The sequence below is a fragment of the Coenobita brevimanus genome, chromosome 58 (assembly GCF_032717465.1).
Source record: "Coenobita brevimanus isolate Jiangsu-jjx chromosome 58, ASM3271746v2, whole genome shotgun sequence".
NCBI classification, from domain to species: domain Eukaryota; kingdom Metazoa; phylum Arthropoda; class Malacostraca; order Decapoda; family Coenobitidae; genus Coenobita; species Coenobita brevimanus.
In genome coordinates this window covers 21,660,434-21,732,522 of record NC_137011.1, presented here as the reverse complement: position 1 = coordinate 21,732,522, position 72,089 = coordinate 21,660,434, and the positions used below count along the sequence as shown (strand labels likewise).

The 72,089-nt window shown below is 40.9% G+C and overlaps 1 protein-coding gene across 1 annotated transcript; it reads right to left on the bottom strand.

The window, feature by feature from the left end:
• Positions 1–42,237: 42,237 nt before the first annotated feature.
• LOC145402562 (uncharacterized) lies at positions 42,238–57,024 on the bottom strand (the record flags this gene model as incomplete). Its single annotated transcript, XM_080274565.1, has 3 exons — positions 42,238–42,462; positions 42,783–42,905; positions 56,944–57,024. Coding segments are annotated over 3 exons (429 nt in total), but the record flags the coding sequence as incomplete, so codon positions are not given.
• Between the last annotated feature and the right edge of the window lie 15,065 nt (positions 57,025–72,089).

Here is a 72,089-nt window from a genome sequence, read left to right as displayed (position 1 = left end):
CCCAGTTTGAGTGATAAACCAAATGATGAAGAAGCAGCTCAAGCCCACCACGAGAGAAGCCGGAAGCAACGAAAGGGACGAAAAAAGAGGGACCTATTGATCTAGAGCGAGAAGTTGGGCAAGGTTGTCACGTTGAGGTGGAATGACAGGCGTGCAATGCACCTACTTTATGTTCTTACCTTACCTAATTGTTCTTACCTAATTGTATCTTTACAGGAATGAGTCAAGCTCGTACTGTCCCGTGTCTTAAACCATATTTATCATACATATCCTTAAATTTGTGAATTGTTTTGGCACACTATTTCATTCGGTAGTGCATTCCATTGATCAATTGCTCTGTTTGGGAAACTGAATTTCTTTACGTCTTTATTGTCACGGGGTTTTTATAATACCACGGTAATTTTGAAATAAATGCTTAAATATTATTTAATTGATATTAATATTCAATAATATTGAAGAGCAGAGACAATGATTGTCTTGCTACATCAAGCAACGATTACTTTACGCTGGCTTGTGCACGATTCTCTAAGAACGAGAATTTATAAACTTTCTCAACAGTACACAGCAGAGACTAATTACTCACAAATGCTGAATTAGTACTGTTAGCCTCTGGAGAAAGTTACTTCACCCCTGACAATAAATAACTAATACTAATAATAATATCAGGTCCTTGCTGATGCATTAACTCCTGGCACAATGGATTTTAAGTTAATACAACAAGACTGGTCTAAGTACCAGTTATGAATAGTAAAATGTCTATGCAAGCTAGGAGCTATGTGGGAAATAAGCTTAATTATGGAGAAATGAAACAAGAGTTTACTTTACATTAAGCTCAAGAAAAAGAACTGTTAAATTTATTGATTACAAAAAATAAATTTAACGTTACATTTCAAATCAAATCAATGAGACCGCACTCACTCACTCACACAAAAGCTAAATACTTACGCCTAGGAAAAAAAACACCTTAACTAAACTCTTAAGACTACAAAATACAAAAAGGAAATACTGATCGATGAATGCTGTGTATCATCAAGGGGGTGGGAGGACTGGATTAACTGTCTCAGTGGAGCTTGGGTGCTAGCTGACCTCTCACACTTCTGGAGCACAGGACCTTCCTCCGTCACAACAAACACACGACTCAATTCAAAATACATTGTATGGGTAGGACGCACAAGCCACCGGAAGAAGGTGTGGCTAACGATTGAGGCAAGCAGGGGCGAACAATAAAGAAATAATAGTATCGCTCAGTAGCGCACTTAGTAACGTGCATTAAATCGGTCACTTTTGAACAGTGACGAATGTTTTGAAAAGTATACCCCGAAATGGTGAGAGAAACGGTTAACTGAGCGATACACAGTGAGTTTTCCACTAATAGTTCGTGGCTTCTCACAAAAGGGAAATGTCGTGAATTTGATTCGTGACATTACACCCCTACAAAATTAAATTTTTTCCTTATGGGAAAAAATTTGTGGAATATATATAGGTACACAGCCTAAGTCATTCACACAAGATTCACAGTGTGGTGTGTGTGCTATCCTCCTACAGGAGAAAGTCACAGTCGCCAGTGAGCGAAAAAACCTCGTATTTACGTTAATAGAAGCAAGTTTGAGGGAAAAACTCCGTGACGACGGTGAAAATCCTGTACTCAGGTCAAACTGAGCGAAAAGTCGCTACATTTACACTGACAACTAATTGTTGTGTAGCGTGGTATATGTAATACACGGTGTAGGTGTGACAGTTGTAGTGTAACTGTACCTATGTGTAAAATGACACAGTAAATAATATGGCGACGGCGAAGGCAGAGGAGAAGAGGCGGCAGCGTGCGGCAGACGATCAGCTGGCCCGCACAGCAAAACTGCTACGCCCATTGCTGTACCTGCAAAATTAATTGAGGTGGAGCATCAAAAGTGTCAATGAGACAAAATTTTATTATGTTACAATTACTCTCTCTGCCTAGCAGTCAGTGCTACGACGTACATTCGAGGTCGCCATTAATTATAGCACACGATTATGGTCGGCAAGTTGAGAATCCTTGTGCAAACTCGGGTCTTCCATAGCCTCGAACTGCACACGGGTCCTCAACCTGTGCCTTAACCTACAGTTCTTATATTAATATCGGGAAGCTGAGAATCCTTGTGCAAACTCAGGTCTTCCATAGCCTCAAGTCGCCTCTGCGGAATTCTCACTTCCCCCGTAACCTACAGTACTTATATTAGTATCGGGGAGCTGAGAATCCTTGTGCAAACTCGGGTCTTCCATAGCCTCAAGTAGCCTCTGCGGAGTTCTCTCTCAAACTTCCCCCTTAACTTACGGTACATAATATGTATGTACAGGCCCTGGACATACTGTGTCCTGTGGGGCCAATGGGTGAGACGTCAGGTCTGCACCCACTTCACCACTACCCTGTCTCTCAACTGACTCAGAGATTACAGGTGTGGTTACAAATGGCACAGGAAGGGCATGTCCCTGATTAGTGGTGATACTTTGGCACACACTGCAGGAATGGACAAAACCATCTATGTCCCATCCCATCCCTGGCCAGAAAAAGTCAGCTCGGATATGGCCCTGGGTCTTCCTTTTGCCCATGTGACCTCCTGAGGCTGAACAATGACCCCATTGTAACACTGCTAGCCGGTACTTGGCGGGAACGACAAACTGCAGTCGAACCTCGCCCTCGGGTGTTCGTGACTCACGGTAGAGCCGTCCTTGTTTGCGAAGGAACTTGGCTCGACCTCCCCGTGAATACTTAATCACTCGACCCTTTTGTTTGTTCCGCACGGTAGCAAGTGTTGGGTCAGAATGTTGTTCTTGTACAACAAGTTGACTACACATCAGATCTTGCGGCGATTCAATGATCACTGGGGTGACACAATCTGGAGCCTCAGCCATGGCTCATGTTACCGCAGCAGCCGAAGTCTGAGTAGCGTCATCGGAGCAACTATCCTTGACTCCATTAATATTTCCAATGATGAGGTCAAATAAAGGTTCTGGCATGACAACTGCAAGTGTCGTACCAGTATAAAATGGAGATGCCACCTGAATACATGCCTCAGGGAACAATCTCACTGATCCATCAATAAGGTTTGCATGGATCTGTCGACCTGTATACTGCTCAGGCCGAACTAAACTCTGCTTAACAGAGCAACCTGAGGAACCATTGTCTCTCAGGACCTTCAAAGGAATGCCTCCCACAAACCCTGGCTAAACAAGGAAGGTACTGTCACCTGTGGGAGGGCCTGTGGAGGAAGCAGCTAGCCACTCATGAGGCTGCTGAACTGATGCGGCAAACATTGTGCCTTGAGAATTATAAGGAGATGGAACATTGGCCATCTGTGGAGGGGGGTTCACTGTCACTGTGGGACTAGTGAACTGTGGGGAAGTACCCACACTGGTAGGGACGTGACCACCATGCTGCTGCTGAGGAATGAAGGCTGCATTCGCTTCCTGCCTCTTTTGAGCTGGTGGTGAAAAAGTTTGTCCTGACGGTCGGTTGCGTGGCTGATACTGCTGCTGGTTAGGGTACTTGTTGTACCTCTTCCACTCAGGTTTCTGAGTGTTTTGCCCCTGGTCCTTCCACTGCGGTTTTGGACCTTGGCCATTATTCTCAGAATGGCCTTGTTGCTGGGATTCAGTCTGAGACGGCTTCCCAGACTTGGCAGTATCTTTTCTGCTCCAGGTGTTTTGCTTACGAGTTTGATACCCGTATGCAGTAAAGAATGCGTCAGCCTTTTCTGCCATTTGGCTAGCATCTTTCACCTGGCAGATCTTAAGCTGTGCTATGAGCTCAGCAGGCCACGACCTCTCTAGCTGTGTACGCAGCATAAGGTCAATTATCCCCTCACGCGTGGAAGGAGTTTCATCTTTCTCCATCCACTCATTTAAGTAAGCTGTGAGACGATCAAGGAACTGAACAGCTGTCTCCTTGTCTTGGAGACGAGCTCGCATGAACTGAACTTTGGCGTCGTCTACTGTGAGACCATACGCCTTAATGAGTGCAGCTTTCATCATCTCATATGTGAGATTGTCTCCACGAATTCTGTGGAGAATATCGAGGGCAGGGCCATCAAATAGGCTAAGAAACTGAAGCCGCTTAGCTGCCTCATCCAGTTGATACATGTCTGCCATGTCCTCAAAACGAGCTATGTACGGCTCGATTCGCTCGCTTTCCTTGTATGAAGGAAGCTTGATGTGTGGGGTCGCCAGGACATGTGCAGGGAGAACGCTCGTGGAGCTTGGACCAACTGCACCAGATGTGTCTGAAGCCAAGGAATCTCGCTTGAGCTTCAGCACTTCAAGTTCATGTTTTTCTCGTGCCTCACGTTCGGCACGTTCATATTCACGTTGTTCCTGCACGTGTTCTAAGTCAAGTTCGCGCTGTTTTTGCTCGTCTTCACGCTGTTCTCGCTCGTATTCGCGCTGTTCTCGCTCGTATTCGCGCTGTTCACGCTCGTATTCACGCTGAATCTTACGCTCTTCACGGGCATCATTCTCGCGCTGCTGCTCCTGATTATGCCGTGAGAGTATATACTCTTTAATTTCGGTTGGGTCCGAAAGACCCATTTATTTGGCTTCCTGTAAAAATACAGTAGTAGCCATGGCGCTAATTTATTAAGCAAAGCGAAATTGAGTACTGACTGCTTAGCGACGAATACTAATAAACACAGGTAAAGAATACAGACACAAGCTAGTGGTGACCAGTCTTATCTAGTTAACTGGCAAAGATTAAAGCAAAAATGCAAATAACTGAGAACTCAATAATTAACACAATGGGTATAGCGACTACCCAGGAGCGAATAAAATCGTCTGGCGTTACCAAAAATAAAGTACTAAATAGAGTTAAGTACTCTACGGATTAATAAAGCAAAAATTCACTTGCTAAATTAACGGTAAACACCAGTAAACTTGTGCCTATAAACTTTAATTATAAATACCTAAATATGAATGAGTGAGCACTATCTCGTGAATAGCTTTAGAGCTAGGAGTTAATATCCTGGCGAGGTCGCCAATTGTCACGGGGTTTTTATAATACCACGGTAATTTTGAAATAAATGCTTAAATATTATTTAATTGATATTAATATTCAATAATATTGAAGAGCAGAGACAATGATTGTCTTGCTACATCAAGCAACGATTACTTTACGCTGGCTTGTGCACGATTCTCTAAGAACGAGAATTTATAAACTTTCTCAACAGTACACAGCAGAGACTAATTACTCACAAATGCTGAATTAGTACTGTTAGCCTCTGGAGAAAGTTTCTTCACCCCTGACAATAAATAACTAATACTAATAATAATATCAGGTCCTTGCTGATGCATTAACTCCTGGCACAACGGATTTTAAGTTAATACAACAAGACTGGTCTAAGTACCAGTTATGAATAGTAAAACGTCTATGCAAGCTAGGAGCTATGTGGGAAATAAGCTTAATTATGGAGAAATGAAACAAGAGTTTACTTTACATTAAGCTCAAGAAAAAGAACTGTTAAATTTATTGATTACAAAAAATAAATTTAACGTTACATTTCAAATCAAATCAATGAAACTGCACTCACTCACTCACACAAAAGCTAAATACTTATGCCTAGGAAAAAATAACACCTTAACTAAACTCTTAAGACTACAAAATACAAAAAGGAAATACTGATCGATGAATGCTGTGTATCACCAAGGGGGTGGGAGGACTGGATTAACTGTCTCAGTGGAGCTTGGGTGCTAGCTGACCTCTCACACTTCTGGAGCACAGGACCTTCTTCCGTCACAACAAACACGCGACTCAATTCAAAATACATTGTATGGGCAGGACGCACAAGCCACCGGAAGAAGGCATGGCTAACGATTGAGGCAAGCAGGGGCGAACAATAAAGAAATAATAGTATCGCTCAGTAGCGCACTTAGTGACGTGCATTAAATCGGTCACTTTTGAACAGTGACGAATGTTTTGAAAAGTATACCCCGAAATGGAAAGAGAAACGGTTAACTGAGCGATACACAGTGAGTTTTCCACTAATAGTTCGTGGCTTCTCACAAAAGGGAAATGTCGTGAATTTGATTCGTGACATTTATCACCTCTCTTCTTATGCAGTTTTTTGCAGTGTCCTCTTGCTGATGCTTCTCCATATGTTAAGTAATCATTTATGTCTATTTTCTCCTTTCCTGATATGCATTTATAAAGCATTATCATGTCACCTCTTTTCCTTCTCTCCTGTAGTGTTGGTAGATTCAGTTTATTTAGTCTTTCTTCATAGCTTAGGTCCCTTAAGCTTGGTATCCATCTTGTAGCGGCCCTTTGAACTTTTTCAATCTTGTCTATATGCTTTTTGAGATGAGGACTCCAGACTACTGATGCATATTCCAGGGTTGGTCTAATGAATGATGTTATTATCCTTCTTAGCATGTCTTCATTTATGTATGTGAATGCTATTCTCATATTTGCAAGCAGTGTATACATGTTCCGTACCTTCTCGCTGATGTGGTCAGCCGGAGATAGTCTGTTATTGATAATCACACCTAGGTCTTTCTCTCTTTCTGATGTGTATAGGGTTTTATTTCCTAACTTATAATCCCAATCAGGTCTTTTTCCACTTTTACCAAACTTGATTACATGACACTTGTCCACATTGAATTCCATTTGTCATGTACTACTCCATTCATGAAGTTTATTTAATTCTTCTTGTAGCTCTTTACAAGAGTCTGTGTTAGTAATTCTCCTTTGTATTTTTGCATTATCTGCAAACAAATTGAGAATAGCTCTCATTTCCAGTGTTACTGTTTATATCATTTATATACACTAAAAACATGATTGGTGCCAGCACTGAACCCTGTGGTACTCCACTAGTCACTTCTTTCCATGATGAGTAGTTTCCTCTTAGTACTGTCCTCATTTCTCTTTTTATGAGAAAGTCTTGCATCCAACAAAACAGTTTGCCTCGAATTCCTCCTTGATGGTACAGTTTCCATAAAAGTCTTTGGTGTGGTACTGTGTCAAAAGCTTTCTTGAAATCTAAATAGATACTGTCCATCCATCCTTCCCTTTCCTGTATTGTGTTTGTTACTCTGTCATAGTAGCTCAACAGATTAGTAACACATGATTTTCCTTTTCTGAAACCAAACTGTCTTTCTGTTATCATAATGTGTTCTTCTATATGATTTACCCAAGCTTTTCTTATAAGTTTTTCTAATACCTTGCTTACAACACTGGTCAGTGATACTGGTCGGTAGTTGAGTGGATTTTGTCTATTTTCTTTCTTGAATAAGGGGACAATATTTGTTTTTTTCCAAATATCAGGTAGTTTACCTTGACTCAAGGATTTCTTGAAAATTAAAAATAATGATTTACATAACTCCTTTGCACATTCTCGTAATACCCAACATGAAATTTCATCAGGACCACTTGCTTTTCCTCTGTCTAATCTACGTAACTCCTCCTGTATTACTTTTTCTGCTATTTGTATATCTGGTAGTGTGTGTGGACATGCGTGTTCCACATAGTCCCTCTCAAAAATTTTTTCTTCTGTAAAAACTAATTGGAAATTCTTATTTAGTGCTTCACAAATATCTTTCTCTTGTGTATAAGTGATTCCCTCGTCCGTAATGGATTGTATTATATCTTTTACTTTAGTTTTGCTTCTGATATAGCTGTAAAACAGCTTTGGTTGATCACTACATTTATTTATATATCCTCCTCAAACTGTTTATGGGCTTCCCTCCTTATTCTTGTATGGTCGTTTCTTGCCTGTTTGTAATTATTATACGCCCTTTCACTATTGTGTCTTCTGTATCTATTCCACAACAAATCTCTTCTTTATTTTGATTTTTTACATTCTGTATTGAACCATTTCTGTATTTTCTTATCTGCTTCTTTGTGGTGTGGGATGTACTTCTGGACTCCTATTTCATAAAATTCACAGAATTTTTTATATACAGCATTTAAATCCTGTTCTCTAAGCTCATTTTCCCAATCAACTTCTAAGAAATACTTCTTTAGGTCTTGATAATTTCCCTTTTTATAGTTTAGGCTCTTTTTGTAACTATTATATCTGTTTACTATGTCATATGCTATCCTGAAGTTATAGTTTAGTACTGCATGATCGCTTTTGCCGAGTGGAGGGTGATATATTAAACTGTCAATATCATTTTCTTGCCTTGTAAATATTAGATCTAGCACTGAAGGTACATCAAGTCCTCTTTTTCTGGTGGTTTCCCTCACATGTTGCGTTAAGAAAAACTTGTACGAGATCCAGGAGCTTTTGATCCCAACAGCTTTCTTGGCTATTTATATCTAGAGTATTCCAATTTATATTTGTATTGAAGTCCCCAGTTAGAATAATTCTTTCCGATTTCTCTTCCATTTTATGTAGCAATGATCTTACACTCTGAATTGTACTCTCTGCCAGGTCCTCATATTCGTCTCTTTCCCATGTGTTTGATCTGGGTGGCATGTACAAATTGGCTACAATTACTTTACCTTCAGATGTGTCGATCTCTACTGCAATCAGTTCTACTTGTGATGGTATATCTAGTTTTATTTCCTTGACTTTTAGATTTTTCTTAGTTAATATTATAATTCCTCCTCCTTTTTTTAAGTATCTGTCTCTTCTCCATATATTGTATTCCTCTAAGTTTAGTATGTCATTTGATATCCTTGGTATTAATTTTCTAGTAATTTAGATACCATTCCATCCACATTTGAGTACATCAACTTTATCATCTTGTTTATATACTTGTCATGACATGGTTCTACTACCTTCCTCCTTTTTCTTCCATCCTGTTTGTGTACCACTTTCGTACCTGCAATCCTATTACTTTGTAAAAAAAAATTCTTCTTCTCCTCTTCTGATCTTCCCTCATTTTTTGTTTTTGCTTCCTCCCTTTTCTCTTTCAGTAATTCCAGTTCCTCTTGTGTTAGGGATCTTTTTATCCATACATTTTTGAACTCCTCTTTTTCCTTAAGATTCTTTGCATTTTTTAGTATCTCTTCCACAGTGTTTACACTCTGGAAAGTCACCTTTAGAAGTCTTGTCTTGCTTTTCTCGTATTTCCCTAACCTTTTGTGTTCCTCTATCTTTACTACAGATTTCCTCTGATACTTCCTTCAGTAAGCTCATTACATTTGCCATCTCCTTTTTGTCTCTTGTGATCTTGTTTTTAACTTCATCCTCTTCTATACCAGTGATTACTATTGATTTGTTTATCTCTACTGAATCTCTGACTAACTTTGGATTGTTTTGGATTATTCTTTTCACCTCCTTTTTAATGCTTTTTTCCTCCACCCTTGTTTCTAAGTCTTTCTTTACTTTCACCATTTCAGCATACGTGATTTCTACATCATTTTTGTAGCTTTGCACAGCTTCATTTACTTGTGTTATCTTCTCCTCAATATCACTGCTCTGGTCAATAAGACTGCTAACTTGCCTAATTGTCTCTGTGTCATTTTTGAACTCTTCCATAACACTCTCGTGATTGACTACTGTACTTGCCAATTCACTAATTTTCTTCCTAAGTATACTCAATTCCACGGTTAGTTTACTGATGGTTGTGTCTTTCTTATTGGCCTCCCTTCCTAGTTTTTCTATTTCTTCCTTTTGCAAGTGCATCTGCTTCTTTATTTCATCAATTTCATTTTTGAAAGCCATTTCTAGTTTGTTTACACGTTCAACCAGTCTATTGTGGGTCTCTACTTCAACCAGTTCTTGGTAGAAATCATCATTTTGCTTTTTACCTTTATCCCTTTTCTTTTCCAAATTTGTTTTACTGAAGTATGTATCCATTTTGCAATACTTAAAGTGCAAAGCATATACTTACAATCTCCGTCTTGTTGTAGTCTAAACAAACCTCAGAGATGACTCAGCGTATTCTTTCGTCTTGGTTCTATTTCCTGTTTTTACAAGTCTTGTTGAAACTTATTATTTTTTCCTTTTTATAATGAACAATCATTTAGTCTAACCTGGTACTGAGCTTGACTCATACAAAGATACTATTTAGGTAATGCCACTGGCCGTGATGATTTGGTACGGAGCGCTGGTGTCACACGTCCACCTAGATTGAATCCATCTGTGTGTGTATGTGTGTGTGTGTGTGTGTGTGTGTGTGTGTGTGTGTGTACAAATGTTGTATAGGTGTGTAAGGATCTGGGTGAAGAGATGAGAAAGGATGGATGGGAAGGGAAGAGTTGTGATGTTTTGAGTTCGGGGGGGGAGGGGAAGGAAACTCAAAACATCACCCCTCTTTCCTTCCCATCCATCATTTCTCCTGTCTTTACCCAGATTCTTAGCCACCTATACAACACTTGTATGCACACACACACACACACACACACACACACACACATAGGTACAAATCATACACACATGCACACACACACACACGCACGCACACACACACAGATACAAGTCACGTGCACACACACACACACACACACACACACACACACACACACACACACACACAAACACACACATACACACTCACACATACACACTCACACATACACACTCACACATACACACACACAGATACAAATCACACACACACACCCACACACACACACACACACACACACACACACACACACACACACACACACACAAATTGCACACATACACACACACACACACACACAAATATGCTCTCGTGGGGTCAGTCAGTCGCTCTCGTGGGGTCAGTCTGTACAGACGTGCTAGAGACCTGTGGTAGTGTTGTGCTAGTGTGTTTTAGTGATCTGTGTTAGTGTGTTGTAGTGATCAGCGATAGTGCTGTGCTAGTAATACGTGAAAGTGTTGTGCTAGTGTGTTGTGGTGACCCGTAGTGACCCGTGATAGTGCTGTGCTACCTTGTGTGAACTAGTGCGTAATGGCTTCCTCGGCAGAGAGCTGTGTCCCCACTGCAGGTATTGAAAAGGACTACCTTGAATTAAAGGAGGAACTTCTCGAACTGAAGCGGGAGGTACAAATTCTCAGGCAAGAGAAGGCACAAATGAGGGAATTGTTGGAGGAGATGTTGGTGGAGAAAGAGAAAAAGGCTGAAGGTTGGACACTAGTTAACAAGGGTGCAACGAAGTTCACTCTTAAGAAGCAACCGGAAGTTAGGACCACTAATGCCTTCGACGCACTACGGGACGAATGTGAAGGGAAGGCAGAGAGGGAAGTAGAGGAGAAGGAAGGTGAGAGAACTTCCAGTACAGGTAAGTATAATCAGAACAAGAAAGGTAAGAAAAATGTTGTTGTTGTTGGAGACTCCCAGGTGAGATATCTGAACAGGGCCATGTATACTCCACTCACTAAACATGTGTGTCTTCCAGGGGCCAGGGTGGCTAATGTGGTAGAAAAAATTTCAAATATCGTAAAGGAAAGTGGTGACAAACCCACTGTGTGCCTCAGTGTAGGAGGCAATGATATTAGTAGCCGTAAGAGTGAGGTACTGTGGAAAAGGTACAAGTTGATGTTAGAAAAGGTTAGGGAGAGGGGAGGAACCCCTGTAGTGCTTGGTGTTTTACCAAGGTGGCGGGTTGGAAGGGAATGGTTGAGCAGGGCAATAGGGTTTAATTGCCGCCTTGAAAAGTATTGCAAAGATAATGCAATACCTTTCATAGACAGCTGGGACCGGTTTTATGGACGGAGTGCCTTGTATAGTTGGGATGGGACTCATCTTAGCAGGCAGGGAGTTACTGTTTTGGCTGGAATGATAGATAGGGAGTTGGAGGGATCTTTTCGAGATTGAGAAGTAGATGTACAGGAAGATGCAGCAACTACACTCAGAAATCATTATTACCATGTTTGGATAGATGCATCAATACTTGCAAAATTAAGAACAAAAGTTCAACCAACAGTGTAGATACATCCACTCAGGCACCTCAAATTGAGCAGGCGATGATAGATGATAGAACAAGCGATGATAGAAGGGCGATAAGCGATAGTACAAAAAATTGTTATATTAGTAAAGTAAAGAGTTTCCCAGTTAGTAATAAAATAAATAACGGTAAATGCCATGGTAGAGGCATAACTACTAGTAATAATCTGAAAGTGTACTACACAAACAGCCGGAGTTTACGTAATAAAATGGATGAACTGAGGGCTTTAATTTGTACAGAGAAAATAGACATTGCCGTTATTAGTGAAACTTGGATGAATACAGACACTCGAGAATTTTTAGCAGAATATCAGATAAAAGGCTATAATATTTTTGTGTCAAACCGTCAGGGAAGAAAGGGGGGAGGGGTAGCTATTTATGTAAAGGATTCATTAAACTGTTACAATAAAGCAGACATTAAAGTAAATAGGGACACAGAAAGTGTCTGGGTTGAAATTAGTAACAATAGGGAGAAATTAGTCTTAGGAGCAATTTACAGATCTCCTAAATTAAGTAGAGCTGATAGTAAATACCTTTGGGAGGAAATTAGGAAAGCATCACAGTCCAGCTTAGTAATAATTGTAGGGGACCTTAATCTGCCAAGGATAGATTGGAGAAATCAGACAGGAGATGCAGAGTCAGAGGAATTTCTAGAGGTAGCACAGGATAATTTCCTTTATCAGTATATCAGGGAGCCCACCAGAGGTAATAATATACTAGATTTGGTTTTAGCTAATAAAGAAAATATCATTAGCGATATAGAGGTTGGTGGACGACTTGGTAATAGCGATCATGAAGAAATTAAGTTCAAATTTATTTGGGATGTCTATTCCACTGAAAATACCTCCACCGTTCCTAATTTTCGTCTAGGAGATTTCGATGGCTTAAGAGCTTATTTTCGAACGGTATTCCACAGGGAGATTAGCTATTTGAGGGAATGTCAGGTCAGAGGGGAACCCCAGGTCATAGATCAGGCGCAGGAAACACCTGGGGATGTCCGTCAGGTGTCTGTGAGGGGGGAGGTGGTAGATAGGAATGTAGTCCACGTGACGGAAATTAACTCAGCTCCAGTACCAAGCAGACGATCGACCAGTGAGAAGTATAACGAGTTAATAAATATAATACACGGAGGCCAAGATAGATATATTCCTTCAAAACCGTTTAGAACTAATAATTCAGAACCTAGATGGTTAAACAACAGATTAAAATCTCTCATAGGCCAAAGGAAAGGAATATATAGAAAAATAAAACGTGGAGAGGAACACTTACTTAACCGGTACACAATTTTAAATAGAGAAGTAAAGGGGGAGATAAGAAAAGCAAAGAGAAGTTATGAAATTAAGGTTGCCAGTGAATCAAAAGAAAACCCCAAGGGTTTTTATCAAATGTACCGAACGAAAAATAAAGATAGGATAGGACCTCTCAGAACAGAATCAGGTGACATTACCAGTGAAGATAAAGAAATGTGCTCCATCCTAAATAATTATTTCATATCAGTATTCACCAAGGAAAATCTTAGCCTGGTCCCTCAAGCAGCAAATATTTACCATGAGAATACGGAAAATATTCTTAGTAAAATAACCATTAGTAAGGAGGACGTATTGAAAGAAATTAATAAGTTAAAACCTCAAAAATCGCCAGGTCCGGACGATATATATGCAAAAATTATAAAGGAAACCAAAGAAGAATTATGTCAGCCACTTTTAACGTTATTTAATGACTCTTTAAGTTCAGGAGAAGTTCCAGAGGCGTGGAAAACCGCAAACGTAGTGCCCATCTTTAAAAAGGGTGATAAATCAGCTGCGTCGAATTATCGTCCGATAAGTCTAACGTCAATAGTAGGAAAAATGTTAGAGTCAATTTTGGCAAATAAGATTAGAGAACACTTAGAAAAATTTAATCTTATAAACGAAAGTCAGCACGGATTCAGGCAAGGACGATCCTGCCTCACAAATTTGTTGTCATTCTACTCGGAGGTCTGTGAGGCAGTAGATAGCGATAAAGCTTACGATGTTATTTATCTGGACTTTAGTAAAGCTTTTAATAGGGTCCCACACGAAAGGTTAGTTAGAAAGGTTCGAGCACACGGTATAGACGGCGATATCTTAAAATGGATAGAATCCTGGCTGAAAGGACGAAAGCAGAGAGTATTAATAAATGGAACTAAGTCGGACTGGGGATTAGTAACTAGCGGTGTACCACAGGGTTCAGTACTCGGTCCCTTATTATTTATCATATATATAAATGATCTAGACTTAGGAGTCAATAGCAGCATCAGCAAATTTGCCGACGATACAAAAATAGGGCGTATCATTAACTCTACTGACGATTGCCATAACTTACAAAAAGACCTCGATACATTGTCCAAATGGTCTAAAACTTGGCAAATGGAATTTAACGTTGAAAAATGTAAAGTACTTAACGTAGGCAAGACCATTGGAGATACTAAATACAGCTTAGATAACAAAGAAATTAGCAAATCGGAATGCGAGAGAGATCTAGGAGTTATGATTAGTAACGACCTTAAACCAAGGCAACAGTGCATTAATGCGAGGAATAAAGCAAATAGGGTCCTAGGATTTATTTCGAGAAGCGTGAGCAATAGATCATCTAAAGTAATACTAAAACTTTATCTAGCATTAGTAAGGCCACATTTAGACTACGCAGTACAATTCTGGTGTCCTTACTATAGAATGGATATTAATTCGTTAGAAAATGTACAGAGAAGAATGACTAAAATGATACATGACGTCCGGAACCTGTCATATGAAGACAGACTGAAAAGACTAAGTCTGCATTCGCTAGAGAGGCGTAGAGTAAGGGGAGACTTAATTGAGGTGTTTAAGTGGATGAATGGGATAAATAAGGGAGATATTAGCAAGGTACTTAAAGTGAGCATACAGGATAGAACTAGAAATAATGGTTTCAAACTAGAAAAATTCCGTTTCAGTAAGGAAATCGGTAGAAATTGGTTTGGTAATAGAGTAGTAGACGAATGGAATAAACTACCTAGTAAAGTAGTTGCTGCCTCTTCCGTTGAGAGTTTCAAGCATAGGCTAGATAAGCATATGACAAATAAGGGGTGGATATAGGATATTGGACATAGAATAAAGAAAATCTTATAACCAATACTAATTCAAAAAAATTTTCTTTTCAGGTTACACTATGATAGTCTCTATTCTCCTTTCACACTTTCCTGTAAAATGTCCACGCCAGTTTTTCTATACGGCGTGGTGTTCTTTCTGACTTTTTCCTGCCGGCTTCGGCTGGAGGGTTTGGAGGGCGGGGGAGAGCCTTCTTCTTTGCTATCCTTATCTCATTCTAGTAGTTCAGTTACTCTTCTAGGAGCTGCCTGGCATGGGCCAACCGGCCTACTGCAGTTATCCTCTCTTCTTATGTTCTTATGTTCTTATGTTCACACACACACACACACACACACACGCTGTACTGTCTTTGCATATACTGTACAATACATTATAATAAACTCGTGTAATATTATAATATACTCGGGTATCAGTAGTACTTTCTTTCCAGGTCCTTTTTATGCTAATTTATGTACTACAAGTCTGTAAGTCATTTGTATATTTGTCATACTATTCAATTTCATGTTTTGTAATTTTTATTACCAATTGTACTTTCTTTACAGGCCTTTCTTATCTATCTGTCTATTGCCAGACGCTATAATCCCATAAGGGGTGGCCATATGACTTTGATTTAGTTGTTTTACGGGGAGGGGCACTAACCCTCCACCAACCCACTTATTGACACGTAGGGACCACGTATAGTTTGGTTATATGGTTACCTCCTAGCGTTGCAAATGGTTTCTTGGCTTACAGGAAACCATTAGGCTTGTCACTCAACGTAAAGCTACCTGTAAATGAAAGAAAAGTAATAAGAAGCGACAAGAATGATGGGAGAAATAGGAAGAGAGGATGGCAGGCACAGAAAAAGAATGATAAAGCTAAGGAAGACGTAGGCAGCACTACATCAAGTGAGTGGATGATAGTCGCCATCACTTACCAAATTATATACTACAAGTCTGTAAGGCACTGCTATGTTTGTCATACTATTTAGTTTTGTTATTCATGTTATCACAGCCGATTCTGTGCTAACTTATTTACTACAAGTTTATAAGCCATTTTTATGTTTTATTTGGCATACTGTTCCAATACATGTTATGTTCTGTGTTATATTTTTATTTCGCGATTTACAGCTAGCTATTATCCCATGTACAGTTATGTGTTTATATTTGACCACAACCCTGTAATCCATATCCATGCTTATTGCATTCAGTACTGTACAGTTTCAAATGAATCTGAGGATGGCAGGATAATTTACCTGAACCTTGACCCCGCTTTATTGAAACCACCCTTGTATAAGCCACCACAGTATAATAATAACAGCATTTTAGCCAGCTGTTATCCCATGCATATGCATGTGTGCCTATATGACTTGAACATAACTCTTTCATCTATATCCATGTCTTCCGTACTATACAATGTCAAAGGAATGCAAGGAATGCAGGAAATCTCAAACTTAACCCCGCTCAAGTGACAACCCCGATACATCACCCACAATATTTGAACATTAGGTTTCCTCGACCTCATCCGACCACAGATTGTTAGTCATCTTCTATAATCACATCTCATGAGTATGGAAATAGTTTTATTACACAAAGGAAATAGGTGCAATTCACTCTGCACACTTGATTTCCGGCAGCCCCGCCTTCGTTCGTTTATCCCTTACCCTCACCTGGCCTGTGGTGACCTGAGCGAGCCCCGTCTTTGTCTCCTATCTCCCACCGGTGTTCTCTCTCTCTCTCTCTCTCTCTCTCTCTCTCTCTCTCTCTCTCTCTCTCTCTCAGCACACTCCTTTTATCCCCCCTATGATTTGTTTCCATACCCAAATCCCCGTATTTTTCTTGTGTGTGTGTGTGTGTGTGTGTGTGTGTGTCAGAGCATGGGCGTCTTGCATGAGGGGTGTGGTATAGCCAGTGGGCTTTTTTCTTGTTTTTCACAGTACACATGAGCTTTTCATCAGCACTCTCCTTTTTCCCCCAAAGGTTTGTGTTTGCACCGACTTACACACTTTAGAGGCTGGTCACAAATAATATGCCTAACTGAAACAACATTACCACCAAGGATATCCAATGACATACTAAACTTAGAGGAATACAATATATGGAGAAGAGACAGAAATTTAAAAAAAGGGGGAGGAATTATAATATTAACTAAGAAAAATCTAAAAGTCAATGAAATAAAACTAGATATACTATCACAAGTAGAACTGATTGCAGTAGAGATCAACACATCTGAAGGTAAAGTAATTGTAGCCAATTTGTACATGCCACCCAGATCAAACACATGGGAAAGAGATGAATATGAGGACCTGGCAGAGAGTACAAATCAGAGTGTAAGATCATTACTACATAAAATGGAAGAGAAATCAGAAAAAATTATACTAACTGGGGATTTCAATACAAATATAAATTGGAATACTCTAGATATAATTAGCCAAGAAAGCTGTTGGGACCACAAGCTCCTGGATCTCGTACAAGAGTTCTTCCTAACGCAACATGTGAGGGAAACCACCAGAAAAAGAGGACTTGATGTACCTTCAGTGCTAGATCTAATATTTACTAGGCAAGAAAATCATATTGACAGTTTAATATATCACCCTCCACTAGGCAAAAGCGATCATGCAGTACTAAATTATAACTTCAGGATAGCATATGACATAGTTAACAGCAATGACAGTTACAAAAAGAGCCTAAACTATAAAAAGGGAAATTATCAAGACCTAAAGAAGTATTTCTTAGAAGTTGATTGGGAAAATGAGCTTAGAGGACAAGATTTAAATGCTATATATAAAAAATTCTGTGAATTTTATGAAATAGGAGTCCAGAAGTACATCCCACAGCACAAAGAAGCAGATAAGAAAATACAGAAATGGTTCAATACAGAATGTAAAAAATCAAAAGAAAGAAGAGATTTGTTGTGGAATAGATACAGAAGACATAATAGTGAAAGGGCGTATAATAATTACAAACAGGCAAGAAACGATTATACAAGAATAAGGAGGGAAGCCCAAAAACAGTTTGAGGAGGATATAATAAATAAAAGTAGTGATCAACCAAAGCTGTTTTACAGCTATATCAGAAGCAAAACCAAAGTAAAAGATATAATTCAATCAATTACGGACGAGGGAATCACTTATACACAAGAGGGAGATATTTGTGAAGCACTAAATAAGAATTTCCAATCAGTTTTTACAGAAGAAAAAAATTTTGAGAGGGACTATGTGGAACATGCATGTCCACACATACTACAGGATAAACAAATATCAGAAAAAGTAATACAGGAGGAGTTAAGTAGATTAGACAGAGGAAAAGCAACTGGTCCTGATGAAATTTCATGTTGGGTACTACGAGAATGTGCAAAGGAGTTAAGTAAACCATTATTTTTAATTTTCAAGAAATCCTTGAGTCAAGGTAAACTACCTGATATTTAGAAAAAAGCAAATATTGTCCCCTTATTCAAGAAAGGAAATAGACAAAATCCACTCAACTACCGACCAGTATCACTGACCAGTGTTGTAAGCAAGGTATTAGAAAAGCTTATAAGAAAAGCTTGGGTAAATCATCTAGAAGAACACATTATGATAACAGAAAGACAGTTTGGTTTCAGAAAAAGAAAATCATGTGTTACTAATCTGTTGAGCTACTATGACAGAGTAACAAACACAATACAGGAAAGGGAAGGATGGGTGGACAGTATCTATTTAGATTTCAAGAAAGTTTTTGACACAGTACCACACCAAAGACTTTTATGGAAACTGTACCATCAAGGAGGAATTCGAGGCAAACTGTTTTGTTGAATGCAAGACTTTCTCATAAAAAGAGAAATGAGAACGGTACTAAGAGGAAACTACTCATCATGGAAAGAAGTGACTAGTGGAGTATCACAGGGTTCAGTGCTGGCACCAATCATGTTTTTAGTGTATATAAATGATATAAACAGTAACACTGGAAATGAGAGCTATCTGAATATGTTTGCAGATGATGCAAAAATACAAAGGAAAATTACTAACACAGACTCTTGTAAAGAGCTACAAGAAGAATTAAATAAACTTCATGAATAGAAAAGTACATGGCAAATGGAATTCAATGTGGACAAGTGTCTTGTAATCAAGTTTGGTAAAAGTGGAAAAAGACCTGATTGGGATTATAAGTTAGGAAATAAAACCCTATACACATCAGAAAGAGAGAAAGACTTAGGTGTGATTATCAATAACAGACTATTCCCGGCTGACCACATCAGTGAAAAGGTACGGAACATGTATACACTGCTTGCAAATATGAGAATAGCATTCACATACATAAATGAAGACATGCTAAGAAGGATAATAACATCATTCATTAGACCAACCCTGGAATATGCATCAGTAGTCTGGAGTCCTCATCTCAAAAAGCACATAGACAAGATTGAAAAAGTTCAAAGGGCCGCTACAAGATGGATGCCAAGCTTATGGGACCTAAGCTACGAAGAAAGACTAAATAAACTGAATCTACCAACACTACAGGAGAGAAGGAAAAGAGGTGACATGATAATGCTATATAAGTGCATATCAGGGAAGGAGAAAATAGACATAAATGATTACTTAACATATGGAGAAGCATCAGCAAGAGGACACTGCAAAAAACTGCGTAAGAAGAGAGGTGATAAAGACGTAAGGAAATTCAGTTTCCCAAACAGAGCAATTGATCAATGGAATGCATTACCGAATGAAATAGTGTGTGCCAAAACAATTCACAAATTTAAGGATATGTACGATAAATATGGTTTAAGACACGGGACAGAACGAGCTTGACTCATTCCTGTAAAGATAGAATTAGGTAAGAACAATTAGGTAAGAACACACACACACACGACAAATTCTTAGTGTCACTAACTAGCTACTTTGTGAACATACCAGAGCATTTTAGCGAGCTATTATCAGGCGTACAGTTATGTCGGTGTGATTAGAGCATCACCCTATCACTCATATCCATGCCATATCCATATCCACATATTGTTCTTATATTCCACGGTCCACATCAGGCACGTACTGTATCAGTACACCCATTTCCCGATGTGGTTTACATTTGTATCGGTGTATTCACTTTATTTTAGGGTCCGCTCTGATGCTCCGTTTTCCCTCACACTCGGTAAATGTAGGATGCTTTATGTCACCAACTTCTCTAACTTCTGTTCACAACTTCCACAGGAGTACCCTCTAAGGTTTAATAACATCTAGCTCAATCCTGTATGATCCTTAAAACATGCTTGGGGTTTCATTCACTCGGGACTTATCTTGGAAAAGTCATATTGCATCTCGTAAAATCTGCTTCCAAGAGATTTGGTGTGCTAAGCCGACTCCATACCTTCTTTACCCCTGCACAGTTGTTGATTCTATACATGGGTTTTATTCGCTCCTGTTTGGAGTACAACTCTCATGTGTGGGGAGGCTCCCCACATATAGCTCTTCTTAATAAGATGGAGTCAAAGGCTTTTCGTCTCATCAATTAAATCTCCTCCTCTTACTGGCTCCCTTCAACCTCTGTCTCTTCACCACACTGTAGCATCTTTATCTCTTTTCTATTGCTACTTCAATGGTCACTGCTCCTCTGAACTGTCTACTTGCTTCCCTCCACCTCTACGACGGGCGCATAGCACCCGTCTAGCAACAAACTCTCATCCTTTTTCTGTCCAACTCTCTAAGGCAAGAGTTAGCCGTTGCTCTCAGTCCTTCATTTATGCAACAGGTCAACTCTGGAACTGTCTCTCTCTGTCTGTATTTCCTACTTCCTATGGTCTCCAGTCTTTCTAATGCAGTGTGTCCAGGCATCTCGAAATGAACGGATCTTGAATTTGGCCCTCTTTTGTATTGTTTTTGTTTTTTTCTTGTATGGAACGGTTTTCGGGCTCCTGGCCTTTGGTTCCTTCTTTCTAACAAAAAAAAAAATTAGCTAACTGCTCGTCAGTGAAGAAGTTACAGACTCCGTACAATACTACAAGTTTCTTTGAGGCACTTTTTAGCAAGTGATCTGACATGAGAGGTCCAGATGAGGGCATTGTTAAGTGAGACACCAAGAATTTCAATACTTTTGGCGATGGGAATATTTATAGCATTCAAGGTAATATACGAATCTGGCAATACCTGTCTATTAGTAAACTGTATATATTTAGTTTTACTAGCAATTTAATGAGACAAGGTTGTTTTGTCCCCAGTCACTAATCGTAGATAAGTCTTGATTTATGGAGATGGCTGTACTGAGTTGAGAGTTAGAGATATCAGACTTTGTAAAGGGGTGTCTGAGTGTGAATGAACTATGAAGTGTTGAGTCATATGCATACGAATGGATGGGATTTTGGGTGACAGATAAGAGATCATTAATATGAACCAGGAACAGCGTTGGCGCCAAAACTTATCCCAGTGGCAAGCCGGCGTTAATTGAGTGGAGATTGGAATATACATCATCTATTTATACTCTTATTTTTCTGTTGCTGAGATATGAGGAAATTAAAGGAACATAAGATTTTAGTCCATAGCAAGGGAGTTTGGACAACAGAGAACTGTGCCATACTCTGTCGAAAGCTTTAGAAATATCAAGGGGTACTGCATGAGTTTCTCCATGTAGGTCGATTGATTGATGGATGGTATGAGTCAGGAGACTGAGTATGTCAATAGTGGATTTTTCTTGGCGAAAACCATATTGTCTATCACTAATTAAGTTGTTGGATTCAAGATGTTTAACTATGTGCTTATTAATTTCAGTTTCAAGTACCTTACCAAGAAAAGATGTGACAGCTATTGGTCTGTAATCAGAAGGGTCAGAGGAACTTCCTTTCTTTGAAATTGGGTGGATATTGGCTTCTTTCCATGAATTATGGAATGAAGAAGTACGTATGCATAGTATGAATAATTCAGCAAGAACAGAGGCAAGTTCTAGGGAACACTTTTTCAAAACAATTTGCGAAATTCCATCTGGGCCTGGAGCTTTCTTGGTAGGTAAATTGTCTAGGATGGATTTCACGTATCTTGTCTGTATTTTAAGTGGTACAATTTCGGGAGAGTCAAGTTCTAGAACAGGGACGTTCTGGCTGGCTTCCTCTATGGAAGAATTTCTGGCAAATGTACTGGCAAAGATATCTGCTTCCCCACGCAGGTCATTTATATTGTTGCCATCTGAAGACTTTAGTGGGGGAATGGATGATGATTTGTTAAAGTTATTATTGAAAGAATTTAGAGTTGACCACAATATTCTATTGTCATTAGGGTTGTTAAGTAGTTTTGATGCTTGATTTTGAAGACAGTTTGATTTAGCAAGATTTATTACAGCTTTTGAATGGTTTCTAGCAATTTTAAATTAGGAGGGTGATTCAGATGTTTTTTTTTATTTTAAGTAAGAGTTATATGCTAAAGACTTTTCGGCTGTTGCTTTGGCACAGTTACTATCAAACCATTTTGGAGAGTTAGATCTTTTAGTGAACTGTTGACGTGGTATGAATAAATCTATACCAGCTAGTTTTAAGTCGCAAATGTGGGACTGGGTAGAATTGGCATAAAGACTGCCATGGAATGTCAGCAAGATAATTTCTAAGTTCATCCCAGCTTCCCCAGTCAAAGTTCCATCGAGTCACCCTGACAGGTTCAGAACGGGGAGGTTTGGGGGGCTAACTAATGAGGCTTTGATGAGATTATGGTCAGAGGATCCAAGTGATCTGGATTATTTGTCTGGAATAGATCCAAAAGATGGGCATTATGGCCAGGATTATCTGGTATTCTGCTTGGTTGCTTTACCACTTGCATGAGATTAAATGATTCTGCAAACAGCTCGCACTCTAGACCAGCATCGCCAGTCCTGGCAGAATGCAATAACCATTCATCATTATGTATGTTAAAATCACCCAAAATGGTAATTTCGGAGCTATGGGCAAGATTAAGGTTACTCAGCTGCGTGGATATGGAATCAAATACACTGGGTTCCGAAGAAGCACTGGGGGAACGATAGACTACACAGATATATTTGGTAATATTTTGACAATTTAGTTCATACAATATATACTGTGTACATATATATATATATATATATATATATATATATATATATATATATATATATATATATATATATATATATATATATATATGCCAGACGCCTCAATCCCGTTTGGGGTGGCCAAAAACAAATCGCCTCCAAGTCGCCCTGTCCCCCGCCATTTCACTGCCCTGCTCCCAACTCACAGGCCCCCTCTCTCATATACCTCTCCACCCCATCCCTCCATCTCATCCTCGGCCTCCCCCTGCCTCTTCCCCCCTCCACCTCACTCACATACACTCTCTTCGTCAGTCTTTCACCCTCCATCCTCTCCACATGGCCAAACCACCTCAGTGTGCTCCTCATAACGCTTCCTATCACATCCACATCAACACCGCAACGCTCCTTTATATCCTCATTCGTCAGCCTGTCTCTCCATGTGACTCCACAGGCTCCTCTTAAATAACTCATTTCCACTGCTCTCACTCTTGACTTGTGTCCTTCCAACAACGTCCAAGCTTCACTTTCGTACGTTAGAGTTGGTATCACAATACTGTCATTTAGTAACTTTTTCACTTCCATGCTCACTTCCCTGTTTCTTATCACTGCTTTCAAAGAACCAGCAACCTTTCTTCCCTGCTGTACCCTTTCAAGCACTTCACCCTCCAAACCTCCATCCTTACTCATCACACTACCCAAGTACTTAAACGTACTCACATTTTCAATTCCTTACCATCCAACCTCACTGTACATTCACTGATTTCACCTCTCTCAAACACCATCACTTTACTCTTCCCTACATTCACCTTTAGATTCCGTTTCTTACACACTCTCCCAAACTCATCCACCAAGCCTTGCACTCCCCTTCATCTTCACACAACAACACAGTATCATCTGTAAACAACAGTACAGGGAGTTTCCAAACACTATCCTCTCTCACCAGGGCCACTCCAACATCCACTACCCTACCTTGTACATCTTTTATTACCCCATCCATGTACATATTGAACAACCATGGAGACATGACACATCCCTCTTTCAACCCAACTTTCAAAGAGAAAAATTCACTTAGCTCATCATCCACACGCACTACAGCCTTCGCACCATCGTACATACTCTTCACAGCATTCAACAACTTCCCATCTACTCCATATATTCTTAACACTTTCCACAATCCTAGTCTATCCACCCTGTCATATGCTTTCTCCAAATCCATGAAAGCCGCATACAACTTCTTTCCCTTCTCTAGAAACTTTTCCACTAAAGATCTAAGAATGAATATCTGATCTACACAACCTCTTCCCTTCCTAAAGCCTCCCTGTTCTTCTCCAACTAATTTCTCTGTTCTTTCTCTAACTCTGTCAATAAGTATCCTACCATACACTTTTCCTATTATACTAAGACGACAAATGCCCCTATGATTACCACACACTTCTTTTTCCCATTTTCCTTTGTACAAGGGAATAATTATACCTGACTTCCAATCCTCTGGGACTCTACCTTCCTCCCAGGCCAATCTGCACATCTTCCACATCCATTCTACTACTATCTCTCCTCCATGCTTCATCATTTCACCACACACTCCATCAATTCCAGGGGCTTTCCCCGATTTAACTTTCTTCATTGCTTCCACAACTTCTATCCTACTGATTTCTTCCTGTCTTCTCACCTCCCTCCTTCTCCCAGCCATTCCCCAGCCACTTATACTCGCATTACTTCCATCCTCTACGTTCAACAATTCCTTAAAGTGTTCTCTCCATCTGCTCACTTTTTCTCCCTTCTCCACTAGTAATCTACCATTTTTATCTTTCACTCCCCTGCTAACTTCACTTTCACCCTGTCTTACTCTTTTCACCTCTTTCCAGAACATTTTCTTACCGTCCTCCACTTTACACTCAAATTCCTTCCAAATTCCTCATCCACTCACTTCTTACTCTCTCTTACTAATCTTTTCACCTCTCTCTTTCTTTCTACATATAACTCTCTCTTCCGCCTCTCAACTTTTTCCACGCCCCTACTTCTCATCCATTCATTGTATGCTTTCTTCTTTTGTGCCACAGCCTGTTTCACCTCTTCAGTCCACCACGCTGTTCCTTGCACCCCCCTCCGTCTTCTCTTCCTTCCACACACCACATCACATGCTGCACATATTTCTTCTGTAAATATCCTACACACACCTTCCACGTCTCCCATCTGCTCCAGTTCATATTTGCCAAATAGTTCTTCCACTTCTCTCTTATACTCTCCCTTTTTCTCATCCTCTTGTAACCTTTCCACTCTCCTTGCAACTACTCCTTCCTCTCGTCTTTCCCTTCTTCTATTCCTCCATCTTACTTGAATTCTAATTCTGGCCACCACTAAGTAGTGGTCAGAAAGTCCACTCCCCCAACCTCTATAAACTCTTGCATCCATTACACATCTTCGCATCCTTTCATCCACACACACATAATCAATCATTGCCTTCCTTTCATTCAGTTCACCGCCCACCCTTCTCATCACTCGCCATGTATACCTGTGAATCATTTTATGCCTGAAGAGGGTATTGGCTATCACCAACCCCCTCCCACCACAAATGTCCACTATCGCACTCCCATTCTCATCTATCTCAGCAGGCACACCTCACTCACCAACTATTCCATCCACCTTCACATTCCCAACTTTACCATTCATATCACCAATCAAAAACACTCTCTCATTCCTTCCAAACTTTTCCATGCACATTTCTACATTTGTCCAGAACTTTTCTCTCACTCTTCTAGCACGATCTTGCGTTGGCGCATACACACACACAATCGCCCACATTTGTATTCCAACTTTCAACTTTACCCACACAATCCTTGACCCAACTGATCCATACTGTCTTATCCTCCTCTTCCATCTTTTACTCACAACTATACATACTCCTTCCTTTGCCCTCTCATTCTCACCTACTCCTGCACATATACCCCATCCATTCTCTCACACTTTCTCCTCGCCGTTTTGTTTCAGTTATTCCACATACATCCACTTTCGCACCCTCAAGCACCTGGACAATCTCTCTCTCTTTCATCTCATCAATCGCTCCCCTTACATTCCACGTTCCGATGACCATGTCCTTTGTCCGGTCCTTGGTCGTCATCGTTTGGTCAGTCCTTGTCCGAGGCTTATTGTTTGTTTTTTTAGTTAGCTGTTTTCCGGGGAGGGGCACTAACCCTCCGCCAACCCTTTTAGTCGCCTTTTACGACAAGCAGGGATAATGGTGGAGTATTCTTGAAAAAAAAAACCCTACCCCCAGGGGGTATATATATATATATATATATATATATATATATATCATTTCCTGTGGCACCCCACGGGATGCATAGGGTCTCAATGAACTCTCTCCACCAATATTTGTCTCTTGCCATCTCCTTCAGGTCCCACCAACACTCCTGTCCTGCTTCTTTTTTCATTGTCCTCAACCAGGTTTCCCTCGGCCTATCTCTACCTCTTCTTCCTCTAGCAATCCACTCTGGCACATCCTGTATTAAACAACCTTCTTTTCTGTATATGTGCCCCAGCCACTTCCAGCGAGACAGTCTCACATATTCATTAACTGGTTCCACTCTCGTAATATCCCTTACTCTTTCATTTGTAACTCTGTCTTGCCACTTTACCCCAAGAATCCTTCTTAGTATTTTATTCTCAAATCCTAATACTTTCTGATCTGTTGCAATTGTACTGTACCATGACTCATGCCCGTAAATTAAAATGGGTCTAACTATGGACTTGTAAATTTTCACTTAAGTATGTATCGAAAGCATATTATTATTCCAAACAGATTTCAACATTCCAACAACTCGCCAAGCCTGTCTAATCCTCTCCTCAATTTCATTGTTTAATGATCCATTCGATGATACAATCGTTCCCAGATATTTAAAGTTTTCTACATTCTTCACCACATTATTCCCAATTACACAATCGATTTGGTTCTCCACGTTCATATTAATAATTTCAGTCTTTCCACAATTTATTACCAATCGCACTTTTTCTCCTTTCTCCACCAGACAATCGAGCACCCTCTGCATCTCGTAAATACTTCCGCAAATCAGTACAATATCATCAGCATAGTCCAAATCCATCAGTTTCTTATTTTCTCTCCAGTTAATTCCTGCACCTGTTCTCCTTACAACCTTTTTCATAACATAATCCATAACCAAAACAAACAACAATGGCGAAAAAATTCCTCCTTGAATCACTCCTGACCTAACTTGAAATGGATCACTCAAAGAACCACCCACCACTACCTTACAAAAAGTACGTTCATGCAGGCTTCTAAAAATATTTACAAACTTTTCTGGTATACCATAGAATCTCATAATTTTCAACATAGCTCCACGTGAAACACTATCAAACGCCTTTTCAAAATCCACAAAACACATGTTAAGTGGCATTTTCATCTCATTAGCTTGTTGCAGTAGATGCCTTATAATAAAAATCTGATCATTACAACCTCGACCCTTTCTAAATCCCGCTTGTTCTTCTCTTAAAATTTTATCAATTACTGGCTCTATTCTGTTCAACAAGATTTTGGAAAAGACTTTTGCAACTACAGGTGTCAAAGTTATCCCTCTCCAATTGCCACACACACTTAAATCTCCCTTTTTTGGTATTTTTATAATCACTCCATTTTTCCACTCTTCTGGAATTCCACCATTATCCCAAGTCACATTAAAAAGTTTCAAAAGTGCATTCATCAACTAGTCATTTTCCACTTTAAGCATTTCAGGGAATATTCCATCCTCACCTGGAGCCTTAAAATTCTTTAACTCCTTTATAGATTTTGCTACCTCTTCCAAAGTTATATCCCCTGTTTCTATCTGCAAATCTCTCTCGGCTGGCAAAATGTCCTCTTCAGCTGGTATTGGTCTATTTAGAACAGATTCAAAGTGCTCTTTCCATCTTCCTTTTATATCCAAATCTTTAGTCCTCAAATTACCATTTCTATCTCGTACAGGTATTTCCTTCCTTCTCTTTTCAGTCCCAGTTAACTCCTTTATGGCCTGATACGCTGCTCTTGTGCTCTGACCGTCATTTTTACTTAATTTAATTTCTGTCTCTGTCGCCTTTTCATCATATAGTCTCCTCTTATCACGTCTAACGAGTCTTTTTACTTCAGAACGTAAACTCCAATACTTTGCTCCAAGTACTTCAACTACCTGGCCATCAACATGTTGTTCTTCACTTCTTAACTTAGCCTCTTTCCTTTTCTGAATTACATTCCATGTTTCATCTGACATCCACTTTTTCCTTCTCGCTTTTCCCTTTTTCTTAATAGTAACCTTAGCACTCTCATGCAAAACCTCTTTTACCTCTCTCTACATTTGATTAATATCATTGTCTTCAGATTCCATCAAAGTCTGCAGGACTAGAAACTTGTTTCTACATTCACTTTCGAAACTTTTCCCTCGTGCTCTCATCACTTCTCAGCTCATCAAAATCATAATTATTACCTCCTGTACAATTACCATTAACGTTTCTCTTAAGTTTTATTTTAATCTTTGACACAACAAGTTGATGATCACTACCTATATCTGCCCCCCTCCTTACGCAAACATCTTGCAAATAACTCCTATGCCTTCTGCTATTTGCAATGTGGTCAATCTGGTTACAATATTTACCACATGGTGAAATCCAAGTAGTCTTATGTATTTTTCTATGCTCAAAGATAGTTCCACCAATTATAAGGTCATTTGCCAAACAAAAGCTTGCAAGTCGCACCCCATTTTCGTTTCTTATACCAACACCCTCCTTACCCATACAATCTTCAAAGCCATCCCTACTACTGCCAACAATCGCATTAAAATCACCAATGCAAACTAACACATCATGTCTTGCCACTCTATTCACTACATCCTGCGGCTTCTCATAAAAGTCATCCTTCATTTCATCAGCAGCCTCATTTGTCGGAGCGTACCCTACAACCATACTGATATTACCATGGTCAGATTTTAAGAGAGCATAAAGCAAGCGCTCATTAATTGGTTCAAACTCACATAGTGCCTTGCATGCATCTCTACTCAGCAGTAAGCCTTCTCCTTGGTAATGATTTCCATCACTCCTACCAGAAACCAACATAGTAATACCATCTTCCAAATTCATTTTATCAACTCCAAGCAACCTCGTTTCTGTAAGAGCACAAATATCCATCTTGTATTCCTTGAACACTGAAATAAGTTCTTCCATTTTACCAGCCTGATTGAGAGTTCGAACATTCCAGTTTCCTGTTCTTAAGGTTCTTTTTGGATTTATGAACTTATTTTTACACCGTGGGATTCTTAGCACCCCCTGCCCACTTAAGGGCTGCACGGAACTGAGGGCCATTGCTTCGTCACCAGAGTTCATCAAGATTTCTTAGGCAATAAAATATTTTACCCTGGAGCCAATGCCAGTGACTCGCAGGAACCAGACAGTGGAGAGAGGAAATTAACTAAATGAAAGTAAAATGCACAGAGTTTGGACAGACAAAGTACAAGGGAAAGAAAGAGAGCAAAAAGAATGTAGATAAAAGTGTCCCTTTTAGTCGCCTCTTACCACAAGCAAGGAATACTGGGGAAGTATTCTATCCCCCCTTCCCCAGGGGGGATATATATATATATATATATATATATATATATATATATATATATATATATATATATATATATATATATATATATATATATATATATCCCTTTCTCTGGCCTGTCTCTTTTTAGGAACTAAAAAAAAACAGAGGAGGGGGTCCCTAGTTCCCTCACCCCGCCCCTTTTAGTCGCCTTTTACGACACGCAGGGAATACGGTGGCAGTATTCTTCCTAACACAACCTGGCCGCAGAGTAGTAGTACCACCCCATAGTGCGGCCAGGTTGTGGCAGGGGTAAACCAGTTCTGCTGTCGGGCCCTGCTGTGGATGTCACTGATTGCATTGCGCAGTTGACCCTTGTGCGGTGTGATGCGGTGAGGATCTGTCCGTTCTCCTCTTTGGGGCTAAGATGCGAATGAATGTGTTTGAATGGATGAGTAAATGGAGAGTGAGTCGTCCTGTCTCGGCTACCTCCCTTTCCTTGGGGGAAGCTGCCTAGGTATATATATATATATATATATATATATATATATATATATATATATATATATATATATATATATCAAACATAGATTGAATAATGGATATTTTATATATATACATGCATAGCATATAGGGGTAAATAGATAGATAGAGAGACATATAAGTAATTATTTATTCACTTATTTTTTCATCATGTGCAGCTTGTAACATTCCATTGTAGGACACGGGCATTTCTGGGTGGGCTCTAGCCCATGAGGATCTCGATTGAGGTGGGGAACTAGGTAGTTCTGCCATCCTCCTTCACACCATCCTCATCCCCCATCCTAAAAGGGCCACCACACTTTCGGGCTTGGGCTCTGGCAATAGAAGGTCTATGAGAGGTGGGGGGTTGAGGTGGCTTTGCCATTCTCTTTCGCGCCCTTTCCATCCCCCACTCCCGAAGAGGAATGGGGGGACGGGGGGAGTGCATTTAGTTTGACTGCTGCTAGATCTGGCTGCTAGTAGTCTCACCGCTAGTAGGCTGAAGGCTCAAAGCAGCACTTACGCCTGCTCACTGCAGCAAGATTTAAGATTTCATTCAACAAGCTTGGTAGCTGGATAGTCTATCTAGTGCCAGATGCTTCAATGGACTGGTAAAAATGTGGAGATACAAGCCTTCAAAGGTGCACAGAAAAAGGTTGATGGCAGTGCCAACCTCAATTGGCCGTGGCATTATAATTCGCCAAGCCTGGGGACAAAACAAAAGTGTGATCCCCACCTAAGTTGTGTCATTGTGGTTCTGCTGATTAGCTAAACTTTGCTTTGGCATGGCCAAAGCAGCAAATAACAACCACTGGTGCTTTGTTCCACTGTGCAAGAGCCAAGAACACAGGTAGAATCACACCAGAAAAAGATTCGTCACTGTTCCAAGAGACATGAAAAGCAGGATGATGTGGTGGCGAGCAGCCCGTCAGGAGTACCCTATGACATCGGGAATTTCCCTCTGTTGCAAAGCTGTTTGTCATTTACTGAATCGACACATATATATAGTAAATATTATAATTTTTATCACCACATAGATTCGTGAACACCTAATTATCTGAAATCCGGTAAAAAAAATTTGTGCTTAACCCTTTCCTGGTGGCAGAAAAATTTACTGTGCAAAATCTACTGAAAATTGCGGGGAGGCTATATGTAGACGCTTTCCCCCATATTTTCCCCTGTGAATCATAGCAGAGACTATGATTATATAGTCGAGGGGATGCAACAATCCTTTGTTTCTCCTGTAGACCTTAACTTCTAATTTTCTTTTGATATTTGGATATTCTAGACATAATCATGTCCCACAGAAGATGGAGCATTAGTGACGATGAGATAAAACTTATTCCAGATCAGGATTTGGATGATGATTACACTGATCATATTACTACTGATTCTACATCAGATAGTGATGGTGATGACACTGATAGTGGTGATGAACCACAAATTGAGATTGCAGAGGAGCAAGATGATAATCTGTCAAGTCTAGAAGTTGATGGCAATGATGACAGTGCTCCAGTTGGGCGGTTAAGTCATTCCCCAGTCAGTAGAGAACGATTGCCATTTACTGGAGACACAGAGGTCAAAGTAGTTTTGCAAAATCCTCAAAACCCACTGGAGATTTTTATGTCTCTTGTAGACAGAGATATAATTAAACATATAGTGAGAGAAATGTACTGTACAAATAACTTGCCATGGTCTGTGAAGAAAATAGAAGGAAAGGGAAAATATAAGAAAGAGTAGAGATCTGATGTGAAAGGAAACTAATGTTTGGGAAATGTATATCTTTTTAGGTTTGGTCATTTTACAGTGAATAGTAAAGAAGCCTACAATCTACTCATACCACTCCACCAACCAGATGCTTGCAACACCCTTTTTGGTATGTTAATGAAATATAGCAACTGTTCCACATTGTGGCAGAGTCTATATACAGATTATGTTAGAACCTAACATGTCATAGAGTCTATATATGGATTATGCTAAAACCTTGCATAATGTAGTGTAACTATATTTGTGTTTCAATCCTTTGGTTGGGGGCGTCTATACAAAGACGTTTGCTTTTTTAGGTGCTTCTCAGCAACTGCTGCCACCAGCTAAAGTGAATATGACTGTTAACCCTTTCGTCCACGATGATGCACTTGTCATCATTTGGAAGTTTCTGCGACTATACGTGAAGACGTGTTTGTCGTCAAAAAAGCATAAAAACATACATCAAAGAAAAAGTTTTTGGCCGAACGGCATCATTTTTGGACGTGTCATAGTTCCCGCACGTCTCGTCGAAAGCTATGACTTGGCAACCTTGGGGCCCGAGATGCGCAGCAGCCCAGCCAGGTTGATTACTTCCACATCAGCTGTTGAGGGAGAAGGTAGCGCATGGCTGGGCATTTAAATCTTCTTACTATATTTACCCTGTCCCAGGATGCGCGTCATATTCCACTATACCAGTAGTGCTTGTGTTTACTTTTTGGGCACTACTGTGATTAGATTTGTTGTTTGCAATAGGGACTTAGGTTTTTGTGAAACATTCGTGGCCGTTATTCTGCCATTGGCCCAACAAAGATTGTGGTAGGCCTACCCTGTTTATCGGCGGTTCCCAACAACTACACTCCCTCTACCCTGCACCCAATGTGAGTATTCAACCATTGAATAATAGTGACAGTGAATCAGGTGAATATAGTGTGCAATGGCCAGTGAGGATGGACATGGTGAAAGGTTTAGTTGAGGGAGGTGAGAAACCACCTGATGACATGGCGTTGTCATGAAGGGAATACTTGCCAAGGTGTTGATGAAGTCTTTGTTTTATGCTGATATCTGGTGGATAGTGTTACTATGCAATAAATAGGAGTATTGCATTCACACCATATCAAAAGTGCATCAAGGTGTGATACTTGCTGAAACATGGGTGAATACAGAGACCCACGTCACACTCCACGCACTCATAGCGGATGTCTTTCCTCTGGGTGGTGGCTCTCACCCGGGAATAACTCCACACGTGACACCTGCATTGGGCCTAGGTCTATTTGGCTGGGGAGGGATAGGAGTGCGAAAATGGCGGGCAGATATTCTCAGGGGAGATTGGGCAACATGGGCAGTGCGGGTGTGGTGTTGAGGCCTTTCAACCGCATACCGGGAAAAAATCTCTCTTGTTAGCTCCCTCACAAACCTTTCAGAGGTTTCCTGAACTCCTGTTGTCATGGCGTGCAGGTGGTGGCAATTCAGAGCAGTTATATCTAGCAAGTGAAAGAAAAGCTTCTTATACCACTTCATCGTGGTCCTGGCATACTTGACCGTGGATATTATGGAGTCTGACTGGTCCACCAGGGGTATGTTGATGTTATAATCTAGGACATACTCAGGTTTCCATATGTGGCGCCTGTTCTCGCTCCGGTAATCCACGGAATCAGTACAGTGCATCAAGGGGCGGTGAACCGTGGACAAGAGGTTTACTTCTCTATTATGGTTCCACACAGTTGCAAGTATGTTGTTTGCCTGGAAGAAGACAACCTCATTTCTGTCAAGTTTCCACCCCACCTTGACCATGTGACACCGGTTCACCTTGACAGTACCACAGATTCCCGTGTCATGCCTGTGTGGATAATGAGCGAGAAGAGGGCTAGTGTACCAATTGTCCAGGTAAAGGACGTGACCACGATGAAGGTAGTCTTCTATCATTGTCTTTACCACTGCTCCCAACAGTTCAATACTCCGCTCTTTTATTATGTCTGTCTGTGCATCGGTGTACACGGCTATGTCTTGCACATAACCAGTCCTACAGTCACACATAACAAAGATCTTGAACCCAAAACGGTGCCTTTTGCTGGGTATGTACTGCCGAAATGAAATATTGCCTTTCCACAACACAAGACTCGTCTATGACGAGGTCTCTATAGGGATAAAATGATGAACGAAATGTTTGCCTCAGGTGATCAAAGACCAACCTAATTCGCCTCATCTCATCTGTGTCATTCACATTTGCAGGATCATCAGCATCGTAAAAGTGGAGGCGACTTAGAATTTGTTGGAAGCGATTACGGCTCATGACTTGGCCAAATATTGGTGTCAGCATAACAGGGTCCCTTGTCCAGTATGCCGGAATTCTGTTCTTTCGTATAATACCCATCAAAAGGACCAGGGCAAAAAATAAAAACATTTCTGAAAGGGAGACTGGGTAATCATATATGATAGAATGCCTGCTCCTTGTGCCCAATCTTTCACTCTCACGTTGCTGGCTGCTAGCAAAACGGTTTGTTTGGTCAACTATCTGCTCCACAAAACCCTCACTTAAAAAAAGGTGGAAAAAATCCAGCCCGGTGGAATTACGGTGAATTCCAGGAGCAATGCAACCAGCGCGCCCCTGCTCAGTGAAGGGGTGAATGATGGGAGAAAAATCACTCCCATCCTCCCAGTTCCATGAAACAGATCCCTCGTCCCCATCGTCCCCATCATCACCTTCGTCTGGATGGGGAGGAGATGCTGGTGGGGGAGGATGGGGAGGAGGAGTGCAGAGGGCTTCCCCACTCGCACTCCTCTTCCCTCGGCCTTTACCCTATCCCTTTCCCTTACCCTTACGGCCTTGAGGAACATTACGGGGCTGTGGGGATGAAGTTTGGGAATATTGGGGAGCATGAGACGTGCTGGGGAGTGGTTCCTCCCCACCTTCCCCCTGCATGACAACACTACGTGATTCATCACGCACCATCAGTAACCCACGTGTTAGGGAATATTGGGGAGCATAAGACGTGCTGGGGAGTGGTTCCTCCCCACCTTCCCCCTCCATCACAACCCCACGTGATTCAGGAAGCACCCTCACTCGCCCACGTGATACATCCCGCCGCCTCACACCGCCATGGGAGAGCAATGACTCACTCCCGCCACTCTCACTTTCAATACTCCTCCCTGCACTTTCCCTTTCACTCCCCACTCCCTCCACGGCACTTCCTACATCCCCAAACAAAAGACTAGGCCTATACCTGCTCGTACGACGTGGTGTGCGCTCGGGGCCATGATGAGTGATAACTTCACGGCCATACCACGTTGCAGCACGTCCCACGGCTCCGTCCTCGTCCTTGTCATCAAAATTGGGCTCCACATCATGTTGCGGCTGGCTAGAGGATGTTGCACGTTGTTTTTGTGCCTGCTGCCCCTCTCTAGCAGCACGGTAAGTCACGTACTGCCGCTTCCTGGGGGACGGGACCTCCTCGTCACTGCTGGTTGTTTCCTCCTCCTCTGGCTGGACATAATCTTTGTCAACAACCTCATCGTCCATTGGGGAATTGCTGTCGCCGAGTGTCCCCGCCTGGTGGCAGGTAGGGGAAGGTCAAGCAACCAAACGTACTGAAAGTAAAGCACAAAATTTGAAAATTGTGCAAAATATGCACCTTGCACTTGCGCGATGTACCAGTATGTTGTCAGGACTGGCAAATGCAAAATGTTGCAACGTATCCATACGTCGATGGAACACCTCGGGTTAAATGTCAGGACCAAAATGCCAAGCCCTGGACTCCTATGTTCCTCATGGGGCTATATAGGTTCAGATGATGGATATACATATATACATTTTTTTTTTTCAGATGACGGATATATATATATATATATATATATATATATATATATATATATATATATAAATATTTTTCAGATGATGGATATATACATATATATATATATATATATATATATATATATATATATATATATATATTGTTACTTAGCCTATGATTTCATCATCCTTTGTATAATTCTAATGTACAGTACGCTGCATGTTTGATCACGATTCGCCACGTGGCTTCCATAGTGACCAGGCTTGCGTGTTCTACCTCACTCTCCCCTTCTCCCCCTTATAGTAGAGTAAGTCTTTCTTTCTGTTGTTCAGAGCAGGAGTGTCAACTCTTCGTCCTCTGTGCCTTCATTTGCGCATCCTTCTTGCAAGTTGAATCAAGCTTTGCCGGCCCCCTATATAATGAGCTCAGTCTCTGCATTAGTTGCCACTTAGATCTACTCCTCATTTTGTTCACATCTCTGTCCTCCTCTGTATAGTGTATTATTATTTTTGTGAGTGCTCAGTAAGTCTCCAGCCATCTAGCTGCTCTATAATTTGAGTATAAGTGTTATTACCATTTTTCTTGTACTATATAGCATAAGGCGTTAATTCATAAGCCTGGTAAAGTTTTTGCTGTCAGCCAGTATTAGTAATATTTTGTATCTGTAATAATATTATATCTTGCTTTAACTGAGCATTATCTGGTTTTCTCATTTTATCAGGGCTGACTTAGATAAATTTGCTATTGCTAAATTCATATTAATAGAGGCTATTGCAGTTAACCATATATGTAACCTGTTTTGCCATTACATTATCCTTATGAGTCCTGAATGTTTAGTTGTTAGTTTGAGCATTATCTTTAACTTGTAATTTTACCTAAGTCTTTTGTTTTGAACCTGGAACTTTGCGGGACAGTAGTGATTTTAGTATTCTCACTTGAAGTGTTCAATATCTCTCTCTGTTCCGTAACATAAATTTGGCGACCTCTTATCAGGATATTCAGGATATTATCATAAGGATATTGCTTGATATTTTGTGACTGTGATTTATTCATGGTGTCTACTATTACTACTATTGATGAAGCCAAAGATTTTTTGTCAAATGTGCAAACAGTGTGTGATGTAGAAAACAGAACAAAGAATGAACTTAAGCTTGTTGCTCAACAATTGGGAATTGCTGTTCGCTCTCATCATTCTAAAGATCAAATTGTTGGCATGATTAATAAAAGCTTGTTTAATGTAACTCCTCCAGATGAGCAAACGCAGATTGAAATAGCTAAGTTACAGCTAGCCCTGCGGGAGGCTCGTGCTAAGGAGGCTGAGTTTCAGGCACGTGCTAAGGAGGCTGAGTCTCAGGCTCGTATTCAGGAGGCATAGGCACAGGCACAGGCTCCGGCACAAATTGAACTTGCTAGGATTCAGGCAGACCATGATTATCGCATGAAACAAAGTGGAACTGGATCATCTAGCTCTGATGATTTTGATGTGGCTAAAAATGTTAAACTTGTCCTTCCTTTTAATGCATCTGATTTAACAAAGTATTTTCAGTTGTTTGAGAGGGTAGCTACAGGTTTTAATTGGCCCAAAAAGTATTGGCCAGTACTCCTTCAGACTGTTCTCACTGGTAAAGCTCAAGTAACTTATGCATCTTTGCCTCAGGATCAATCTGATAATTATGATGTAGTTAAGAGCTTGGTTCTTAAGGCTTATGAGCTTGTTCCTGAAGCCTATAGAGTAAAATTTAGGACAACTTATAAGCAAGATAAGCAATCCCATGTTAAGTATGCAAAAATCAAAGAAGATCTGTTAGAGCTGTGGTTAAATTCTAAGAATGTAAATTCTGATTTTGATAAATTTAAGCAGATGATTTTGCTGGAGGACTTCAAAAGGTGTATTAATAAAGATGTAAGCGTATATCTTGATGAGAAAAGAATAGATAATAGATGCTGCAGTTTTAGCTGATGAATATGTTCTCACTCACAAGAGATATTCTAAACAAAACACGAAAGCTGAGAGTAAGTACGTTGCCTCTATTCAGAGTACAGGTAACAGGAAAGAGAATAAAGATGATGTTTCTCAGGAATTAAATACCAGCTCCACCTCTAGATTTCAGAAAAGTAAATGTACTTATTGTAGTAAGCTTGGTCATACTACGGAGAAATGTTTCAGGAGACAGCGTGATGTGAACAAAAAGGTGTCTTTAAATATTCAGTCAATTGGTCTAGTGTCCACCCTTGAGAGTTTCCAGAATTCTTTAACCGAGTTAACTGAACCTGCTTTGAGGGGTAAATTAAATTCTCATGATGAAGCTCCTCTTTTGAGCAGTAACGTGGGTGACACTCTTAAGAGTTCATGTACTAATTTCCTGTCTGATGGTTTTGTCAGTCCTCTGGACAGTAATGACAGGAAATCAGTTAAAATATATCGTGATACAGGTGCTTGCCAATCCCTTATGCTGACCAGTGTTCTAGGCTCTAATGTTACTTCCTCTGATGAAACTGTAATCTTACAAGGTGTAGGGAATAATTACTTCTCTGTTCCTCTGTGCAGAGTGAATTTAGAGTCTGGTTTTGTTAATGGTTCCGTTATGGTTGGGTTGGTTGAGACACTCCCAATGTCAGGTGTAACTTTCTTACTTGGAAATGATATTGGTGGAAGTCAAGTGTGTCCAGCTCCTCAGTTGTCTAGTGAACCAGTGACTGTGACCCAGGATTGTGACATCCCTGATGTTTTCTCTGCATGTGCTGTCACTAGGGCTAAGTCTAAAGTTACTGGTGACTTAGAGGATAATGATGATGATGATGTTATCCTAGCTGACACTTTTTTTGCTAATTTGGACCACTCACCAGATGAGGCAGTACCCCGTAGTGTTGATAATTTGTCTCGTCAAGAGTTGGTTGAGTTGCAGGTTGCTGACCCTGAGTTGAAAGGTCTAGCTAACTCTGCTTGCAGTGAGGAAGAGTCAGCTGGTGCTTCTACTTGTTATTATATAAAGTCAGGAGTACTTATGAGAAAGTGGAGACCCCCAACAGCATCAGCCGACTGTGAATGGGAGGTTGTACATCAAGTTGTCATCCCTCGTGTTTGTAGGCAGGATATCATTAGAGTGGCTCATGATTCCAGTTTGGCAGGACACCTTGGAGTGAGGAAGACTGGCACGCATTTTGAAACACTTCTACTGGCCAGGTATCTTCAGAGATGTTTCCTGGTATTGTAAGTCTTGTCACACCTGTCAAGTTGTGGGGAAGTGTAATCAGACCGAAAAGGTTGCACCTCTAGTTCCCATTCCTCCTTTTGAGGTGCCATTCACCCGTGTGTTGGTGGATATTGTGGGCCCTCTTCCTAAGAGTTCTTCAGGATTTTCTTATGTGTTGACCCCGATTGATATGGCTACTCGTTATCCTGAAGCCATTTCACTTAGAAATATCTCAGCAAAGAACGTGGTTAAGGAAATGCTAGGGTTCTTCACCAAGTTTGGTCTGCCCAAGGAGGTACAGTCAGACCGGGGAAGTAATTTCATGTCAAATGTTTTCAAGCAGTCTGTGAAAGAGTTGGGCATCACCCAGATCACGTCTTCAGCTTACCATCCCCAGACCCAAGGAGCGTTGGAGAGATATCATCAAACACTCAAATCGATGCTCAGGAAATACTGTTTGGAACATCAGAAAGATTGGGATAAAGGTCTTTCATTCGTTGTATTTGCCACAAGAGAATCTCCAAATGAATCACTGGGCTTCTCACCCTTTGAACTACTGTTTGGCCATGAAGAAAGAGGACCCTTTAAGCTACTCAAGGAATGTTGGCTGTCGGAAGAAGATGACGTCAACCTGCTGGAGTATGTGATGAAGTTCAAAGAACGGCTGTCCACTGCTTTACAGCTGGCGAGAGAGAATTTAGGAGCTGCTCAGGAGAAGATGAAGACTTAGTATGATAAGAAGTCCAGGTTACGTCACTTTCAGCCAGGAGGTCAGGTTTTGATTCTGCTACCAGTGAATGGGCAACCTCTTCAAGCCAAGTTTAGTGGTCCTTATTTCGTGGAGAAGAAACTCAGTGATGTCAACTATGTCATTGCCACACTAGATCGTAGAAAGAACAAGCAACTTTGTCACATCAACATGCTAAATTTATATCACAGGCGGGACGAAAATAACCCAGTCTGCACTGTAGCTGTTCCACCCGAGTCTGCAAGTGAAGTTCTCCCAAGCAGTATGAGCCTGAGTGATAGTTTGGGGAAGAATCCTGATATCATGAATGATCTCCATACTAAGCTTTCTCATCTAGCTCCCGAGGAAAGGCAGGAGTTTTCGGCATTACGGCAGGAGTACCTGCAAGTGTTCCGTGACACTCCAGGAAGAACCACTGTGTTGATGCATGATGTCAATGTTGGAGACGCAAAGCCAATTAAATTGCCTCCTTACCGTGTGAACCCAGTGAAAGTTCCTCTCATCCAGAAGGAGCTTGGCTACCTGTTGGACCACAAGATGATTGAGCCCTGTCAGAGCAAATGGAGTTCTCCTGTCACTCTAGTCCCTAAGCCAGGTGGGTCACAGCGGCTTTGCATCGACTACAGACGTGTTAATCAGATAACCAAAACAGACACTTACCCTCTCCCTCGCGTGGAAGATTGCATAGACAAGATCGGAAAGGCTAAGTACATAAGTAAGTTTGATTTGTTAAAGGGATACTGGCAAGTACCTATGACTGAACGTGCTAGGGAGATCTCATGTTTTGTAGCACTAGGAAAAACTTTTGCATGTTCTGTAATGCCATATGGTATCAAGAATGCACCAGCCACTTTGCAGAAGCTCATGAATGTTGTAACAGAGGGTTTGGCAGGATGTGTTGTTTATATTGATGATGTATTAATCTTCAGTGACAACTGGAAAGATCACCTATGCCATGTCAGTAAATTTCTTGAGCATTTGGTTCAGGCTAGTCTTGTAGCTAATTTATCAAAGTGTGAGTTTGGTCAAGCTAAAGTTCAGTACCTTGGGTACATAATTGGTGATGGACACATTGCACCACCAGGTGCTAAGGTTCAGGTTATAAGTGATCTTCCCAGACCCAAAAGTAGGAAAGAGCTACAAAGATTTTTGAGAATGGTAGGTTATTACAGGAGATTTGTTCTTAACTTTTCAATTCTTGTATCACCACTTACAGACCTGCTGAAAAAGGGAGTTAAATTTGTCTGGACCGATAACTGTGAATCCTCTTTCAGTAAACTTAAAGCTATCCTATTATGTCAGTCAATGCTCGCTACTCCAAATTTTGCTAAGCCTTTTAAGATGGCTGTTGATGCAAGTGATACAGGAGCTGGGGCTGTTTTGCTGCAAGAGGATGATCAGGGTATTGAACACCCTGTATCTTATTACAGTAAGAAGTTCACTCCACCTCAAAAAAACTACTCAACTATTGAGAAAGAGCTTTGGGCCTTGATTTTGGGTTTACAGCATTTTTCATTTTATTTGTGTTCTGGTTTTCACCCCATAGTCATTTATACCGATCATAACCCACTGAAATTCCTTAGTAAGTTTAAAGATAAAAATCAGAGATTGACAAGATGGAGTCTACTTCTTCAGGAGTATTCATTAGACATACAACATGTCAAGGGGAAAGAAAATGTTATTGCAGATTGCTTATCTAGACTTTAGATAGATTGTTTTAGAGTAATAAGAAATTTCCTTTGTAAATTTCTTTTTCTTTGTGGGGAGGTGTTACATAGCCTATGATTTCATCATCCTTTGTATAATTCTAATGTACAGCATGCTGCATGTTTGATCACGATTCGCCATGTGGCTTCCATAGTGACCAGGCTTGCGTGTTCTACCTCACTCCCCCCTTCTCCCCTTTATAGTAGAGTAAGTCGTTCTTTCTGTTGTTCAGAGCAGGAGTGTCAACTCTTCGTCCTCTGTGCCTTCATTTGCGCGTCCTTCTTGCAATTGAATCAAGCTCTGCTGGCCCCCTATATAATGAGCTCAGTCTCTGCATTAGTTGCCACTTAGATCTACTCCTCATTTTGTTCACATCTCTGTCCTCCCCTGTATAGTGTATTATTATTTTTGTGAGTGCTCAGGAAGAGTCCAGCCATCTAGCTGCTGTATAATTTGAGTATAAGTGTTATTACCATTTTTCTTGTACTGTATAGCATAAGGCGTTAATTCATAAGCCTGGTAAAGTTTTTGCTGTCAGCCAGTATTAGTAATATTTTGTATTTGTAATAATATTATATCTTGCTTTAACTGAGCATTATCTGGTTTTCTCATTTTATCAGGGCTGACTTAGATAAATTTGCTCTTGCTAAATTCATGTTAACAGAGGCTATTGCAGTTAACCATATATGTAACCTGTTTGCCATTACATTATCCTTATGAGTCCTGAATGTTTAGTTGTTAGTTTGAGCATTAAACTTTAACTTGTAATTTTACCTAAGTCTTTTGTTTTGAACCTGGAACTTTGCGGGACAGTAGTGATTTTAGTATTCTCACTTGAAGTGTTCATTATCTCTCTCTGTTCCGTAACAATATATATATATATATATATATATATATATATATATATATATATATATATATATATATATATATATATATTCTTTCCTCACCCTGCCCTTGGGTGGGAAACGAGGTCCGGATGATGATGATGATGATGATGATGATATATATATAGTTTTATTATATATAAACAGATCTCACTTGATCGTTGGAGTGTCAGACAACTGAAGCAGCAGTGAGTTGGTCATAGAGAGTGTGTGGCGGATGTCATCGAGACGGTGGAGAGGAAGGCGGGTGAGGACGAGGAGCTTTGTTGCCCACACCAGGAGGCGTCCCTTGAGGGACCACTTGGCAAAGGCTTCAAGGAACACCGGGTCATCACTCACCACCACTACCGTCACGAACCAGGACTTCAGTCGTAACTGGAGGTATCTTTACATTAATTATTTTTCTTTCTTACAATACTACAGGAACTTTCTTAAAGACTAAGCAGCGAAAACTTCAAGTTTTTAGTGATTTTAGTCATTAAGACGCCATGTGGCGTTACAAACATGCATCACAGTTTTTCTTTTTCGGCCTTTAATGATGCTATGGTAGACTAAAGTCTTAGAATTTCGTAGTTCTGTATATGACCTTCTCCAGTTACCCACCTCAGCGGTAACTGGAGAATGACCAGTCCAGCTACTCAATTCAGTAGTAACTTCATTGGCCTTCCCTCCTCAGCATAAACAATGTGACCTACCTGGCGGGCTTGTGTGATCACCTGGGAAAGCCGTGACTGTGTTACATTAGTGTTCTGGCTGTCTGCTATTACTTCAAATACCCCAACACCCCATGGCGCTCGAAGTTCTGTCACGTTACCAAACTGTGTAAATGGATTAACGGGGAATATTTAACATATGAAACAGGATTTGAGTACATGAAAGTGCTGTAGCTGAACAATACTTTTAAATTCCTGACATCACTAACTAAAATGTCAGAAAGTTTCATACATCTTCCTATATACATAAGTATAATGCTGCAACCATTAAAGTTCAAGTCTGCTCAATAATGTAAAACATATGTTATTACGAATATCTTAGCAGAGTACTTGTAAATTGTAATAGACAACTATGTGGTCCATTGACTGCCATCATACTAGCTTCTGCGCATTTATTCTCACCTGCAGCAGATCCAAAACCCATTTTCAATAGCTGATGGTCAAATCTAGTCAGGCTTGAGGGTAAATTTACATAGGAACCAAGGAGACGCATTTCTATATCATAACTAAGGCTCATTGAATTGCATGCAACCACAACTTATTTGAATTGTGAAATGAAACTGACTGTATTAAGTTCTGATGAATGTAAGTTTTTTAGTGTCGTTGTTAAAGAAGTTTGTATTATATTACTGAACATGAGGAGTAACAGGTGGCAATTTTTCGACAGTTTTTGACGATAACACAATAACTTATGGTGTGTCCACAACTTTAAAGTATAATAGCTCCTCCTGAAAGGTATGAGGTAAAACTGTTCAGTTCAGCACTGCCTTTAATATGACCAGATAATGAGTCTGAACAGTGGAGTAAAGCATACAGGTATGTGTAAATACATGACTCGATGGAAGAATGACTGGCGTGGAATCCTGTATATTTCTACCTGCATCCACATTATTTACAGAATACTGAAAGACGCAAAGCGCAATGAAAAAAGAAAGTAGTTAGTATGGTTATATATTCGTATGCTGTGATAAAACTGCTGATTTCATGATTAACTGAGCACTCGGGCGAAGTTACGTGGAAATAGATGAGGCAGAAGCCTCATGCCTAAAGCTGGTAGGAGCCCACAAAAAACAAATGAATGAATTAACACACACACACACACACACACACACACACACACACACACACACACACATTGATGAGGCAGAAGCCTCAGGCCCAAAACTGGAAGGGGCCAACAAAAAACAAATGAATGAAAACACACACACACACACACACACACATACACACACACACACACACACACACACACACACACACACACCGCTTGCTTGTTCAGTGGTAACGTTCTCACTTTCCATCTGGTAGACGGGAGTTCGCACCTCGCTCAGGCTGCGAAAAGTTTCACTGACGAAATGGGTGGTTACCGTCCTCCTAGAGCAAGGGGATGGATGTGTGCGTGTGTGAAGGTCACAGCCTTGGTCTTAGATCGGACTATATGAGCTCTCAGCTCCCTTCTGGGAGGGTAAAAGCTGACGATCACGACCATCAAGTGATCTTGACCTACTCGGTGAATTACACACACACACACACACACACACACACACACACACACATACACACACACACCTCGGAGGGCCCAATAGCTGCCCAGGGCCCCAACCAAATGGGCAGATTCCCATGGCCATGTGGAATGTGAGAGGTGTGAATAAAGAAAGCAAGAGGGTGGAAGTGGTGAATGTGTTCAAGAATGCGAGATACGCCGTGATGTCATCATATGAAACAAAAATGAAAGGGTGTGAAGTCGAGGAGTGGTAGGGTGTGAAATGTATAAGATCGGGCATGATGGGACAAGGAAGATGCAAGGAAGGAGTTGCTTTGTTGATGAATGATGTGTGGCTGAGTGGAATAAGAGATTTCAAATGTGTCAGCGCAAGATGTATGTATCTCAAGTTCAAGTCTGAGAAGGTGAAAGTGGCTGTAATCGTAGCGTATGCACCGTGTGATAACAGGAGTGAGGGAGAGAGAGAGAGAGAAAGACGGGTTTTGGGATGAGCTCGATGAAGCAGTGGGAGAAATGCCCAGGACCTATAACATAATCGTAACGGGGAATATGAATGGATGAGTAAGCACTGGTCCTGAGGATAACATAATGGGCTGTAATGGAGTACCAGGAGAAAATGATGCTGGGAAGTGACTGAAGGATTTGTGTCTGGAAAGGAGGTTGTGCATTTGTAACTCGTATTTCAAACACAACGATGCACATAAATATACATGCTACAGAGGGACCGCAGATAGTGTTGAAAGGATCCTGATTGATTACGTGCTCGTAGAGAGGTCGTCGCTGGGAATGGTTGCTGATACGAGGGCCGTGAGAGGACGATGTGGAGGTCTGTCATATCATATGATTGTAATATGCAAGATCAAGCTGAGAGGAGTGAGGTGGACCAGGAGAGAGAGGAGCAGTCAGGGTGAAAGACTGACAGTCGAGATGCTGAGGATAAAAGAAATGGCAGATGAATTCAGGACCAAAGTAAGGGAGAAGTTAGAACCAGTGAAATGGAATGGAATGAATCTGGACAGCCCGTGGAATGCACATAGGGATTGCTTAGTTAGGAATGCTAAAACGGTGTGTGGTGTGCGCAAGAGTAACAACAAAGAAGAAAGGTACGGCATGGTGGTGAAGAGGTTAAGAGAACACTGGAGGAAAAGAGGAAGCAGTGGCTAAAGTGGTTACAGGACAGGGATTCAAATGAAATAAGAACTGAATATATTAAGAGCAAGAAGCACGTAATGAGACCAGTGAAGAGGAAAGAGAAGGAGGTAAATGATGATCTAGGAAGAAAAATAATTGCCAACTACTCTGATAATGGGAAATTATTCCAGAAAGAGGTGCAGAAATGTAGAAGTTACAGTGGAATGAAATGTGAAGGTGTGAAGGATGTAGGTGGTAGATTATCAAACCATGGGGATAAAGTAAAGACCAGATGGAAAGAACATTTTTAAGCCTGATGAATGGAAATAGAGAGAGCAGAGCCACTGGAAACATGATTGGTTTGGGGGGGGGGGTGAAGAGAAGAAATGCAGTGCCAGGCAACGTGAAACTCGCACAGGTGAAGAGCGATGTGAAGCGGCTGAAAAATAGGAAAGCAGCTTATGATGATGAGGTGTACGCAGAGATGATTAAGTGTAGTGGAGAGAGCGGAATGAAGTGCTTGTTGGCGACATGTAAGATGGAATGGACCAGTGAAACTGTGCCAGCTGAGCGGAAAAAGGCTGTGATTGTACCCCTGTACAAAAATAAAGGTAAGCGAGCGAGTGCAAGAATTATCGTGGCATAAATTTATCGAGTGTGGTAGGGTAGGTATATGGAAGAATTATTATATCGAAAGTAAGAGAGATATCAGGAGTCCTAGTGAGTGATGAAAAGGGTGGCTTTACGAGTGGTAGAGGATGTATGGATCAAATATTTGCAGTAATACAGATAGTGGAGAAGGCTTGTGAGAAGGACAATTAGGTGTTTATGGCATTCATGGATCTGGAAAATACATGCGACAAAGTAAGCAGAGAAGGATTGCGGAAGGTTTTGCACATGTACAGCGTACATGGTAAGCTGCTAGATGCCGTCAAGAGTTTTTATGATGGTACTGAAGCATATGTAAGGGTAAAGGAGCAGCTAAGTGAATGGTTCACCAACGGTGCGGGCGTGCGATAAGGTTGTATGATGTCCTCATGGTTGTTAAATATATATATATATATATATATATATATATATATATATATACAGTATGGATGGGGTGATGAGAGAAGCAAAAACATGAGTAATGGAGAGAGAGAGATGGCGTTGATAGTGAATGGTGATGGATGGTAGATTTCAAATTTTGTTGCATGCTGATGATGCAGTACTACTTGCAAATGCAGGACAAGAACTTGGTAGACTGGTGCAGAGATTTGTTGATGTCTGTGAGCGTCGTGGCTCGAGAGTAAATGTAGCAAAGACTAAAGTGATGGTTATTGATAGAGAAGGTAACTCCCAGTGTGATGTTACAGTGAATGGAGAGAGACTGGAATTGGTGAGAGAGTTCAAATACCTGGGTAAAGTGATAGAAAAGAGAGGAAAAAGTGCAAAAGAAATGGAAAGTAGAGTGACACAACGAAGGAAAGTACACCTAGTGCAATGAAGGACTTGATAAACAGAGGTTTGAGTGTTGCAAGTGCACGAGGCCCACATATACGAGTTTTAGTGTCAACTTTAACATATGGATGGGAGACTATGGTTTGGCATGAAAATGAAAAGTCAAGGGTGACAGCAGTGGAGATGGGACTGCTGAGGAATGTATGTGGAGTACAGAGTGTGGACAGGATACGAAATGTGATTTGTGAAAGATGTGGAATGAGGAAATCTGTGGACACCAGAATCAAGGAGACTGTACTGAGATGGTATGGTCATGTGGAGAAAATGGATAACAATAGAGTGGTGAAACAGGTTTATCTGAGCGAATTTGAAAGAGGGATGAGGTGAGGTAGGCCAAGGAGAAGGTGGAATTATATGGTGGATGAGTGTGTGAGGAAGAGAGGTTTGGAAGTCGGTGGGGCTATGGGACTGACAAGAGATCGAGCTGGCTGGGTGAATATTGTGAGGAGAAGAGCATGATCAGGGATTTGGCACCCCTTTTTAATGTGACAGCGTCCAGATTGACTCTATCGGATAAGTTTATGTGAAGCTACAGAACGTGGTGAATGTTTTTGGCGTATCTGATAGAGACAGGATCCCGGGGGCTTAAATGGTGAGTGAATAGAAACATGGCCCATTGGACTGGGCAAATTTAGGCTGTCTGGACGTTGCTACTCCTCACCTTGCCCTAGGGTGGGAAAGGAGGTTTATATCTATCTATCTATCTATGTCTATATCTATCTATCTTTCTATCTATCTATCTATCTATATACAGATAGATATAGATATATATATATATGTATATATATATATATATATATATATATATATATACATATATATATATATTAGCCAGGGTCATAAGATAAAAAAAAACTTAAAGTCCAGTTTCCTTTTTATAATAGAGGGGAAAATATGCTCATATATAAAGGCAAGAGAACTGCAGAATATTATATCCGTATCATGTCAGTAAGAGGTGGCGCCTGGACACTTTATTATGCAGCCCTTAGCTAGCACACTGTGACCGAACACTACCCAGTATTCACTATGAGGAAGTGGCTGCAAATGGAGTTCCACACCTAACCCATCCCATACACCCTTCACTTAAAGTTTGGCCAATTTACCCTCCTTTGAAATCCTTCTTCGATTCGAATGCTGGCATTATTTTTCTTGATTTGTGTATGTTTCTTATATACTCATCTCTGTTTCTGTAACTATAAACTTTTGCAGATGCTTCAGTCACCAGCTTTTCTGTGCGTTCAACTGACTAAGTATGGCAAGGATACTTTGGACACCGCTTTTCAACAATTTCAGAACTTTCAGCCAAACCATGTCGTTAAACATCAGTCAAATTCTTGAGGAGTGGTTGTTCTTTAATATCCACCACATCCCAGGTGATCATTTCAGTATAATGATCTGCCCCAAAATTTATCTCTTGTACTTTGAATTGTCTTCTTTCCTGTCTCGGGTTGTTTGTTGTTGCTAGAATTTTCTTCACAGCATCTCTTCGGATGTCAGAATCTTCATCAAATGCCATGTCCAAAAGCATGTTTTCCGGATGAGCATAGAAGGCATTTGTTTGGATAGCCTAAGTAGCAGCCTTATATGTTCCCAAACATTCATCTTTCATATATTTGATCTTGGTAAAAGCACTGAATAGATGTTTTGTGCCATTGACACAGGAAGGATTTCTCTTAATCTCAAACCAGGTCGAAATGTATACAGTCATCAAATATTTGGCTAATGTTTTCAATGGTTTGGAAGGAAAAGGTACTGAGCAATACAGTCTCAAAATTCTTGCACATGCTGTCAGCCATCTGGAATGTGCTAATGGGCCTGGTTCAACTGAAGAGAATGATGCAGGAAATTTTCCAGATGACACTGCATACCATATAGTCAGAATATATTTTTGATCCTTATTTAAATCTAGCTCTGAATAGTTCTCATGAAACTTCTCATCATCTACTGGGACTGGTTCAAAATTTACCTCAGGGAGGTTACTAACTGTTTCTCCTATCTTCTTCCCAATCTTTGCTTTGAATACTGTGGATCCTGAGGTTTCACCATCCAAATGTTTAAATATATGCCGAAATGGAAGCTCATTGTACTGTAACAAACATATAAGGCACTGCAAAGGACGGTTAAGAAAGTCTATAATCAATTTTATTGCTCTGCCCTTTGTCCCTGTGTTAACAGGTGTACCATCACACCCTATAGCAACAAGCATCTCAGTCTTCATCCCACAGTTCATCAAGCACTCAGAAACAGCAGCTGCTGTTCCCTCATCAGGAGTTACATGATCAAGGTATTCAGAGCCTGGTTCGTTGACTAATGAAATGTGTTCCTCAAATTTACTTACTTGGTGAATGGACAGAACCATTTTCATCTCTTCTCTCTTCCAATATTAATGTTTTTCTTTTTTTTTTTCATCAAAATACAGTGCTGTTATGTCTTGCTTTTCTATATGCTGAAGTCTTTCTCTGCCTGATTTTCTGGCATGTGTTACTTCTTATATTTCAATAACTAAATTCATGCTTTCGGGTGAAACAAGTACAGCACCCACAAGAGTGGAAGTGGCAATTGAAGCGACACCACTATCACCCATACCAAATCAATCAGCTTCTCTTGCAACCAGTTCACAGTTGATTCGCATTCGTGATATCTTAAATGTTTTCCTCTTTTTTCTACACTCGGACAATATGTTTCATCCGTATCATCATTTTCCAAACTGTCATCAGTATCACTCATTCCTCCATCCCACTTTGACCTTTCTGACAAACAGAATCAGATGTTTTCACTTTGTAGTTCTCTGCATCCCATTTTCTTTTTGCTCGTTGTAGCAATATTTTTGTTTCTTTTATATCCACTTTTCCAATGTACATCTATTTCTTCTTTGATCTGAAAGGAACTCTCTTTCACCTACGGGCACCTTTCTTTTCTTTGAACTCTTATACTCTTTGAAGGATTTACATTTGCAACACGAGATCTCAAATAGCTCCTTCTGCTTATGAGTTTTATAGTTTTCAAGCTGTTTGTTGTAGCAGTCTTTCCCCTTGTTTTTCACTAGGGTCTTGTACATAGAACGGTTGTCCAAAACCAGCTGTGCAGTTCTTGTCAGGTGAACACAAGGAACTGAAGCTTTTTCCCAAAGACACTGAAGTTCTGATCCAAGATCCTTCGTTATTTCCTTCACTGACTCAATTTTTCTGTTTCAACAAAAAGTAAGTGTCTTACCACATCCCACTTCGTTGGAAGTTGCTTGTCACCAATAGTTCTTAAAGTGCCAAAAATATCATGAGTTAAGGCAGACCCAGTACTGTGAGCCATATTTGTACTTCTCCAGGATATTTAGCTATTAAGCATTAATACCTGAAAATGAAGAAAAAAAAAACGTGAAAAAAAAAAAAAAAAACGAAATACAAGGTCTGAATTGTAAGTCTCCTACGACGGCACTGATGCGCCAGATACAGTTAATGGCGAGATGTTGACGAGGCAGGCGCCACCTCTATATCAACATGGATTACACCAAAATTTTGCATACATGATACTTTCATTATGGAGCAACTTTTCTTTGGTATTACAATTTTAAATTCAGAAGTCGGATTTTTCGACCCGGTCTAATAATGTATACAGTATGTTTGTAGGGAGAGAGAGAGAGAGAGAGAGAGAATTTGTGTGTGTGTGTGTGTGTGTGTGTGTGTGTTTATCTTACACCAATATTCATTTAGCTTATAATCAGTAGTTTTTAGTTGTCGTAAGAATTTGTTCAGAACAGTTATTATTCAATACGTCAATTGATGTTCAAACAAAACAGCAAAGTGCTGTTTATCTTTACTTTACGTTTTACATGTGATACAGAATCAAAGTTTAATCATACCGATATAGATATTCATTTTACTAAAGTTACAGAGATTATGACAACCATTTTGCGGACACCATTATAATCACTTCAGACACAAGCGGCCTGGTTATAGAAAGGCATGGGTTTGTGGCAGTAATAAGAAACCAATAATTCATTAGTGGCACTCATTTTATACACACATACGCACAGTACGTAAAATCAATGCAATTTTTTCTCTTAACCTGCCGCATCCTGTTGACGTGAATAAATGTCCACACGTTTTGTCACTGTCTATCCCGTTGACGTACATAAACGTGAATCAGTTGCAAGGTCCCTAATTTGCACAATTTTCAATTTTCGCGAGTGATTTTTGGTAGTATACACGGGACACCTTCCTCTACAAGATGCCAGGAAGGGACATTGCCTTACCTAGTCTCGGCAATTCACCTATTACAAGTGACCTGGCCAGTAAAGACATGTCATGCCACGGTACGAAATTCAGGGCCAGAGTAATTACCCAATCGATGACAATGTGGAGGACAAACTTTACATAGCATTAAAGGAAGAAACAGTCAGAAATGATGATCAGGTAATGTCGCCAAAAAAGGTCAGTTATGTTGATATGTTTGGTGAGTGAAACAATGCTTATATTGCCTATATTACTGTGTGAAAAGCAATATACTCTCATACTACATATAAATCCGTACCAAATAAATAAATAAATACTGTTTATGAGTGGTGTGGAATGGTTACCCTCCCAGAGAACTCGTTTTCTTTGGAGAAAGCCTGATAGAAAACACAGTAAGGTGAGGAGGTACTGTTACCTGTTTCGAGTACTTTAAACCTCAGGTGACCGATTTCTCTATGAATTTTCGATGTTTCTCACAAAAAGCGGAGGTTTGAGCCAAAAAAAATTTTTCCAAAAATGGTTGGGATTGGGGGGAGTCAGTGGTGGAAAAGTGGTCGGGATGGGGCGGGTTAAGGAGTACCCGTAACAGGACTGACCATCATACAGCTGAAGCTTTCTATGGACTGGAAGCTAATCCAAGTGTCGAAACCTGCCCATCAGTTACTTGATGCGACTGCAAAGACAGAGAGAGAGAGAGAGAGAGAGATAATATGGTTCGTGTTAATGTAGAAGTCACAACTTAGACTCAGTGCACTTGTGGTCGAATGTGAACTGCCCGAGTGTTAAGTGTGTGGCTACTTGCCAGTCAGCCACACTTCACTCTCATGGTAGTACCTCACAGGTTCGATGATGCCCACCCATCTACAACCTACCCATTATGTTTCCCACTAAAAATGCAGCAGGTAGGATTGGAAAAAAATAAATGAAACAAAAATAAAATGAAAAATATGAGAGTTACTCGTACAGAGGCTCCAGGTTCAAGAGAAATGTCAACCCGGTGAAGTGTAGGCTTATATTGCCCTTCTGCAGTTCTCCTAACTCCTTCTAGAGGATAAGGAAGTAGTTAAGGGACGTTTGTATAGCCAGGTACCCGAGCCGTCAATATTAAAAATATCCACAAAAGAATTATGGTTGCAAGTAACACCTTGACAATGTTAGAAATTGAAAATATATATATATATATATATGTACTGATATATACTAATATATATATATATATATATATATATATATATATATATATATATATATATATGAAGCTTCTGTGGTACAGTGGTAGAGTGTGCGTTTCGCACGCTGGTGGACGAGGGTTTGCCTCCTGCCAGAGTTGTAAAAACTTTGGAAATCATTCACCGAGCCACTTGCTACTTTGGCGGACATAAGGGGTGCTGTGGTTGAATCAGTGTCGCATAGTAGTATGCTTGCACCCAATCGGCTTAAGGTGGGCCGATTACACTTGTTTCACAGACTACACACACATCCAAAGCCACTACAACACTACAATTACACTTAGAAGCACTTCTCACCCTACATACAGTCTCTACCAGACAGCCTAAGCCACTGGGTAGAGACACATTGGCTTGTATCGTCCTTGCTTCGGTAGAGATAGGCCGGTCCTGTAGTGGACCTCAACGGCTGATGATGCACCAGGTGCGTTCAAATCACTTTCAGATAATTTCATAGAAAATTATGTTAGTATGGAGTTTCAAAAGAATTTTTTATAATTTTTCGCAAAAAGTTATTGTAGCATGTAGCATCCAAATAATTTTAAGAAATCTCAGGAAATAATGATGGTACTATTAATGCTGGATAGTAAAAAATTGGTCACTATTAAAAATTTCCACAACAAATTGTGGTAACAAACAACAAGCTGGGAACGTCAGACATTCCAGAAAAAAATGATGGTACCAAGTAGTATTCAAATCAGTTAAAAAAAAAATTACATAGAAAATGGTGGTAGTATGGTGTATTGAATCCATTTTTTTTTTTTTCCACGAAATATGATGTCAGCAAGTAGCATCTTAATTACTTTAAGAAATAACCACAAAAAATGATGGTACAATGATAAACGATTAACTGAATCTCGGACTAAGGCTACGATTCGCTTACTACAGTCGCATGAGTCACTAGAAGTATCTTGAAAATAAATACTGCACCATAATACCTTCATTTCTTGTCGCTTTTTGCGAAACGTGGTAACTAAATTCCGTACAGCTATTCGAATTTTCTTTAAATTTGGATCGAAGGTAACTTACCTTATCCAACAAATATTTCAGCAGTCGATTAGCACTGGGCCCCGAATGTTTTTGTTTCATCCAAACAAGCTATATCTTCCCAAAACAACTGCAACATCAAAAATTCATATCCACCACTGCAATACCCCATAGTTCTGCACATACTATGTTAGAGATTACATTGATTTGGATGCTACATGCTGACATCATTTTTTGTGGAAATTAACGTTTCCTCTCTTCCATCCTTCCTCTTCTGTCTTTCTTTCCTTCATTCTTTTGCTTTTCCTTCGGCCTATGGGTAACTCTACACTGTGTAACAAGCCAAATGGTTTCCTGTACACCAGGAAACCATTTATTACACTGGGTGGTAACCATATAACCAAATTATTGTGCCTGGTGGTTAAGTGGATAATTAAGGTGCTCCAATCGGATTGAGCCTGTGTAGGAGTATATCCAAGGGGAGGATGGGGTTTATTGCTCACGTAATGCCACTCAGGGATGAGTGAGGCTGGTCACTCTCTTCTTAAATGTCAGGATCAACTTGCCTAGCCTCGTATTCCTACGCTCCTCATAGGGCGACATAGGATTGGATGATGGATGGATAGATGGATGGACAAAAATGGATTTGATACTCATTACTGCCATCATTTTCTGTAGAAATTTTTAAAATGGTTTGAATATTCGATATGTATTTCATCAAGTGAGGGCGTCCACGGGGTGGAATGATGAATCGCGCCTGAGGGCCAAAGGGCAAGCACTATAATATAATTAAAAATCTTAAGTTCTCCCTTTAGCCTTTGGGCACGGTTCAGCATTCCACCCCGTGGATGCCTTCCTCTGATCCACAAAAAAATATGGTAGATTGTAACGAAGTGGTCAGATCATTTAATGAAATTACACCCCCCCCACTGAAAAAAATATATATATAGTATTTATGTTCAAGATACTTCTCGTGATTCTTGTTTTTGCAGTAAGCGAATCGCGGTCAAAAGGAGCGATTCAATAACTGCTTCTCAGTGTCAATGACTTTATGTATGACTTTGGCTACATAATCATTTATTATTACAATTCCAGATTCCGTTATGGCCTCATCAGCGAAGGAACGTCAGTATGATGAAGGGTACATTCATTATCACTACTATCGTCAATAGTGGGTGTGAATTTCTGTACTGTGTTATATGCCATAAAGTTTATCACTGGAGTGCATAAAACCAAGTTTTCTCAAGCCACATTTAAATATTTGTCATCCAAATCAGAGATGTAAGAATGCTGCCTTCTTGAAGCATAAGGAAGATGGACTGAAGCGAGCATGTTTTGATCATTCAGGACAGTTCAGTCAATAAAATGAATCTGGGTTATGTTCATCGTACATTGTATCAACGAGATCTGCACAAGTAATAATATCCTCACAACATTGCAGAAAAGCTTATTGTCCTTTGCTGTAAAGATACAGGTCACTGTTATTGGAAGTGATGATAGCAAAAAGGTAATAACAGATCTTATCAAACGGTACTGTTCAACGACGAATATTAGATATGTCTGAAGATATAAAACAAGAAGTGACTGCTGAAATAAAAGGAACATCTTTAGGCAAAGTTGCAGTCCAACTCAGTGAGTCGACTGACGTCGATGCTTTTGCCCAGCTCTTGGTATTTATATGATACATTAGTAATGATGATTTCAAGGAGGATCTCTTGGTATGTCATGCGTTGGAGTCGACTACATGAAATAAAGACATTTTCCATGAAGTCTCATTCTTTTTAGAGGGTGGAGGACTTTCTCGGAATAATGTATATGCACAACTGATGGAGTACCAGCAATGCTTGGCAGTTGATCAGGATTTTGACGAAGAGTGAATGAGGCTAATCCTGAAACAAAGCATCTTCATAACATGCTTCAGAGACATGCTCTGGGATCTAAAACTCTCCCACCTCAGTTAAAATTAGTACCTGATGTTGTGCACATGGTACATATCATGAAGTCAAGTGCCTTAAATGCACGGCTCTTCTGCCTACTGTGCCAAGAGTTTGTAGAAGATAAAGAAGTGTTATTCTTTCACACCGAGGCTCGATCTGGTATCAAGAGTAGAGTCACTGAAGGAGGAACAGTTCAATTTCTCCAGACATAACAACAGGACAGTTGTCTGAGTTCACCAAGAATTTGTCAGAGAGCCAGTGATTCCAGAAGCTGACCTACTTGATGGACCTACTCTTACGTCTAAATTCGTCAGACTTATCCTTCCAAGGACGACTGATCACACTGAATGATTTCGGGGACAAGACTAGATCATTCAACATGAACCTGGAGCTGTTAGAAAGAAAGATCAAAGATGAAAATTTTACCATATTTGAACACCTTAGTGAGGCACTTGATAAATGCAGTGGCACTAGAAAACTAGAAATAGTGCACCTTGTGCAAACACATCTTTCTTCTTCCCCGCTGATGGAGTTGCAGTCTCGAACTGAGCGAGCTGGAATCAAAACTGAATAGAAGCCCATTCATTGTTAATGTGCGCCTTGTCCCAGATAACATGCAAGAAGAATTCTTAAAGTTGATGAACGACTCTGTTGCAAAAGATGCATTTGAAACACTTCCTCTAACCAAATTCTGCTCTAAGATGAGTAAGTTTTACCCTGCTGTAGCTGATGTTGTTGTGAGGTCTTTTATTATGTTCATTAATATTTACCTACATGAGCAAAGATTTTCATCGCAGTTCAACATTAGATCTAAACACTGAGCACGACATAATAATAAGCATGACCTTCAGGTGTGCCTGTCTAATACTACATTTCGCACTGATAAACTTGTTTTCACTAAACAGGCACAACCTTCATACTGAAGTTTAATACTGGTCGCCATATATAAAACAAGACGTTAATGCTTCCTTGCCAAATGAAGTAATTATAATTTTTCGTCTTACATTAGCTGGTACATTGCCATTCTGCACTGAATTAGTGCTTATGTTTATTTTCTTAATAAAGTTAGCACAGTGTCTCTCCTGTGTGTAGCATCATTTTACACAGACGATGTTAATGCTTAACTGCTTTTAAAGTCATTACAGTTTCAACCACTGACAATATCCATTGTAGTACCATTATCTACTGAATTAGTGTTTATATATTATCATTCTGTTTGCAGTGACAGATTAATGGGAGTACAGGTTCAGGGTCTGATAACTCAGAGGAAGTACTTGGTGGGAAAAAGGTCGAGAACCCCTGGTTTAAGGAGTACAGAAATGAAAGGTTATAAAGATTTTATACATCCCTAACAATCATACAGCAAATACTAATAGGAACTAGGTGAACAACAGGAGCAGTTTTGCAGCAAATCAGCAAATCCGATGAGCAACTGCCTTGAAAGGTCTTTACATGATTACCATGTATCAGTTGTAATCAGCTTTCCGAAGAAAGAAGCTGAAAGTCATAGAACCTTCCTTCTCAAATATTAAGCTCAGAGCCATCGTCTGTGTTAATGACCCATGTACGGTGGATGGACAAAAATATGTTTTAACTGTAGCCTCTGTAACAAGTTTCTTATATACTTACGAAAAAGCAGGTGTGTTTGATGATAATAAGGGAATCCTTTTCCAGTGGTGCCACTTCAAGTAAAGTATTTAGTGCTTCCATGGCTGCTGTTATCATTTTAACTTCACCTGTAATAAGAACAAACATGTTAACAATTTACGTGACAAATTCAATGAAAAAGAAAACAGTGCGGGACAAAATCTGTGAAAAAGAAAAGTCCTATGTTGTTAATTACCAATGCATTCACAATTTCTCAGAAAAAAAAAAAAAAAAAAAACACTAAAAACACAGAACACAAATTCTCTTTTTCACTTGCCATTTTTAGATGGTCCAATTTTTGTAGCATCAGCAGAGATGAGAACATCATTAAATACTAGCAGAAGTAAGATGCCTGCGGTCATTGTTTATCTTCGACAGGAGCTGCAGGGAGAAGACGGTCTGTGGTGAGTGTTTGTATAAATTAAAATACTCGAAAATATACAAGGTGTCCACAAAACCTTACTGGATTAACAAGAATGTCTGGGGAAGGGGGAAGCAAACCACTCCAACTCGGTGCCAGTTCCAAGCTCAGAAAAATGGGGAGGGTTGAAAGTCTGTGTCAGGATGGGCATCCGGCCTTTCAACCATCACCCACAACCATGGCATGAATTCCATTGCTCCCACCCATCACCTCAACTTCGCCTCCGACACCTCCACCTTCACAAGTAGGAGGGAGGACATCGTAAAAAGACTGGGTATGACTAGGATGACGACCTCGTTATGACGAAGGATTGAATGAATATCTGACGACGATGAATCATGGGGCATGGACTCGGATTCCCAAGGGAAACATCTCCTGAGTAGATCGTACATGATACGGTACATCGATTCCAAACTGTGGTGGGAAGAGATGGAAAGTTACAAAGAGTACAAAAAAAAAAAAAACTGATCTTACATGTAAACAGAGAGATAGGTAGATAGATTGAGAAATAGATACATATTTCGACAGATATAAATTTATGTATACATAAATTATATCAATATGTTATATTTATTTTAAATGCAGTAAAATTCTGCAAAACTTAGGAGGAAATTGCTGACACCCTGAATATTGAATCATCCGAATCCATGATAGTTCAGGAGACTACATCATAAAATGAGTTTTGATTTACTGACAAATGACTCTTTTATAAATTCTGTACTATAGTTGAAATTCCATGTCACTGATGGAATGACACCATCTCTCATTTCCGTTCAGCTTGTTTTAACGAACGTATTCATTAATATCTATCTATCTATCTGTCTATCTATCTATCTGTCTATCTATCTATCTGTCTATCTATCTATCAATCTATCTATATCTATCTGTCTATCTATTTATCTCTGTCTGTCTGTCTGTCTGTCTGTCTGTCTGTCTGTCTCTCTCTCTCTCTCTCTCTCTCTCTATATATATATATATATACACACACACACACACACACACACACACACACACACACACAGTATGAATGTTCCATACTGACAAGTGGATTCTACAGGGAGGTTGCGAAAAACACAGGTGAGAGGCTGGAGTTTATTCTCTAAGGTTTCGACCAGAGGCCTTTATCAAAGAGAATGCTACATTCGAACTGACTTGAGCTCCGTAAGTACCCGTAGGATCACCCCTTCTTGCTGGCTGTCCACGCCCCCCATGATCTGACCTGACATCGCCGCTCCTCCTCATTGTTATTTCCGCGCTCGACCTCGCCCAGCACAGAAAGCTGTCATGATGATTATTTGTGCTATCCTTGTTTGCACAAATGTGAGCTGCTTCTATTGCCCTCTTTAAGCACTTTTTTAAATTCCTGTTTATTATTTGTACCTCCTCACAGTTGAGCAAGTGATTATACTCATCATTTGAACAACTAAAGACTTTGATGTTCTTTGACACTTTACATCGTTCCCATCTTCATATAACATCTTATTAAGGCCCCGGGAGATTCACCATAGTGTACAGAACAACAGTTTCTACAAGGTATTTATAGTCCACGCTGTTCTCGATATTATTCCTCTCCTTGTTTCTCAACCTCACGACATCACATGTTTTATTTCCTGATGATGTTGCGATGCTTATCTCAGTTCGTCTGAAGAATTTCTCAAAACATGCTGACTCTGCGGAGTTTGTGACCGCCATAGGTGCCTCGTCCTTTCCAGCTTGCTATCCTTGCATCTGTTATTATGTTTATATCTTTCTTTTTTAACCAAATTGGCAACCCCACTGAATAATTTAGCTCTGTGAATCCGTCAGTGATATATTGAAATTCCTCTTCCAGAAAATGCTGCATGTTTTTAACGCTCAAAGAAAAAAAACAAATACAACACCTGACTTTGTTCTCAAACTGTGTGCCGATAGAAAATAGATGAAATCGTCCTTGTTTGTTGGTTTGCGGTATACTGAGAAACTTATTCCCTGTTCTTTCCTCAATATCAGTGTATCCAGAAACAGTAATCTGTTCACTTCATCCGCCACTGTATACTGAATATTTGTACTGACTATTTAATAATCTCAGATTATTTTCGATGTTTGTTTTCTCAGGGACTATTTCCAAGACATCATCCGCATATCTATACCATTCACAGTTCTTGCCAATAAAGCCCTTATATTGGTCTTGCTTCATGGTTTCCATGTACAGATACGCCATGATTGCACTGAGGGGTGAGCCCATAGTTAGACCCCTATGTTGCATGTACTCCTTCCCCAGCGGAAGGAGCCATACATGCTGTTAGCAGAGCGTTGGAATGAGTCTAGGAAGAGGAACTACCGGTTTCAAAATGTTATTTCCTGAAACTCTTATCGTTGTGTGTAAAGTTCGGCGCGTTTGTTTTGAACGGGGAGGAGTACATGCAACATGGGGGTCTTGCGATGGACTCACCCTTCAATGCAGTCATGGCGTGTCTGATCATGGAAACCTTGAAGCAAGACCATTAGAAGAGATTTACTGGCAGGAACTGTGAATGGTATAGGTATGTGGATGATGTCCTTGTAATAGTCCCCGTGAAAACAAACATCGAGAATAAACTGAGAATGTTAATGTCGGTACTCACATACAGTTTACAGTGAAGGAGGAAGTGAATGGGAGATTACCATTTCTGTGTACACTGACATGGAGGAAAGATCAGTGAGTAAGTTTCTCAGTCTACTTCAAACCCACAAACAAGGACGATTTCATCCATTTTCTATCATCACACTGTTTGATAACAAAGTCAGGTGTTGTATTCGGATTTTGTCATAAAGCGTTAAGATTATGCAGCAGTGAGTTTCTGGAGTGGTAGGTGGTGGCGACCATCATCCACTCCCTTGATGTAGTGCTGCCTACTTCTTCCTAGCCTTTATCATTTTTTTTTTCTGTCTGCCCTCCTCTCTTCCTATTTCTCCAATCTCTCCTGTCACTTCTTATTGCTTTTTTTCCTTTACAGGTGGCTTTACATTGAGTGACAAGCCAAATGGTTTCCTGTAAGCCAAGAAACCATTTACAGTGCTGGGTGGTAACCAGATAACCAAACAATACGTGCTCCCTACGTGTCAACAAGTGGGTTGGTGGAGGGTTAGTGTCCCTCCCCGTAAAACAAATAACTCAAAGTCAACGGCCGCCCCGTACAGGATTCTGGCGTCTGGCAATAGATAGATAGATAGAGTTTCTGGAAGAGGAATTTCAGTATATCATTGACAGATTCACAAAGATACGTTATCTAGTGCGGTTGTTAATGAGGCTGAAACATAAAGAACAGACGCAAAGATAGCAACCTGGAAAGGATAAGGCTTCCATAGTGGTCCCAAACTCCGCAGAGTTAGCGTGTATGATAAATTCTTCAGAGGAACTGGGATAAGCATCGTAACATTATCAGGAAAGAAAATATGCAATGTCGTGAAGATGGGAAACAAGGAGAGGAATAACATCGAGAACAGTGTGGTCTATATAATACTGGACGTTGTAGAAATTTCTTCCGAATATTATGGTGAATCCAGTTGAGCAGGGCAGTACTCCCAAGGTGGATGGAAAACTGATGAGAGAGAGAGCTGGAGCTCCTGTTTCATCAGCCCTCGGGAATAGTTCCTGACCATCCCCCTTTGGTGTACGCCTTCAGTGTTTCAGTAACACAGATAGTAGGCCAGCATGGTATCCAGTACAAGTTTCTCTAACTGTCAACACCATACTACATGCACATTACACACTACACTTTCTTTATAAAAAAAAAAAAAAAAAATGGCTTCTAATAACCAAGCATTGGAGTTCCTAGAGGGGGGGGACCATAATGTCCACACCATCTGCCCGTCTCCCAGTGAACACTCAACAATTTGCCTAGAACCACTGTTTGACTCACCTCTTTATTTCTGCAGCATTTGCAGCTTTTCTTCTAACTTTCTCTCTGTTGAGCACCACCTCTCCTCCTCTCAACCTTCTCTTCTTAACCGAGACTCAGCTGTCTGAGGTAACTGATAGCAAACCTTTTTCTGTATCATCCTACTTTCTTTTATACTCATTTCAAAGCCAAAGGTGGCTGTTGTGCATATGTACACACAACTTATGTTGCTCTAATCTTCCTGAACTTGATTCTTCTGAATTCTCTACTCTCTGGCTTTGGCTTTCCTGCCATTCTCTGACTAGATATACCAGTGCTGTTTACTTATCCTCGAATTCTACTGACTATGAAAAATTCTTTGACTATCTTATTTCTACAATGGAACACATCCTATCCATTTCTCCTTTCTCTGAAATCTCCATTCTAGGAGATTTCAATGTTCACCACCACCTTTGGCTCTCCTCTCCTATCACTGATCCACCTGGTGAACAATCCTACATCTTTGCTATCCCTGATGACCTAGTGCAGCCTGTACAGCACCCTACCCGTATCCCTGAAAGCCTTGGAAAGAGTTCCAACATACTTGACCTCTTCCTTACAACAAATACTTCTGCTTATACTGTTAATCTTTCCTCTCTTGTGGGCTTCTCCAATAACAACCTTCTTACTTGAACCTATCCATCACTCCAGTATGACCTATGGACCCTCCAAAGAAACGTCAGTTGTGGCACTTTGGAGATACTGTTTGGGATGTGCTCGGGCAGTACTTCTTTGATTTTCCCTGGAATGATTATTGTTTCCATGACCGGAAGCCATCTGAGTGCGCCATGCTCATTACATAGGTTATTCCTTCAGACATGAAAGCATACATTCCTTTCTCATATCCTTTGACTAATGCAAAAAAACCTTGGTTTAATCACACTTGTTCTAATGCTTTCCAGTACCTATAAAAAGGTCATGGAGCCAACCCATCCTTATATCACATCTTTTTTATGTTTCTGCTCGGCATTGTCCTAAGTCTGTTCTTCGCTCTCCTAAAAATAATTTCGTCCGTACTAAAGGATCTCAACTCCCCTACTCGAATTCTTCCCACGCTTTCTGGCACCTTCCAAAAAACCCTACTAACAACTTTACCTTATCATCCCTCCCTTCTTTTTTCTACTCTTATGGCTTTGAAGTTACCTCTTCTACTGATAAAGCAGAACTCGTCACTCAGACTTTCTCCTCCAAGTCCACCTTGATGATTCCAGTGCTGTTCCTCCATCACCTCCCTCCTCTGACTTCCTCATGGCTGACATTAACCCGTCACGTCCCGAGCTATTTCGTACCTCCGACACCCCCAAATCCCGAGCTATTTTGGAAAAAAAAAAAAATTGGCTAAAACCTCTGCTTTTGGTGAGAAACATCAAAAATTCAAAGAGAAATTGCTCACCTGAGGTTTAAAATACTCGATACAGGTAGCAGTACCTCCTTACCTTACTGGGTTTTCTATCAGGCTGGCTCCAAAGAAAACGAGTTCTATGGGAGGGTAACTATTCCACACCACTGATAAACAGTATTTATTTATTTATTTGGTACGAATTTATAATGTCGAACGAGAGTATATTGGTTTTCAAACAGTATTATAGGCATTATAAGCATTGTTTCACCCACTAACTCATCAACATACCTGACCTGTTTTGTGGCGACATTACCTGATCATCATTTCTGACTGTTTCTTCCTCTAATGCTATGTAAACTTTGTCCTCCACATTGTCATTGATTGGGGAATCACTCTGACCCTGAATGTCTTTATTGGCGAGGTCACTGGTAACAGGTGAATTGCCGAGACAATGGCGTGTGGGGGGGGAGGTTATGTGGTGTAAGGCATTGTCCCTGCCTGGCATCTTGTAGAGGAATAGAGGAAGGTGTCCCGTGTATAAGTACGAAAAATCACGTGCTAAAATTGAAAATTGTGCAAATTATGAACCTTGCAATTGCCCAACGTACCAGTACGTTGAAAGGACTAGCTGTGACAAAACGTGGCAACGTATCCATACATCGATGGGATGCTTCGGGTTAACCCCTTCGTACATGATGACGCGTTTGTCTTCATTAGGGTCTGGCTGCGACAATACACATTGATGCTTTTGGCGTCATTAGAGCATAAAAACTTTTGTCAGAGGAAAAGTTTTCCGCCGAGCGGCGTTATTTTTGGAGGTGTCATAGCTTCCCTGCTCCTCATCAGAAGTAATGAATTGAACACTGTGGGTCCTGATACTAGCAAGAGAGCAGACAGGTTTATTCAGTACCAAATTAGGTGTGAGTGGGGTAGGTACGGTGAAGTTCTGTCCCTTTAAATTTCCACTCTCACCCGTGTCCCACCCATGCAACATATTTAACTATACCAGTAGTGCTTGTGTATAGTGCCTGGGCACTGTCGTGATTAAATTTGGTGTTTGCAATATGAAATTTGGTGTTTGTGAAGGATTCCTGGTCATTATCAGCCGTTGGCCCAACGAAGATTGTGCTACTGTTTCTAATCAACTACACTGCCTCTACCCTGCACCAAATGTGAGTATTCAGCTATTTACAACAGTGGCAGTGAATCATGTGAATATAGCGTGCACATCTAGCGTAAAAAGAATTGGGGAAATACTGTATGTGAAGTAGCTTAGAGGAAGGCAGGAAACCTCCCTACAATCACAACACGGCGTGGGTACACCGTAGTTTTTTGCATTTTTCTCAAAAACTATGAGGCCTAGGATCACCTTTATGGGCTCAAATGAAAGCCAATGAAATTATGAATAGGAGATAAAATAAAAACATAACAGTGGCAAGAAAAGTGTTTTGCTAGAGCTCCCCGAATAAAAAAATCTGTTGTCTGTCAGAAATGGATTTTAATTTTTCGCTTATTACTCGAACACCATACCTCGTATCAAATTGGGACCTCCGGCATTTGAAAGCTAATAAAATTCTCTTTCCAATGATGGTATAACATGTAGAGATTGATTAGTATACATTTGACTTATGGTTTTGGGAAGTGAGATGTATGCTCCTGAATGTTTATTCACACGGCCCTAACGTACGTAGTGTGTATTTTTGTGTGTGTGTTTTTGCTTATCGTGTAGAACAAACATCGACGAATAAGAATATGTGGGTTTCGTGGAAAAGTATGTTTGGGTGGTGAAAATAAGTCGAGAATACACATTTTTGGAGCACGTGGTGGGTGGGGGGGAGGGGAGAAAAGCCAGCGCGTCATGTCACAGAAATCGTATTAACTTCTCCTCGTGCAAAAGGGTTAAAATTTCTTCAAATGATGTATTTTCTGCCATCGCTGGCCTCAGTACTATCAAGGCATATGGGCCTGATGGGTACCCTTCTGTTGTCCTCAAGAACTGTGCTTCTGTGCTTATACCCTGCCTAGGTAAACTGTTTCATCTTTGTCTTTTAACTTGTACCTCTCCTTCTTGCTGGAAGTTTGCTCTCATTCGGCCAGTCCCAAAGAAGGATGACCCTTCCCAACCCTTTAACTATCACCCAACTGCTTTAACATCCTGTGTCTGAAAAGTTTTTGAGTTTATTCTTTACAGAAAAATTTTAAAGCATCTTTCTTACCACAAACTTTTTTCTGATCATCAGTTTGGGTTCCGTCAGTGACTCCCCAATGGTGAACTTCTCACCTACGTTTCAGACTCCTGGTCATCCTCCTTTCGGGACTTTGGCGAAAGCTTTGCATTGCACTGACATCTCAAGGCTTTCGATCGAGTCTTGCATAAATCTTTAATTTCCAAAATCTCCTCTTACGGTCTCTATCCTTCTATCTGTGCTTTCACTTATAGCTTCATTTCTGGTCGTTATATAGATGCCGTTGTAGAAGGCCAGTGTTCTTCTCCTATATCTATCAACAGTGGTGTTCCTTGGTTAGCTGTCCCATCACCAACTTTCTTCCTTTATTCATCAATGACCTTCTGAGCTATACAACTATCCCTATCCACACAAGCTGATGATTCCACCCTTCACCTTTTCATTTGGGTCCCGCAACGTCCATCTCAGCATTTGCCTTAGCAGACAAGGGATGAGGCTATGGCACACCTAATGTCTGACCTGGCTTGTATCTCTGACTAGGGTAAAAGTAATCTTGTTTTTAATGCATCAATGACACAGTTCTTACACCTATCAACCCGACAAAATCTTCCACAGGAGTACCCATTAATGTTCAACCCCTGCCACACTAATTGTTAGCAACATGATTACCTTCGCTGAGTCATTTTTTCAGACTTTTTATTTTAATATTAAGTTGACTTTTTTTCATCAGATCAAGTGTTTCTCAGCTCGAACTCTTCTTCACCCTCGTGTTTTTGTTATTTATGCCTCTTGGGTGGCTGTCAAGGCGGTGATAAGTTGCCAGCACCATGAGAGGTAGATGAACGGAAATACCCCATTGCTGGGCTACAAACAAGAGCTGAATTACTAAATTTGCTGAAATTGGCAACTGCTGTATTGCAGAGTTGGGCAATAGCTCTGATGGTGTAGAGGGAGAGTAAATGTTCCCATGGGAATCACTGACACTTCCTCATGCTTGAAGTTATGGCACCAAGACCCATCGCCTCATATGAGGCAATCAGCATGGCCAGGGGTGGCCTGCATATTGTCTCATATGAGGCGATGAGCACAGCGGAGGTTTATATTATCCAGATTAATCCTGCTTCATCCTTAAACATGCTTGGGGTTTCATTCTCTCAGGATTTATCTTGGAAAGATTATATCACACCTCTTGTAAAGTCTGCTTCCTAGAGATTAGGTGTGCTAAGCTGACTCCGCACCTTCTTTACCCCTGTACAATTGTTGACTTAATACACGAGTTTTACTCGCCCCTGTGTAGAGTACAGCTCTTATGTGTGGCGAGGCTCCCCACATACAGCTCTTGTCAATAGGGTGGAGTCAGAGACTTTTCATCTCATTGACTCTCCTCCTCTTAGTGGCTCCCTTCAACCTCTGTCTCTTCACCGTGTTACATTTTTCTCTCTCTTCTATCGCTTCTTCAATGGTCACTGCTCCTTTGAACTGTCTGCTTGCATCCCTCCACCTCTACAACAGGTGTGTAGCACCCGTTTAGCAACAAACTCTCATCCCTTTTCTGTCTGACTCTCTAATGTAAGAGTTAACCGTTACTCAAGTCCTTCACTTAGGCAACAGGTCAGCTCTGGAACTGTCTCCCTCTGTCTGTATTTCCTACTTCCTATGTCCTCCAGTCTTTCAAATGCAGTGTGTCCAGGCATCTCGAAATGAACGGATCTTGAATTTGGCTCTCTGCTTTATTGTTATTTTTTTTTTTTTTAATGGAAGGAACGGTTTACGGGCTCCCGGCCTTTGGTTCCTTTTTCCTTGCATTAAATAAAAAATCCTTCCGGGACCTTGATAAGAGGCTCTATGAATACAAGAATGATGTAAGTTGTCACAGAAGAAAATGATTACGTTGCTCACATTGATGAGTATAACCACTTCCCCAACTGCCAGGAGGCACAAATAATAAGCAAGGGTTTAAATAAATGTGTAAGGAGGGCTATGGAAGCAGCTCTCATTTGTGGAAAGAAGGGTAGCACAACTAACCATTGTGATGGTCTTCCTTGCTGGGGGAGGCCTAACCCGGCAATAGCAATCAAGAGGGGCGGAAAAGTCAGGTCAGGTCATGGGGGAAGCTGAAAGCCAGCAAGAGCTGGTGATCTCACGGGCACTTAAGCAGCTCACGTCAGCCCAAGTATAGCATTCTCTTTAATAAAGGCCTTTGGTCAAAACGTAAGAGAATAAATTCCAGCCTCTCACTTGTGTTTCTCCTAACCTCCCGAATATATATATATATATATATATATATATATATATATATATATATATATATATATATATATATATATATATATATATATATATATATATATATATATATATATATATATATATATATATATATATATATATCATCATCATCCGTACCTCCTTTCCCACCCTACGGCGGAGTGAGGAGCAGCAGTGTCCAGGAAGCCCAAGTTTGCCCAATGCATTGGGCCACGATTCCATTCACTCACCATTCAAACCCCCGGAATTCTGGCTGTATTTGATATGCCAAAAACATTCACCTCATTCTGTGGCTTGACAAAAGTATCTGATAGAGTCAATCCAGGCGCTGTCACACATAAAGGCATGCCAAATCTCTGATCATGCACGTCTCCTCACAAAATTCATCCATACACCTCCATCTCTTGTCAGTCCCCTAGCCACACTGGCTTCCAAAAATCTCTTCCTCACACACTCATCCACAATATCCCTCCACCTTCTCCTTGGCCTACCTCGCCTCCTTCCTCCTTCAGATTCGTTGAGATATACCTTTTTTCACCACTCTATTGTTATCCATTTTCTCCATATGACCATACCAACTCAGTACACTCTCTTCGATTCTGGTGTCTACTGACTTCCTCACTTCACATCTTTCATGAATGACATTATTTAGTATCCAATCCACCCTCATTACTCCACATATATTCCTCAGCAGTGCCATCTCTACTGCTCTCCCTCTTGACTTTTCATTTTCATGGCACACCATACTCTCACATCAATAAGTTAAAGTTGGCACTAACTCCTCTTCGTGTAAGCCTCGTGCAGCTGCAACACTCAAGCCTCTGTTTCTATCAAGGCCTTCATTGCACCAGCTACTTTTCTTCCTTGTGTCACTCTACTTTCCACTTTTTTTTGCACATTTTCCCCTCTTTTTTATCACTGCACCCAGGTATCTGAACCCTCACCAATTCCAGTCTCTCTTCACACTGGGAGTCACCTTCTCTCTCAATAATCATCACTGTACTCATTTCCACATTTACTCTCAAGGCACGAAGCTCGCAGACACCAGCGAAACTCTGCACTTGTCTACTAAGTTCTTGTCCGGTATTTCCTAGTAGTACTGCATCATCAGCATACAACAAATTTGATACATTCCATCCATCACTATTCATTACCAATCCCATCCCCCTCTCCATTACTCGTGATTGTACTTCTCTCATCACCCCATCCATATATATATATATATATATATATATATATATATATATATATATATTTAACAACCATGGGGACATCACACAACCTTGCTGCACGCCCACACCGATCGTGAACCATTAACTTAGAAGTCAATTTACCTGTACACATGCTTCACTACCATCATAAAAACTCTTGATGGCACCTAGCAGGTTGCCATCTACACCGTACATGTGCAAAACATTCCACAAACTTCCTCTCTATTTTGCGGTATGCTTCTTCCAGATCCCATGAATGCCATAAACACCTGATGGTCCTTCTCACAGGCCTTCTGTACCATCTGTCTTACTGCAAATATTTGATCCACACATCACCTGCCACTCGTAAAGCCACCCTGTTCATCACTCACTAGGACTACTGACATCTCTCTTACTTTCTGTATAATAATTCATCCATATACCTTTCCTACCACACCCAGTAAACTTATGCCACAATAATTCTTGCACTCACTTCGCTGTACAGGGGTATAATTGCAGCCTTTTCCACTCTGCTGCCACAGTTTCACTCATCCATGCCTTTTTACATATCTCCAACAATCACTTAATTCCGCTCTCTCCACTACACTTAATCATCTCTGCATACACTTCATCAACCCCGGCTGCTTTCCCATTTTTCAGCCGCTTCACAGTGTTCTTCACCTGTGCGACTGTCACATTTCCTAGCACTGCATTCCTTCTATGCACACCCCCAAACCCCCTAAACCAATCATGTTTACAGTGGCTCTGCTCTCTCTATTCTCATTCATCAGGCTTTCAATATATTTTAGAGAGAGATAGATGATAGATAGATAGACAGAGAGAGAGAGAGAGAGAGAGAGAGAGAGAGAGAGAGAGAGTGATATAGATATAGATATATATGAAGGGGACCCCAAAATTCCTGGAATTGTTAATAAATTATTTCATTGCAACTGAATACCAAGTCTATTTTAGCTTCCTTCAAAGCACTCCCCTTGAGATGCTATGCACTTGTTCCAGTGCTTTTTTCATTCCTGGAAACACTTCCTGAAGTTTTCTTTTTCCATCTTGTCCAGAGACTCCTACATTTTTTCTTGGATTTCATCTATGGTGTCATATCTCCCTTTCATTTTTACCCAAGCCTGTAGCCACGGGGGGGCTACGGAGGGGCTTAGCCCCAAAAAAAACTCATCAGCCCCCAAGAAGTTTTTCACTTAGAAGCGTATATGATTTGCTTACACACAAACCGGGAAAATATACGAAAATTCAAGCCAAATATACTACTTATTCATGAGACATGATTTGATTCTATACAGCTACATGTTTAATGACGGTTATCGTATGGTCATGATGTAATTCATTATATGCAAAATAAGCTGGTATATGTTATAGGTGTTAGACTGGAATTTAGTTGAACCCGGTCGTGGTTGAAGGAACCGTATCAGCGCGGCGGCGGTTTGCATGTTTATATGGCATGTGCCGCAAGGAAAACAGCTCCCAACACAGTTTCAAATTCAAACTTATACCGACGAAAACACCGTGAAGTCTACCAACCTTGGCAGTCTGGTCCCTGGCACACTAGATAATAGGTGCAGCATAGGGCGTCACTCAACCAACAGTGCGAAACAGTACTTTGTGGAACGAGTGATCAGGTAACGACTCCCTGCCTAGCTCTCGGTGTGAGCAGCTCTGGACTCTCTTCTCATTTACTGAGAACGATTTACGGGAGTTTTTCCAGCTTTTGTCTTTGCTGGACTTTATCTCATCTACTGAGGGTGATTTTTTTTTTCCGTTTTTTGACGAGACTCTGTCCTGAGAGATAGACCCTGCTGCTTGTGTGTGTGTGTTTGTGTGCATGATTGTGTGTGTATTTGTCGGTATGATTTTTTTTTTTTTTTCGGCTGCCTTTAGAGTCTCTCTGTGTGGTACGAAGCCGAATCCTGAAAGGGTACTGTTAGGGCATTTCCATGAAGGAGGGTCATTAGGGCCTGGTTATAGGAAGCGCAGAGAGCAGCTCTGATAGATTAGGGAAGACTCGAAAGAGGCAGTGGCGGGGGCTCCTTCGTTGCCCTTTAGAGGGTGGGGAGCATAGGTAGCTCATCATTGTAGGGACCTGCCGTTTTTTTTTGTGTGTGTGTATGTGTTGAGAGTGAGTGTTGGTGTATCTGTCTTTTTTTTTTTTTTTTTATGCGAGGAAGAAGGAACCAAAGGCCATGAGCCCGCAGTAACAGTTCCCTCCAAGAGAAAAACAAAATACAATATAGAGTCTGTGTGAGTGACATCTGTGTGTTTTTATCTGTGTGTCTGTTCCTCAGGGACATGAGGAGGACTCACATCCCCAGGCCCACAGGGCCAGCCCACCAATCCTCTTCTGTGCAGAGGACATCTTGCCCTGCTGCCACACCAGGCGCGAAGCGGGAGCAGCGTCTCTCAGACGCCAGCTTCCACTCGTCGACATCTGGTGATGCCTCTGCCTCCCTTCCTTCTCCTCGGCCTATGGGGACTGCTCCCCATGTGCGGGCTGTTGCCTCAGCTCCCCCCTCCACTTTGGCACATGCAGCCAAGGTTGCACGTGTCCATGAGGTGATGGAAGAAGACGCTTCAGCTCCTCCTCTCCCCACCTCTAACAAAAAGACCTCTGGTGCCGTCCATACAGCTGCCTCTCCCACTGTCCCACTGAGTGCCCATGCCATCAGGCACCTACCACTGCCAAGCCATCTCCACCTGTCACTTTAACCATGGGCGACGGAGCCTGCACTGCAATGGCACCCATGGCTGCCCATTCTCCTGCTGCAGTTGCTCCTTCTGCCATGCTTGTTGACTCTCCTGATGTTGACGGCTTTATCCCTGTGGCGCGAAAACAACGGCGAGAGCCGCAGGAAAATGCCCCTCATCCTGCATCCAGGACTTTGACGCCACGGCGGCCTCCCTCTGCTACTTACCCCTCAGTCTCAGTTGCGCCTCCTCCGCCTCCTTGCTTGTCCTACCCGGCCTTTCACGTTCCTACGAGCTACGATGCGGTAGCAGCACTGGAACAACATCTGCCAAGCCTCGCAGCCGTGAACCGCTATGGATGCAACAACAGCTGCATGCTGATCCCCACCGAGGAGGAGTCATACCTATGCCAAAAGGCAGTGGCGGAGGAGGACGACCTGATAGTCAGGCTCATGGAGCTCCCTCAGGGCACCCAAAGTATGAAGGCGACGGTCATGGGATATCCCCGGTGCATGCTGGTGGATATTCTCCCACGGCACCCTCTTATAGAAACAGGAGAGAGGTCAAAATCAGCGGACAAAGGAGAAAACACTGCAGGTCTATGCGAGGGGCCTCTACTGCTGTCCCTCGACCTGGGCAATCGGGGAACGTTCCATCTCCACCCCTTCACGCCGGAACCGCTGCACTGCTACCGGTGCACTGTTATGGACACCATCGCACCACCTGCAACCACCCTGTCACATGTGGTATGTGCAGTGGCGCACACGACATGGAACAGCGCCTGCAGCGGTTCAAGGCCAAGGAACCAATTGCCGCCAATTGCCCCAATTGCTCAGGGCGACACCACGCCTGACACCGCAGTAGTCCTGCGAGGGTTCAGCGAGTGAACCAGGGTCAGGAGAGGCAGGTAGCTTTTGTGCGAGAGCACCAGGCCACCAGCGCCAGCTCCCTCCCAGCACTTTCATCTGGGGACAGCAGCACCGACTTCCTGTTCCAAGCCCACCAGTCCTCAGTATCCGGGACTTTCCTCCCCTCCCCTCAGTTCTCACTGTGGACCAGACCACCGCAGAGATCCACTGCCCACCGCTGTCTGACCAGCCACCACCACCC